Source organism: Lactuca saligna, chromosome 5, assembly GCF_052625555.1.
Source record: "Lactuca saligna cultivar CGN05327 chromosome 5, ASM5262555v1, whole genome shotgun sequence".
NCBI classification, from domain to species: Eukaryota; Viridiplantae; Streptophyta; class Magnoliopsida; order Asterales; family Asteraceae; genus Lactuca; species Lactuca saligna.
Genome location: NC_136421.1, coordinates 42185239 through 42257327, shown reverse-complemented (window position 1 = coordinate 42257327; position 72089 = coordinate 42185239). Strand labels below are relative to the sequence as shown.

Sequence of the window (72089 nt, the reverse complement as noted above, 5' to 3'; positions counted from 1 at the left end):
TCTTGATGTGACCCACACACAATTCCTCGGATTCTCTACGCAGAATCCTTTGTTTTTCCAGTTCTGCAATGACCGTTGGGTCCACAGATTCCCCTTCCTTTGGAATGGGATCATCAGGAATTGGTGCCAGTTTTGGGTCCAACAAAAAGGAGAGCTTCAAGACATGAAGCATGAACTTGACCTTTTCGGCCCAACGAGTGTAGTTCTGACCATCGAATTGGTCAAGTTTGGCAAACTCTTGGTTCATGAAGTGGAGGCTAGCAGTAGAGTCCATTAGTCTGTTGATAGATCACAATGAATAAAAAACCTTTAAGATTGTTTTAAATCAAAAGACACGCAAGGAAACCGACAAATAATATTGTGAATTATATGTCGATTAGTTGCGAATAATAAATTCAATTATTATTATTATATTACCGAGTTTCGTCCAAAACCATATCTATCCTTCTCGATTAGATCCGATTATAAGAAAGGTAGAAGAAGACTGTCCTGTTATTGGACGAATGAAACACAAGACAGAAAAATAAAACCGACCTGTTGATAGCTGACTTGATCTTGAAGCAACTGCACGGATCAGATTCCTGTCCTTAAAGGTTTTTACTTCGCTTGTATTGGCTGTAAGCAACAGAGTAAAACCCCAGGATTTAATGCAGCTAGATCGATATTCCAACAGCACTGGAAATCGACAAACACAAAGCGACTACTCGGAAACTAGAAGAAAAACCGCAGAGAGAGGGAGAGAGCTTTGAGAATTCGTGTGTGTTCTGAATGGCTCCTAGAGAGCTATATTTATAGGTATCGAAACCCTAGAAGGCATAAACCGGGCCCCCATAGGCCGGCCCCAGAAACCCTAGGGCGACAGCTTGCTCTCCAAGCAAGCCGTTTCCTTATCCTTCTAGAATGCCCCGATGACTTATCCATTACGAAGTCAACGCCGGTCAATCATTTGACCGGGTCGGTCAAATCGGCTTGACCCGAACTCACCAAAAACAAAAGCTCCTCAGCTCCCAGCGACCGATGCGTCGTGCGAAGTGCGCTTAAATCGCGCCATTTCGCGCACTCGCGGCGTCGGCTAGTGCTAGGCTAGGCTAGGCGCGCGCGTGGGCTTGGCCCATTCCTTTGATCCACTAAAGCCTTTGAAGGCTTACCAAGGGAATAGGCTTATAAACCCCAAAAAGTTTCTTCTCCCCACCAATGTGGGATACAAAGGAAATTGCCAACTTGCAAATCCTTTATATATATAAAGTTCCAACAAATTTTGGAGTCAGGAAATCTACTCCATTCCCCGATTAATTTTTAATCCTATAACATATAACAATATTCAATAAAACCTTGTAAAATAAGTCATACCTTTTTAACAAATTCTAAATTACAAAGGACAACAGAACCATAGAGCATAAAACCTTTATGATCCAAAGTAGGATAGATATGGAAAGGCAAAAAAAGGCAATAAATTTCCATAAGGATTGAGTCAATATTCAACAGATTAACAAAAAGAAAGAAATGACTCAAAGGAGGAGAAGGTATCTATGAAGCTTCTCAACAAGCCAATCAAAATAATAAACCATCTCATTTTGGGGTAACCTAAAATTAGACAACAATATTAATTAAAAGGAAACACACCTACAATCAATTAATAGTCAACGGATTAACCAATTTGTTTTACCTTTTTATGTTAATCACCGGTAATGGAACTGAAGATGGAGAAACAACGAGAGTGAAGGCACTGAGGATTGAGTAATCAGTGGATAATTTATTTCATATCTTCATCTCTGTCCCAACTTTCTTCAATTGTTAATGCTTCGTACAGTAAATCCTTAAACTGTACAATCTGTGAATGGATATTCAAAACCCACATTGAAATCCAAATAGATAAATTAAGTGACGTTAAGGTATATAATAAAAAGTTCAAAATTAGGGATTTGATACATACGTTCTATTAAGAATTTATTGCATCGGAGGCGTGAATGTTAGTATTTCTAGGGTTCATCGATCTATGAAATTAAACCAACTGAACCCTAACCACTTTCAAATACGGATGCAATTATGAATAAACAAGAACTTCCTGCTGAACTCTCCTTCAAATTTATGAAAATCATACAATAAATCTTTGGGTTAGGGGTTTTCTGTTAGGTATATGGTAGAGATATAGATATTGAGGATGAAAATTTAACTAAAAGAAAGTTTCAAAACCTGTAAATTAAGAAGCAGACGCGTTTCAGCAACAAGAGAAGTAGCAACCAATAAAAACTGACACATCCTCAACATAACCCTGTTGGGTTTCTCCAATTGTCGTGTAGATCTAGATGACGGATAGGGTTGTATATCAGAAGGATTCGGTGGTTGTTGTGGTCGCTAATGGTTTCTATTGATGAAGGTTGTACGCGTGGATGTTGCGTTTGGATGTTAAACGGATCATCTAAGGACGACATATCTCTTCTTCAGTTTGTAGGAGGTTATCAATTATGAGAAAGAGTATATGCGTTTGTAAGAGAAAGAGTGGTAGATGAGTGTTGGCTTCTTTAGGGTTAGACAAAGAAAGGAGTGTGTCGGCATCTTTAGGGTTACACAAAGGAAGGAGAGTGTCGTTAGAAAAAGGAAGTCATAACTTTATTTTCCTAAAAATAAAAATCTATTTACCATATTAAATGTATGAATGTATTTATTCTGAAGAATGATTAAAATATATAATGAATTGATTTTATTTGGTTTTTAAATACCGATCCAACTTTTCCATAACTCATTTGTATTTTAAAGAAGCGTTTTTTTACTATTTATTTTATTGTCTTCCATATGATAAATATATATATATATATATATATATATATATATATATATATATATATATATATATGATAAAACATGTAAACATTTAAATTTTTATTATTTTCAATAAGTTGATGATTTATTTTGTTAAACAAAATATAAGAAATTGTTATGTGAAATATAACTTTAATTGAAAAATATTTCATCGATGGATGATCATTTTACCGTTCAAAACTTTTCGACATTGCGAAGCGTTTACATACGGTGGAACATATTAGCTATTCGGGTTTTATATGTGTGGGACGAGGTTGAAAATAACCGAGTCCTGATTTGGTTGCTGATTTGGTTGATTGATCGTAATGTAAGTATGAATACAATAAAATAAATATGACATTTTTTTTTTGGCTAATGTTCATTTTATTATTTACATAATTGTTAATATATTACATATCCAGAGAGACAAAATGATTGCCATCGTCCCACAATGTTTGAGGCAAACCGTTTTGAACATGAATTTGGTTGGACATGTATTGTCCTTAAATCATTTCCAAGTTGAGCAGTTTTACGAAGATCACCCTAAGTATCAAAGTTACAGATTTTTTTTGGTGATTGGGCAATACTAATAAAAATTAACACAATATTTACTCGATTGAGAAATGATGTCGCCGATTCATTTCCACATTATCCATTATGTTCTTCTATCACAAGCCTCGCAAGAGATTTTAGTCGTCGAAGAATGATGATCGGTACATTTATATATTTAATTATATATATTTTGTTTTTATCAATTGAATACAATAAATTAAAATTATAGTAATTTTAATATGCTTTAGATGTTATTGGAAAAATCGTTTGGGGAAGACGAATCACGCCATTCTATGCATTTGAATTATTTCTCAAAAATGAGATGTAAGTATGTTTAAATATATTAACCAATTTTCATTGTTATTATGTGTTTTAACAAAATTTTGTTTAAATGAATAGGGGACATATTATCAAGTTGATGTTCAATCACGTACCGATGAGCTTTATGATACCACTGTATCTTGGAATATTCAATCAATCCATAATTTATGTCTCTAGGGTCGAGTTGGTCCACTTAAATTTGTGTAAGTTAACCGTGGGCAACATTATATACAGTTTCATTCTTTACATGTTATTTATTTTAATATACCTTACTAACTATATATTACATGTTCATGCAGACAATATTTTGGTTTCTACGATATTAACTGATGTCACGTTGGATCCAAGGACACCGGAAGTTAAGCGAATTAGGATTAGAGATAGAGAGAATAATTAATTTTTCTATAGTTATTTGTTAGCGGATTATGTAATAGTTATTTGTTTGTGGATTATGTGGTAGTTATGTGTTTGCTGATTTTTAGAAGGTTGTTTGCTTGCGTACTTTTTATATTTTATTTTTTGCTGAATTTGTGACATGGATTTTTAGTATTTTATAATGATTTAAAACTTTTAAGTTTATAAATTTTAGTTTCTTTGTCTGACTATTTTGTTTATGTTATTTAGTTTTCTTCTTTCTGTTTATTAGATATTTATACACTTGTATAATAATTATACAAGTAAAACAAATAATCTACCAAATAAAATTTACAATATCATTTAAATATAAATCAATCAATATGCGTTCTTTCAATTATTGAAAAAAAACTATTAAAACATGAAATAAATATTTACCGAAAAAAACTAATGAAACTTGAAATAAATATATATTAACAAAAAACACAAATTGTTAAAACATTACTTCAAGTATTAAAAAAAGCAGTATAATTTAATGTAAGTATCAATCTCACATATAAATAATTAGTTCAACTCAATCAGTATTCAATTAATACAGTTATAAGTATTGTACATAAAAATTATTTTTTATTACAATGTGTTATAAAAAAATAAAATTATATATTATTAATTTCATGTTTTTACAGTTGGCATGGTGATTGTAGATAAGGAAAATAGGCCTAATGAGGCTATCCAACTTGATGTAAATACACAAAAGGGTATGTTTCTTGTGCGCAACATGATTAATACGTTATCTTTATGCATAATTCATCCAAAAATTTTTTTTGCAGAAAAAAGAAAATTATATAATAAGACATATTATGAACGACTAAAGGAGAAGAAAAAAATGAGACAAACAGCTAATGGAGAAGTAAGTAGTCAAAACATGACACCTATGACAAATATGTCTACAACACAGAGGACCCTGGCTGATATTACTAATGTAACTCCTACAAGTGTATTGGATTTTGCTCAAAGGAAATCGATTAAGAACAAAAATGCATATCAACGACGCAAGGAACGAAACTCACCGACAACACCTATTGAAATTAGTCATCAGGATCCATATAGCTTTGTTTATAATGGTATCCCTAAAGAACATCGCGTTTTGAAGGTACAACAACCATGTGTTCATTGTGGAGCAAAACGATTTCAGTTTGAATTCCCTACCTTTTGTTGCATGGATGGTAAGACAAGGTTATCACATTCATCTATTCCTAAAGAATTACTCAACCTCTTCACATCCAGAAACGAATTAGGTAGGACATTTAGACAAATGATACGTTGCTACAACAACAACTTTTCTTTCGCATCAATTGGCGTTAATTATGACAAAACATTGACAAATATGACATCTGGAGTATACACCTTTTGTGTGAATGGAGGAATATATCATAGAATCGATCAGTTGATTCCAAGAGATGGAATATCTCGGTACTTACAGTTGTATTTTTACGACGCTGATTATGAGATGTCACATAGATTACATAGGAAGAATATTGATAAAGAAATTGTTGGAAAGTTGATTCGTGTTCTTGCTACAAACCCATACGTGAAGACATTTCGAAGACTTGCTGATCTAGGGTCGCTTGACAATTACAGAGTCACTTTAAATGCATCGGTAAACTTGATCAAAGGGTATACAACCGACCAACCACATCTGAGGTACCATAATACTTATTTTCTACTAATTATAAAATGAATATACCACGTATGAAATACAACAGTGCATATTACACACCATATTTAATCATGTCGTTTGTATCGTAAAAACCTCAGGTCGCTGGTATTTGGGTTGAAGGTAACGACAACATAGCCGCATATAAACGAAGTATTATCGTTTATGGAAAATCCGAGAAACCGCAATCAATTCAATCTTATTGGGGATGTTATGATCTGTGACATCCCCAAAATCTCGGCCAGAAAAGACCGATTTTCACTTATGCTTTTAAAATAAATTCAGAGTAAATCCTTTTGATTTGAAAGAGTTGCGGAATTTGCTCCCAAAAACAAAACATGATAAAACAATGTTTACCAAAGCATTTCATAAAAGAAATGTATTTTTCATTATATAATCAAAACTCGGGGTGTCATGTTCCGATATAGACCAATAAGCATAAACGATAACATTACAAGTCATTCAAAAAATATATACATATACAGACTTGTAAACAAAACAACTTGATGGTTCATCCATCTTACGCCCTTGCGCCACTTCCTGTAATACAAATAAAACTGAGTGGGTCAGGCTTGGGAGTCTGGTGAGCATATAGGGTTTTCAACCCACAATTAATAATTAAATTAATTATTATCAACCAACAATAACCCAGTTACCCATTCCTGTTATCCTCACTTTACGTCCCTAAAATAACTAACACAAGGGACCTAATCTAAGAATATTTTCATCGGGGTGACAACACATGCTGCGGGGGTTCCTCAGCAATATAAGTCAAATAAGGCAACCATGAGGGGGATGGAATACAGGGAATGAACACCCAAGTTCATTAACACCTACAGGTTATGAGCCTGCTAGCGTTCCACTGGACTGTCTAGAAAAGTCCGTGGTCGTCATCTAAATTCCGCTAGATGACTGGATCAAAACAACAACGAGGCCTCTCATCTGTTTATTACACACCAACTATCTACCCATGTTCTACCCAACATATTAGTAGATAAAAACATACATTTTTATACATATTTTCAAAACCTGCATAGCATGCTTGATCAATACATTTTCCATATAACAGATGAGGCACACACACATAACACGTATTTCATATAGAAATAATCAGATCTGTAAGATAGAAGAAAGTGAATATACATTCACACACATAACAACAAAATATACACATAACACGTATCTCGTATAAAATACTTCATAATTATACGTTAGGAGAAAGTAACAACGCACTCACACGTATAAACAACAATATACTTAATACACTCAAACCATACTTGTATTATTATTGCGTTTATGAAAGGTAGTATACACTCACTTGATCAAAAGATGATCAGACAGCACTACGGCTTGCAAAAGTAGTAATCCGCAGCAGATCTGGAAGATCTCTACAAAAATCGAACTTCTCGCGGGCAGAGCTTCGGCTCGGAAACCACACTTCTCGGGATCTTCGGGATCTCGGGACTTGCTTCGGGACTCGGGAATATTACCGGGGCTTCGGGGTACTTCTGGCACGCAAATCAATGCAAAACAGGATAGAGAAGAGAGAAAATAGCAACCCTAAACGGTTGGCCCTTCAAATCTATTTATAGGGCAATTTTGGCCCTTGCCACGTCGTGGCAACCTTTTTCCACGTCGTGGGCTTGGTCGTCACTGCATGCGTCATCCCAAGTTGCATCTGGAGGCCTCCCGGAGGTGTCAGGACACTTGCCACGTCGTGGTCTCTGACAGTTTTGGGGTTTCGCGCCCCGAACTTCATAAATTCATAACTTTCGCACACGAACTCCGTTTTTGACGTTCTTTATATCGCCGCGAAGGTGAGATTATGATCTACAACTCTCGTTTAGACTCCATTGGATAATTTTGACTTTATTTTTAATATATTATAAGTATATTACTTATATATTATTTTTAGTAGGCCGGGACAGGAAAACTCCGTTCAAAATTCATAACTCCTTCATCTGAACTCCGATTCCGTCCGTCTTTCCGTCGTTGCACTACTATCGATGAGATCTTCAATTCTCATTTAGATCACTAAGGATAGATATCTATCTACCTTAAATTCACTATCTACATCGCGCTGGGTCGCGCTGGGTCGTGCCGGTTCTGTCGCGAAACTTCGACAGGTCATAACTTCTTCGTTATAACTCGGATTTCGGCATTCTTTATATATTCGGAAACCTCGTTTCAACAACTACAACATTATGCATAAATATAGGCTTTATCTATCATTACATTTTGACGCTTATTTTTTATTCTTAATTAAATTAAGACACACAATTTAGCACATAACACATAATACCCAAATAATACACTTATATTATTTCAAAACGGGTTACAAAGGTTAACCTAGACTATTATACCAACATTAATGACAAGCCCAGAAACACAGGCGTTACAATTCTCTCCACCTTAGAATGATTTCGTCCCCGGAATCACACATCAACAAACAAATGCGGATAACGACCCATCATGTCACTCTCCGTCTCCTAGGTGAGATTCGGCCCATTCGTGTGTTTCCATCGGACAAGCACTAACTCGACCATCTTGCGTCGCAACTTCTTTGTCTTTCGGTCAACGATTGCCTTTGGTTCTTCAATCAACCTTTTGTTCTCATCGATTCTCAACTCCGAAAGTGGAATCATGTCGGGAACTTCTCCCGTGAACTTCCTCAAATTACACACATGGAAAGTGTTATGAATTCCATTCAGTTCTTCTGGCAGTTCGAGCTTGTAAGCTTGGTTCCCAATCCTCTTAAGAACTTTAAACGGTCCAATAAACCTTGGACTTAATTTTCCCCTTTTACCAAATCTTATAAGTCCCTTCCACGACGAGACTTTAAGTAAAACCGAATCCCCAACTTCAAAAGTCATCGGTCTTCGCTTTTTGTCAGCATAACTCTTTTGACGATCTTGAGCTGCTAACATTCTTTCCCTAATTTTCAACTTTTCAGCAGTTTGACGAACCATCTCCGGTCCCATAAACTGCTTTTCCCCAGCCTAAAAGACGGAAAGACGGCGTACGACACTTTTGTCCGTACAAAGCTTGGTAAGGTGCCATCTTAATGCTCGAGTGAAAACTATTGTTATAGGAAAATTCTACCAATGGTAATTGTTCATCCCAATTACCTAGGAATTCCAAGGTACATGCTCTCAGCATATCTTCAAGTGTTTGTATCGTTCTTTCACTCTGACCATCAGTCTGCGGATGGTAAGCTGTACTTAAACATAACTTGGTACCCATTTCTTCTTGTAGACATTTCCAAAACCTTGAGGTGAAACGACTATCACGATCCGACACAATTGTTAGTGGAACACCGTGAAGTCTCACAATTTCCTTCACATAAGAATTCGCAAGCTTTTCCATAGACCATTTCTCCCTGGCTGCTATGAAATGCGCACTCTTAGTGAATCGATCAACGACCACCCAAATCATGTCGTGACCATTCTTTGTTCTTGGTAGTTTAGTGACAAAATCCATAGCAATGTCTTCCCACTTACCCATAGGCACAGGTAAAGGTTCTAAACTCCCATACGGTTTCTGGTGTTGTGTCTTGACTCTCGCACAAGTCACACACTCGGCCACATACTTTGCAACATCAAGCTTCATCGTCGGCCACCAGTAGTAGGGTTTCAGGTCCCTATACATTTTAGTGCTACCGGGATGAATCGAGTACATGGTCTTGTGAGCTTCTTACATCAGAAGATCTCTGACTCCTCCTGTCTTAGGTATCCAAATCCGATCTTGGAACACCTTCAATCCATGACCGTTTGTACCAAACACCAACGTTTTGCCCAAACGTTCCTGTTTCCGGTCATTCTTCTCAGAAGCTTCGCTTTGAGCTTTCTTTATACTTTCTAAAATAGTCGAGACAACTTCAATTCTCAACGCTCTTGGCCTTTTCCTTTCAAGATTTACTTTCCGACTGAGAGCATCAGCAACTACATTAGCTTTACCGGGATGGTAAAGTATCTCACAGTCGTAGTCCTTGAGTAATTCTAGCCAGCGTCGTTGCCTCATATTCAATTCCTTCTGATTAAAGAGATATTGGAGACTCGTATGATCAGTGAAAAGTTTGCACTTGGTGCCATAGAGGTAATGCCTCCATATTTTCAGAGCGAAAACTACCGCTGCCAACTCCAAATCATGAGTCGGGTAGTTCTTTTCATGCTCTTTCAGTTGTCGAGACGCATATGCTATCACCTTTTCTCTTTAGGTCAAAACACAACCCAATCCAACCCCAGACGTATCGCTATAAACAGTGAAGTCTTCAACTCCATCGGGTAGAGAAAGTATCGGTGCCTCGCATAGTTTCTTCTTTAGCTTCTCGAATGCTTCTTTATGCTTCTCACTCCAAGCATAAGTAGCTCCTTTGTGGGTCAAAGTTGTCAATGGAGTAGCAATCGAAGAAAAGCCTTGGATAAACCTTCGGTAATATCCGGCTAATCCTAAAAAGCTTCGGATCTCCGTGGGACTTTTCGGTTGTTCCCACTTCATTACAGCCTCAATCTTTGCTGGATCAACCATTATCCCTTCTTGGTTGACCACGTGACCCAAGAATTGGACTTCACGAATCCAAAAATCACATTTGGAGAACTTAGCATACAGCTTATCCTTCTTCAAGACTTCTAACCCTTCTCGCAAATGTCTGCCATGCTCCTCCTGGATTTTTGAGTAAATCAAAATGTCATCTATGAACACTATCACGGATTTATCAAGGAACGGATTACAAACCCTATTCATTAAATCCATGAATGCTGCCGGAGCATTGGTTAGTCCAAACGACATAACCAAGAACTCGTAGTGTCCATATCTAGTTCTGAATGCGGTCTTCTCGATATCTTGCTCTCTTACTTTTAGCTGATGATATCCTGACCTACGATCGATCTTCGAGAAATAGCTCGAACCTTGCAATTGATCAAATATGTCATCAATCCTCGGCAACGGATATCTATTCTTTATTGTTGCCTTGTTCAGCTCTCTGTAATCAATGCACATTCTCATACTTCCATCTTTCTTCTTCACAAATAACACCGGAGCTCCCCAGGGTGATGAACTATGTTTAATGAAACCTTTGTCCAATAACTCCTGAAGTTGCATCATCAGCTCCTTCATCTCCGTCGGTGCTAATCGATAAGGTGCTTTTGCTATTGGCGTGGTTCCTGATAACAAGTCAATTATGAACTCCACTTGTCTATCAGGCGGTAATCCAGGAAGATCTTCGGGAAATACTTCCGGATAATCACACACCACTGGAATACTCTGCATCACCTTCTTTTCCTTCTTAGCATCAATCACGAATGCTAAATATGATGTACATCCCTTGGTCAAACACTTTCTGGCTTTCATTAGGGAAATGGTTCCAGAATTCACTCGACGTTTGTCCCTATACACCATAAATGATTCCTTCCCAGGCGGGTTCACTTTAACTATCTTCTTCTTGCATAAAATTTCGGCATCATTGGCACTAAGCCAATCCATTCCCAACACGATGTCGAAACCATTAAGTTCGATAGGTAATAATTCCTCGCGGAACTTATTCCCATTCAAGTCAATTAAGATGTTTTTCATACGATGGCTAACAGGTACAAACTTGCCACTAACAACTTCGACTAATAAAGCATCATCTAATCTATCAACAGGCAAAGCTAGTTTTCTACCGAATTCATGCGATATAAAAGAGTAGTTGGCTCCAGAATCAAATAAAATTTGGGCAGGCAAATTGTTAACGAGAAAGGTACCTGAAGCGACATCAGCTTCATCCTTAGCAGCTTCCAGTGTCATCTGGAATGCTCTCGCCTTCGGCTTTGGTGGAATGTTGGGCTTAGCTGCCTCCTTGTTCTTCGGACAGTCTTTCAAAATGTGCCCCTCTTCATTACAACCAAAACACATCCTTTTGTTGTTCGGACATTCATTGGCAAAATGTCCAACCTTCCCAAACTTGTAGCAAGTTACATCCTCGCTACATTTCCCAAAGTGCTTTTTCTTACACTTATCACACCACTTCGCTTCTCCTCCTTTTCCCCCACCAAACCTTTTCGAATCAGATTTCGAAAATTTGCTTTTCTTACCGGAACCAGATGTTCCCTCAAACTTCCTCTTCTCACCAACCTCAACCTTGTTGGTGGTTCTCCCCTTTATCATGTTCTCAACAGACTTGGTAGCCCAGATACCTGCCTCTAAAGTATGTGCCTGATGTACTGGCACCTCGTACTCCCATGGGAGTCCCTTCGCATACCGGTCTACCTTCGTCAGCTCGTCTGGAACGATACGCAAGGCAAACTCCATCTTATCGGTGAAGTTATTGGTGTATTCATCAACTGACATGCTGCCTTTCGTTAGTGTCAGAAACTTGTTCTCCAATTCCAACAGATTTTGAGCCGAGCAGAACTTGCGCTTGAACTGCACCAAGAACTCTGCCCATGACAATTGCAATGGCTCATTTGGGCTTAAAGTCTTCCCTAGAGTGTTCCACCAACGAACGGCTCCACCTCGTAATTGACGCACTGCATAGATGGTCTGCAACTTGCCTCTGCAGCCACAAGTCATGAAGGCTAACTCCATTTCAGAGATCCAATCCATCACTCCTATCGGGTCCTCTTTTCCATTGAAGGTCGATGGTTTGCAAGTTAGAAAGTCCTTGTACTTGCATCCCATTCCATCATTCCTTCCATCATGGTGGTCTCGCCTAACTATTGGTGGGTTGGCTTGACCAACTGATCCACTGAAGTTTCCACCTACCGAGTGTCCTTCATTTAATTCAGGCTCTTCCACACGAATTGACAGTTCTTCATGATTCTGTTGAAGCAACCGTCTAGTTTCATCCATCTGACGATCCAACATTGTTTGAATCATCATTTGCACACCAGCCATGGTTATTGGCTCAGGTGCTGCTGCTACGATAGGTCTTTGTTCAATCACTGGTGGTTGATTCCTGTTTTCATCAGCATTTCCAACTCCACTTCTTGTTCTCACCATTTTTGATCTACACACCGAATAAGGTGAAATTATATCCTTATTCACGATAGATTTTCAAATCATCCTTATCACTCCGAAACGTTTACATGCTAGTTCTAATATTGTAGACGTACGCTTAGAATCCTACACACATAAAGTTTCTAGATCCGGTCGGCAACAGACCATAGATCCGAACAAATAATATCATATATGGCAACATATAACATTTAGCACATAAAGCATTTTAGGCAACTTTCCTAAAATAAACTAGTGCTCGTGTCTAAAATATAACAGACACACATCTCAAAATTTCACTTAGCATTCTAAGTTTAAGTCTAGAAATCCTAAAAATTCATAGTTCGCTTAAACTAATGCTCTGATACCAACTGTGACATCCCCAAAATCTCGGCCAGAAAAGACCGATTTTCACTTATGCTTTTAAAATAAATTCAGAGTAAATCCTTTTGATTTGAAAGAGTTGCGGAATTTGCTCCCAAAAACAAAACATGATAAAACAATGTTTACCAAAGCATTTCATAAAAGAAATGTATTTTTCATTATATAATCAAAACTCGGGGTGTCATGTTCCGATATAGACCAATAAGCATAAACGATAACATTACAAGTCATTCAACAAATATATACATATACAAACTTGTAAACAAAACAACTTGATGGTTCATCCATCTTACGCCCTTGCGCCACTTCCTGTAATACAAATAAAACTGAGTGGGTCAGGCTTGGGAGTTTGGTGAGCATATAGGGTTTTCAACCCACAATTAATAATTAAATTAATTATTATCAACCAACAATAACCCAGTTACCCATTCCCGTTATCCTCACTTTACGTCCCTAAAATAACTAACATAAGGGACCTAATCTAAGATTATTTTCATTGGGGTAACAACACATGCTGCGGGGTTCCTCGGCAATATAAGTCAAATAAGGCAACCATGAGGGGGATGGAATACAGCGAATGAACATCCAAGTTCATTAACACCTACAGGTTATGAGCCTGCTAGCGTTCCACTAGACTATCTAGAAAAGTTCGTGGTCGTCATCTAAATTCCGCTAGATGACTGGATCAAAACAACAACGAGGCCTCTCATCTGTTTATTACACACCAACTATCTACCCATGTTATACCCAACATATTAGTAGATAAAAACATACATTTTTATACATATTTTCAAAACCTGCATAGCATGCTTGATCAATACATTTTCCATATAACAGATGAGGCACACACACATAACACGTATTTCATATACAAATAATCAGATCTGTAAGATAGAAGAAAGTGAATATACATTCACACACATAACAGCAAAATATACACATAACACGTATCTCGTATAAAATACTTCATAATTATACGTTAGGAGAAAGTAACAACGCACTCACACGTATAAACAACAATATACTTAATACACTCAAACCATACTTGTATTATTATTGCGTTTATGAAAGGTAGTATACACTCACTTGATCAGAAGATGATCAGACAGCACTACGGCTTGCAAAAGTAGTAATCCGCAGCAGATCTGGAAGATCTCTACAAAAATCGAACTTCTCGCGGGCAGAGCTTCGGCTCGGAAACCGCACTTCTCGGGATCTTCGGGATCTCGGGACTTGCTTCGGGACTCGGGAATATTACCGGGGCTTCGGGGTACTTATGGCACGCAAATCGATGCAAAACGGGAGAGAGAAGAGAGAAAATAGAAACCCTAAACGGTTGGCCCTTCAAATCTATTTATAGGCAATTTTGGCCCTTGCCACGTCGTGGCAACCTTTTTCCACGTCGTGGGCTTGGTCGTCACTGCATGCGTCATCCCAAGTTGCATCTGGGGGCCTCCCGGAGGTGTCAGGACACTTGCCACGTCGTGGTCTCTGACAGTTTTGGGGTTTCGCGCCCCGAACTTCATAAATTCATAACTTTCGCATACGAACTCCGTTTTCGACGTTCTTTATATCGCCGCGAAGGTGAGATTATGATCTACAACTGTCGTTTAGACTCCATTGGCTAATTTTGACTTTATTTTTAATATATTAAAAGCATATTACTTATATATTATTTTTAGTAGGCCGGGACAGGAAAACTCCGTTCGAAATTCATAACTCCTTCATCTAAACTCCGATTCCGTCCGTCTTTCCGTCGTTGCTCTAATATCGATGAGATCTTCAATTCTCATTTAGATCACTAAGGATAGATATCTATCTACCTTAAATTCACTATTTACATCGCGCTGGGTCGCGCTGGGTCGTGCCGGTTCTGTCGCGAAACTTCGACAGGTCATAACTTCTTCGTTATAACTCGGATTTCGGCATTCTTTATATATTCGGAAACCTCGTTTCAACTACTACAACATTATCCATAAATATTGGCTTTATCTAACATTACATTTTGACGCTTATTTTTTATTCTTAATTAAATTAAGACACACAATTTAGCTCATAACACATAATACCCAAATAATACACTTATATTATTTCAAAACGCGTTACAAAGGTTAACCTAGACTATTATACCAACAATAATGACAAGCCTAGAAACACAGGCATTACAATTCTCTCCACCTTAGAATGATTTCGTCCCCGGAATCACACATCAACAAACAAATGCGGATAACGACCCATCATGTCACTCTCCGTCTCCTAGGTGAGATTCGGCCCATTCGTGTGTTTCCATCGGACAAGCACTAACTCGACCATCTTGCGTCGCAACTTCTTTGTCTTTCGGTCAACGATTGCCTTTGGTTCTTCAATCAACCTTTTGTTCTCATCGATTCTCAACTCCGAAAGTGGAATCATGTCGGGAACTTCTCCCGTGAACTTCCTCAAATTACACACATGGAAAGTGTTATGAATTCCATTCAGTTCTTCTGGTAGTTCGAGCTTGTAAGCTTGGTTCCCAATCCTCTTAAGAACTTTAAACGGTCCAATAAACCTTGGACTTAATTTTCCCCTTTTACCAAATCTTATAAGTCCCTTCCACGACGAGACTTTAAGTAAAACCGAATCCCCAACTTCAAAAGTCATCGGTCTTCGCTTTTTGTCAGCATAACTCTTTTGACGATCTTGAGCTGCTAACATTCTTTCCCTAATTTTCAACTTTTCAGCAGTTTGATGAACCATCTCTGGTCCCATAAACTGCTTTTCCCCAGCCTAAAAGCCAGAAAGACGGCGTACGACACTTTTGTCCGTACAAAGCTTGGTAAGGTGCCATCTTAATGCTCGAGTGAAAACTATTGTTATAGGAAAATTCTACCAATGGTAATTGTTCATCCCAATTACCTAGGAATTCCAAGGTACATGCTCTCAGCATATCTTCAAGTGTTTGTATCGTTCTTTCACTCTGACCATCAGTCTGCGGATGGTAAGCTGTACTTAAACATAACTTGGTACCCATTTCTTCTTGTAGACATTTCCAAAACCTTGAGGTGAAACGACTATCACGATCCGACACAATTGTTAGTGGAACACCGTGAAGTCTCACAATTTCCTTCACATAAGAATTCGCAAGCTTTTCCATAGACCATTTCTCCCTGGCTGCTATGAAATGCGCACTCTTAGTGAATCGATCAACGACCACCCAAATCATGTCGTGACCATTCTTTGTTCTGGGTAGTTTAGTGACAAAATCCATAGCAATGTCTTCCCACTTACCCATAGGCACAGGTAAAGGTTCTAAACTCCCATACGGTTTCTGGTGTTGTGTCTTGACTCTCGCACAAGTCACACACTCGGCCACATACTTTGCAACATCAAGCTTCATCGTCGGCCACCAGTAGTAGGGTTTCAGGTCCCTATACATTTTAGTGCTACCGGGATGAATCGAGTACATGGTCTTGTGAGCTTCTTCCATCAGAAGATCTCTGACTCCTCCTGTCTTAGGTATCCAAATCCGATCTTGGAACACCTTCAATCCATGACCGTTTGTACCAAACACCAACGTTTTGCCCAAACGTTCCTGTTTCCGGTCATTCTTCTCAGAAGCTTCGCTTTGAGCTTTCTTTATACTTTCTAAAATAGTCGAGACAACTTCAATTCTCAACGCTCTTGGACTTTTCCTTTCAAGATTGACTTTCCGACTGAGAGCATCAGCAACTACATTAGCTTTACCGGGATGGTAAAGTATCTCACAGTCGTAGTCCTTGAGTAATTCTAGCCAGCGTCGTTGCCTCATATTCAATTCCTTCTGATTAAAGAGATATTGGAGACTCGTATGATCAGTGAAAAGTTTGCACTTGGTGCCATAGAGGTAATGCCTCCATATTTTCAGAGCGAAAACTACCGCTGCCAACTCCAAATCATGAGTTGGGTAGTTCTTTTCATGCTCTTTCAGTTGTCGAGATGCATATGCTATCACCTTTTCTCTTTAGGTCAAAACACAACCCAATCCAACCCCAGATGCATCGCTATAAACAGCGAAGTCTTCAACTCCATCGGGTAGAGAAAGTATCGGTGCCTCGCATAGTTTCTTCTTTAGCTTCTCGAATTCTTCTTTATGCTTCTCACTCCAAGCATAAGTAGCTCCTTTGTGGGTCAAAGCTGTCAATGGAGTTGCAATCGAAGAGAAGCCTTGGATAAACCTTCGGTAATATCCGGCTAATCCTAAAAAGCTTCGGATCTCCGTGGGACTTTTCGGTTGTTCCCACTTCATTACAGCCTCAATCTTTGCTGGATCAACCATTATCCCTTCTTGGTTGACGACGTGACCCAAGAATTGGACTTCACGAATCCAAAAATCACATTTGGAGAACTTAGCATACAGCTTATCCTTCTTCAAGACTTCTAACACTTCTCGAAAGTGTTTGCCATGCTCCTCCTGGCTTTTTGAGTAAATCAAAATGTCGTCTGTGAACACTATCACGGATTTATCAAGGAACGGATTACAAACCCTATTCATTAAATCCATGAATGCTGCTGGAGCATTGGTTAGTCCAAACGACATAACCAAGAACTCGTAGTGTCCATATCTAGTTCTGAATGCGGTCTTCTCGATATCTTGCTCTCTTACTTTTAGCTGATGATATCCTGACCTAAGATCGATCTTCGAGAAATAGCTCGAACCTTGCAATTGATCAAATAGATCATCAATCCTCGGCAATGGATATCTATTCTTTATTGTTGCCTTGTTCAGCTCTCTGTAATCAATGCACATTCTCATACTTCCATCTTTCTTCTTCACGAATAACACCGTAGCTCCCCAGGGTGATGAACTAGGTCTAATGAAACCTTTGTCCAATAACTCCTGAAGTTGCATCATCAGCTCCTTCATCTCCGTCAGTGCTAATCGATAAGGTGCTTTTGCTATTGGCGTGGCTCCTGATAACAAGTCAATTATGAACTCCACTTGTCTATCAGGCGGTAATCTAGGAAGATCTTCGGGAAATACTTCTGGATAATCACACACCACTGGAATACTCTGCATCACCTTCTTTTCCTTCTTAGCATCAATCACGAATGCTAAATATGATGTACATCCCTTGGTCAAACACTTTCTGGCTTTCATTAGGGAAATGATTCCAGAATTCACTCGACGTTTGTCCCTATACACCATAAATGATTCCTTCCCAGGCGGGTTCACTTTAACTATCTTCTTCTTGCATAAAATTTTGGCATCATTGGCGCTAAGCCAATCCATTCCCAACACGATGTCGAAACCATTAAGTTCGATAGGTAATAATTCCTCGTGGAACTTATTCCCATTCAAGTCAATTAAGATGTTTTTCATACGATGGCTAACAGGTACAAACTTGCCACTAACAACTTCGACTAATAAAGCATCATCTAGTCTATCAACAGGCAAAGATAGTTTTCTACCAAATTCATGCGATATAAACGAGTAGTTGGCTACAGAATCAAATAAAATTTGGGCAAGCAAATTGTTAACGAGAAAGGTACCTGAAGCGACATCAGCTTCATCCTTAGCAGCTTCCAGTGTCATCTGGAATGCTCTCGCCTTCGGCTTTGGTGGAATGTTGGGCTTAGCTGCCTACTTATTCTTCGGACAGTCTTTCAAAATGTGCCCCTCTTCATTACAACCAAAACACATCCTTTTGTTGTTCGGACATTCATTGGCAAAATGTCCAACCTTCCCACACTTGTAGCAAGTTACATCCTCGCTACACTTCCCAAAGTGCTTTTTCTTACACTTATCACACCACTTCGCTTCTCCTCCTTTTCCCCCACCAAACCTTTTCGAATCATATTTTGAAAATTTGCTTTTCTTACCGGAACCAGATGTTCCCTCAAACTTCCTCTTCTCACCAACCTCAACCTTGTTGGTGGTTCTCCCCTTTATCATGTTCTCAACAGACTTGGTAGCCCAGATAGCTGCCTCTAAAGTATGTGCCTGACGTACTGGCACCTCGTACTCCCATGGGAGTCCCTTCGCATACCGGTCTACCTTCATCAGCTCGTCTGGAACGATACGCAAGGCAAACTCCATCTTATCGGTGAAGTTATTGGTGTATTCATCAACTGACATGCTGCCTTTCGTTAGTGTCAGAAACTTGTTCTCCAATTCCAACAGATTTTGAGCCGAGCAGAACTTGCGCTTGAACTGCACCAAGAACTCTGCCCATGACAATTGCAATGGCTCATTTGGGCTTAAAGTCTTCCCTAGAGTGTTCCACCAATGAACGGCTCCACCTCGTAATTGATGCACTGCATAGATGGTCTGCAACTTGCCTCTGCAGCCACAAGTCATGAAGGCTAACTCCATTTCAGAGATCCAATCCATCACTCCTATCGGGTCCTCTTTTCCATTGAAGGTCGATGGTTTGCAAGTTAGAAAGTCCTTGTACTTGCATCCCATTCCATCATTCCTTCCATCATGGTGGTCTCGCCTAACTATTGGTGGGTTGGCTTGACCAACTGATCCACTGAAGTTTCCACCTTCCGAGTGTCCTTCATTTAATTCAGGCTCTTCCACACGAATTGACAGTTCTTCACGATTCTGTTGAAGCAACCGTCTAGTTTCATCCATCTGACGATCCAACATTGTTTGAATCATCATTTGCACACCAGCCATGGTTATTGGCTCAGGTGTTGCTGCTACGATAGGTCTTTGTTCAATCACTGGTGGTTGATTCCTGTTTTCATCAGCATTTCCAACTCCACTTCTTGTTCTCACCATTTTTGATCTACACACCGAATAAGGTGAAATTATATCCATATTCACGATAGATTTTCAAATCATCCTTATCACTCCGAAACGTTTACATGCTAGTTCTAATATTGTAGACGTACGCTTAGAATCCTACACACATAAAGTTTCTAGATCCGGTCGGCAACAGACCATAGATCTGAACAAATAATATCATATATGGCAACATATAACGTTTAGCACATAAAGCATTTTAGGCAACTTTCCTAAAATAAACTGGTGCTCGTGTCTAAAATATAACAGACACACATCTCAAAATTTCACTTAGCATTCTAAGTTTAAGTCTAGAAATCCTAAAAATTCATAGTTCGCTTAAACTAATGCTCTGATACCAACTGTGACATCCCCAAAGTCTTGGGCAGAAAAGACCGATTTTCACTTATGCTTTTAAAATAAATTCAGAGTAAATCCTTTTGATTTGAAAGAGTTGCGGAATTTGCTCCCAAAAACAAAACATGATAAAACAATGTTTACCAAAGCATTTCATAAAAGAAATGTATTTTTCATTATACAATCAAAACTCGGGGTGTCATGCTCCGATATAGACCAATAAGCATAAACGATAACATTACAAGTCATTCAACAAATATATACATATACAAACTTGTAAACAAAACAACTTGATGGTTCATCCATCTTACGCCCTTGCGCCACTTCCTGTAATACAAATAAAACTGAGTGGGTCAGGCTTGGGAGTTTGGTGAGCATATAGGGTTTTCAACCCACAATTAATAATTAAATTAATTATTATCAACCAACAATAACCCAGTTACCCATTCCCGTTATCCTCACTTTACGTCCCTAAAATAACTAACATAAGGGACCTAATCTAAGAATATTTTCATTGGGGTGACAACACATGTTGCGGGGGTTCCTCAGCAATATAAGTCAAATAAGGCAACCATGAGGGGGATGGAATACAGCGAATGAACACCCAAGTTCATTAACACCTACAGGTTATGAGCCTGCTAGCGTTCCACTAGACTATCTAGAAAAGTCCGTGGTCGTCATCTAAATTCCGCTAGATGACTGGATCAAAACAACAACGAGGCCTCTCATCTGTTTATTACACACCAACTATCTACCCATGTTCTACCCAACATATTAGTAGATAAAAACATACATTTTTATACATATTTTCAAAACCTGCATAGCATGGTTGATCAATACATTTTCCATATAACAGATGAGGCACACACACATAACACGTATTTCATATAGAAATAATCAGATCTGTAAGATAGAGGAAAGTGAATATACATTCACACACATAACAGCAAAATATACACATAACACGTATCTCGTATAAAATACTTCATAATTATACGTTAGGAGAAAGTAACAACGCACTCACACGTATAAACAACAATATACTTAATACACTCAAACCATACTTGTATTATTATTGCGTTTATGAAAGGTAGTATACACTCACTTGATCAGAAGATGATCAGACAGCACTACGGCTTGCAAAAGTAGTAATCCGCAGTAGATCTGGAAGATCTCTACAAAAATCGAACTTCTCGCGGACAGAGCTTCGGCTCGGAAACCGCACTTCTCGGGATCTTCGGGATCTCGGGACTTGCTTCGGGACTCGGGAATATTACCGGGGCTTCGGGGTACTTCTGGCACGAAAATCGATGCAAAACAGGAGAGAGAAGAGAGAAAATAGCAACCCTAAACGGCTGGCCCTTCAAATCTATTTATAGGGCAATTTTGGCCCTTGCCACGTCGTGGTCTCTGACAGTTTTGGGGTTTCGCGCCCCGAACTTCATAAATTCATAACTTTAGCATACGAACTCTGTTTTCGACGTTCTTTATATCGCCGCGAAGGTGAGATTATGATCTACAACTCTCGTTTTGACTCCATTGGCTAATTTTGACTTTATTTTTAATATATTATAAGTATATTACTTATATATTATTTTTAGTAGGCCGGGACAGGAAAACTCCGTTCGAAATTCATAACTCCTTCATCTGAACTCCGATTCCGTCCGTCTTTCCGTCGTTGCACTACTATCGTTGAGATATTGAATTCTCATTTAGATCACTAAGGATAGATATCTATCTACCTTAAATTCACTATTTACATCGCGCTGGGTCGCGCTGGGTCGTGCCGGTTCTGTCGCGAAACTTCGACAGGTCATAACTTCTTCGTTATAACTCGGATTTCGGCATTCTTTATATATTCGGAAACCTCGTTTCAACTACTACAACATTATCCATAAATATAGGCTTTATCTAAAATTACATTTTGACGCTTATTTTTTATTCTTAATTAAATTAAGACACACAATTTAGCACATAACACATAATACCCAAATAATACACTTATATTATTTCAAAACGGGTTACAAAGGTTAACCTAGACTATTATACCAACAATAATGACAAGCCTAGAAACACAGGCATTACAATTCTCTCCACCTTAGAATGATTTCGTCCCCGGAATCACACATCAACAAACAAATGCGGATAACGACCCATCATGTCACTCTCCGTCTCCTAGGTGAGATTCGGCCCATTCGTGTGTTTCCATCGGACAAGCACTAACTCGATCATCTTGCGTCGCAGCTTCTTTGTCTTTCGGTCAACGATTTCCTTTGGTTCTTCAATCAACCTTTTGTTCTCATCGATTCTCAACTCCGAAAGTGGAATCATGTCGGGAACTTCTCCCGTGAACTTCCTCAAATTACACACATGGAAAGTGTTATGAATTCCATTCAGTTCTTCTGGTAGTTTGAGCTTGTAAGCTTGGTTCCCAATCCTCTTAAGAACTTTAAACGGTCCAATAAACCTTGGACTTAATTTTCCCCTTTTACCAAATCTTATAAGTCCCTTCCACGACGAGACTTTAAGTAAAACCGAATCCCCAACTTCAAAAGTCATCGGTCTTCGCTTTTTGTCAGCATAACTCTTTTGACGATCTTGAGCTGCTAACATTCTTTCCCTAATTTTCAACTTTTCAGCAGTTTGACGAACCATCTCCGGTCCCATAAACTGCTTTTCCCCAGCCTAAAAGACGGAAAGACGGCGTACGACACTTTTGTCCGTACAAAGCTTGGTAAGGTGCCATCTTAATGCTCGAGTGAAAACTATTGTTATAGGAAAATTCTACCAATGGTAATTGTTCATCCCAATTACCTAGGAATTCCAAGGTACATGCTCTCAGCATATCTTCAAGTGTTTGTATCGTTCTTTCACTCTGACCATCAGTCTGCGGATGGTAAGCTGTACTTAAACATAACTTGGTACCCATTTCTTCTTGTAGACATTTCCAAAACCTTGAGGTGAAACGACTATCACGATCCGACACAATTGTTAGTGGAACACCGTGAAGTCTCACAATTTCCTTCACATAAGAATTCGCAAGCTTTTCCATAGACCATTTCTCCCTGGCTGCTATGAAATGCGCACTCTTAGTGAATCGATCAACGACCACCCAAATCATGTCGTGACCATTCTTTGTTCTGGGTAGTTTAGTGACAAAATCCATAGCAATGTCTTCCCACTTACCCATAGGCACAGGTAAAGGTTCTAAACTCCCATACGGTTTCTGGTGTTGTGTCTTGACTCTCGCACAAGTCACACACTCGGCCACATACTTTGCAACATCAAGCTTCATCGTCGGCCACCAGTAGTAGGGTTTCAGGTCCCTATACATTTTAGTGCTACCGGGATGAATCGAGTACATGGTCTTGTGAGCTTCTTCCATCAGAAGATCTCTGACTCCTCCTGTCTTAGGTATCCAAATCCGATCTTGGAACACCTTCAATCCATGACCGTTTGTACCAAACACCAACGTTTTGCCCAAACGTTCCTGTTTCCGGTCATTCTTCTCAGAAGCTTCGCTTTGAGCTTTCTTTATACTTTCTAAAATAGTCGAGACAACTTCAATTCTCAACGCTCTTGGACTTTTCCTTTCAAGATTGACTTTCCGACTGAGAGCATCAGCAACTACATTAGCTTTACCGGGATGGTAAAGTATCTCACAGTCGTAGTCCTTGAGTAATTCTAGCCAGCGTCGTTGCCTCATATTCAATTCCTTCTGATTAAAGAGATATTGGAGACTCGTATGATCAGTGAAAAGTTTGCACTTGGTGCCATAGAGGTAATGCCTCCATATTTTCAGAGCGAAAACTACCGCTGCCAACTCCAAATCATGAGTTGGGTAGTTCTTTTCATGCTCTTTCAGTTGTCGAGATGCATATGCTATCACCTTTTCTCTTTAGGTCAAAACACAACCCAATCCAACCCCAGACGCATCGCTATAAACAGCGAAGTCTTCAACTCCATCGGGTAGAGAAAGTATCGGTGCCTCGCATAGTTTCTTCTTTAGCTTCTCGAATTCTTCTTTATGCTTCTCACTCCAAGCATAAGTAGCTCCTTTGTGGGTCAAAGTTGTCAATGGAGTAGCAATCGAAGAAAAGCCTTGGATAAACCTTCGGTAATATCCGGCTAATCCTAAAAAGCTTCGGATCTCCGTGGGACTTTTCGGTTGTTCCCACTTCATTACAGCCTTAATCTTTGCTGGATCAACCATTATCCCTTCTTGGTTGACCACGTGACCCAAGAATTGGACTTCACGAATCCAAAAATCACATTTGGAGAACTTAGCATACAGCTTATCCTTCTTCAAGACTTCTAACACTTCTCGCAAGTGTCTGCCATGCTCCTCCTGGCTTTTTGAGTAAATCAAAATGTCGTCTCTGAACACTATCACGGATTTATCAAGGAACGGATTACAAACCCTATTCATTAAATCCATGAATGCTGCCGGAGCATTGGTTAGTCCAAACGACATAACCAAGAACTCGTAGTGTCCATATCTAGTTCTGAATGCGGTCTTCTCGATATCTTGCTCTCTTACTTTTAGCTGATGATATCCTGACCTAAGATCGATCTTCGAGAAATAGCTCGAACCTTGCAATTGATCAAATATGTCATCAATCCTCTGCAACGGATATCTATTCTTTATTGTTGCCTTGTTCAGCTCTCTGTAATCAATGCACATTCTCATACTTCCATCTTTCTTCTTCACGAATAACACCGGAGCTCCCCAGGGTGATGAACTATGTCTAATGAAACCTTTGTCCAATAACTCCTGAAGTTGCATCATCAGCTCCTTCATCTCCGTCGGTGCTAATCGATAAGGTGCTTTTGCTATTGGCGTGGTTCCTGATAACAAGTCAATTCTGAACTCCACTTGTCTATCAGGCGGTAATCCAGGAAGATCTTCGGGAAATACTTCCGGATAATCACACACCACTGGAATACTCTGCATCACCTTCTTTTCCTTCTTAGCATCAATCACGAATGCTAAATATGATGTACATCCCTTGGTCAAACACTTTCTGGCTTTCATTAGGGAAATGATTCCAGAATTCATTCGACGTTTGTCCCTATACACCATAAATGATTCCTTCCCAGACGGGTTCACTTTAACTATCTTCTTCTTGCATAAAATTTCGGCATCATTGGCGCTAAGCCAATCCATTCCCAACACGATGTCGAAACCATTAAGTTCGATAGGTAATAATTCCTCGCGGAACTTATTCCCATTCAAGTCAATTAAGATGTTTTTCATACGATGGCTAACAGGTACAAACTTGTCACTAACAACTTCGACTAATAAAGCATCATCTAGTCTATCAACAGGCAATGCTAGTTTTCTACCAAATTCATGCGATATAAAGGAGTAGTTGGCTCCAGAATCAAATAAAATTTGGGCAGGCAAATTGTTAACGAGAAAGGTACCTGAAGCGACATCAGCTTCATCCTTAGCAGCTTCCAGTGTCATCTGGAATGCTCTCGCCTTCGACTTTGGTGGAATGTTGGGCTTAGCTGCCTCCTTGTTCTTCGGACAGTCTTTCAAAATGTGCCCCTCTTCATTACAACCAAAACACATCCTTTTGTTGTTCGGACATTCATTGGCAAAATGTCCAACCTTCCCACACTTGTAGCAAGTTACATCCTCGCTACATTTCCCAAAGTGCTTTTTCTTACACTTATCACACCACTTCGCTTCTCCTCCTTTTCCCCCACCAAACCTTTTCGAATCAGATTTCGAAAATTTGCTTTTCTTACCGGAACCAGATGTTCCCTCAAACTTCCTCTTCTCACCAACCTCAACCTTGTTGGTGGTTCTCCCCTTTATCATGTTCTCAACAGACTTGGCAGCCCAGATAGCTGCCTCTAAAGTATGTGCCTGACGTACTGGCACCTCGTACTCCCATGGGAGTCCCTTCGCATACCGGTCTACCTTCGTCAGCTCGTCTGGAACGATACTCAAGGCAAAATCCATCTTATCGGTGAAGTTATTGGTGTATTCATCAACTGACATGCTGCCTTTCGTTAGTGTCAGAAACTTGTTCTCCAATTCCAACAGATTATGAGCAGAGCAGAACTTGCGCTTGAACTGCACCAAGAACTCTGCCCATGACAATTGCAATGGCTCATTTGGGCTTAAAGTCTTCCCTAGAGTGTTCCACCAACGAACGGCTCCACCTCGTAATTGACGCACTGCATAGATGGTCTGCAACTTGCCTCTGCAGCCACAAGTCATGAAGGCTAACTCCATTTCAGAGATCCAATCCATCACTCCTATCGGGTCCTCTTTTCCATTGAAGGTCGATGGTTTGCAAGTTAGAAATTCCTTGTACTTGCATCCCATTCCATCATTCCTTCCATCATGGTGGTCTCGCCTAACTATTGGTGGGTTGGCTTGACCATCTGATCCACTGAAGTTTCCACCTACCGAGTGTCCTTCATTTAATTCAGGCTCTTCCACACGAATTGACAGTTCTTCATGATTCTGTTGAAGCAACCGTCTAGTTTCATCCATCTGACGATCCAACATTGTTTGAATCATCATTTGCACACCAGCCATGGTTATTGGCTCAGGTGCTGCTGCTACGATAGGTCTTTGTTCAATCACTGGTGGTTGATTCCTGTTTTCATCAGCATTTCCAACTCCACTTCTTGTTCTCACCATTTTTGATCTACACACCGAATAAGGTGAAATTATATCCTTATTCACGATAGATTTTCAAATCATCCTTATCACTCCGAAACGTTTACATGCTAGTTCTAATATTGTAGACGTACGCTTAGAATCCTACACACATAAAGTTTCTAGATCCGGTCGGCAACAGACCATAGATCCGAACAAATAATATCATATATGGCAACATATAACATTTAGCACATAAAGCATTTTAGGCAACTTTCCTAAAATAAACTAGTGCTCGTGTCTAAAATATAACAGACACACATCTCAAAATTTCACTTAGCATTCTAAGTTTAAGTCTAGAAATCCTAAAAATTCATAGTTCGCTTAAACTAATGCTCTGATACCAACTGTGACATCCCCAAAATCTCGGCCAGAAAAGACCGATTTTCAGTTATGCTTTTAAAATAAATTCAGAGTAAATCCTTTTGATTTGAAAGAGTTGCGGAATTTGCTCCCAAAAACAAAACATGATAAAACAATGTTTACCAAAGCATTTCATAAAAGAAATGTATTTTTCATTATATAATCAAAACTCGGGGTGTCATGTTCCGATATAGACCAATAAGCATAAACGATAACATTACAAGTCATTCAACAAATATATACATATACAAACTTGTAAACAAAACAACTTGATGGTTCATCCATCTTACGCCCTTGCGCCACTTCCTGTAATACAAATAAAACTGAGTGGGTCAGGCTTGGGAGTTTGGTGAGCATATAGGGTTTTCAACCCACAATTAATAATTAAATTAATTATTATCAACCAACAATAACCCAGTTACCCATTCCCGTTATCCTCACTTTACGTCCCTAAAATAACTAACACAAGGGACCTAATCTAAGAATATTTTCATTGGGGTGACAACACATGCTGCGGGGGTTCCTCAGCAATATAAGTCAAATACGGCAACCATGAGGGGGATGGAATACAGCGAATGAACATCCAAGTTCATTAACACCTACAGGTTATGAGCCTGCTAGCGTTCCACTGGACTATCTAGAAAAGTCCGTGGTCGTCATCTAAATTCCGCTAGATGACTGGATCAAAACAACAACGAGGCCTCTCATCTGTTTATTACACACCAACTATCTACCCATGTTCTACCCAACATATTAGTAGATAAAAACATACATTTTTATACATATTTTCAAAACCTGCATAGCATGGTTGATCAATACATTTTCCATATAACAGATGAGGCACACACACATAACACGTATTTCATATAGAAATAATCAGATCTGTAAGATAGAAGAAAGTGAATATACATTCACACACATAATAGCAAAATATACACATAACACATATCTCGTATAAAATACTTCATAATTATACGTTAGGAGAAAGTAACAACGCACTCACACGTATAAACAACAATATACTTAATACACTCAAACCATACTTGTATTATTATTGCGTTTATGAAAGGTAGTATACACTCACTTGATCAGAAGATGATCAGACAGCACTACGGCTTGCAAAAGTAGTAATCCGCAGCAGATCTGGAAGATCTCTACAAAAATCGAACTTCTCGCGGGCAGAGCTTCGGCTCGGAAACCGCACTTCTCGGGATCTTCGGGATCTCGGGACTTGCTTCGGGACTCGGGAATATTACCGGGGCTTTGGGGTACTTCTGGCACGCAAATCGATGCAAAACGGGAGAGAGAAGAGAGAAAATAGCAACCCTAAACGGCTGGCCCTTCAAATCTATTTATTGGGCAATTTTGGCCCTTGCCACGTCGTGGTCTCTGACAGTTTTGGGGTTTCGCGCCCCGAACTTCATAAATTCATAACTTTAGCATACGAACTCCGTTTTCGACGTTCTTTATATCGTCGCGAAGGTGAGATTATGATCTACAACTCTCGTTTTGACTCCATTGGATAATTTTGACTTTATTTTTAATATATTATAAGTATATTACGTATATATTATTTTTAGTAGGCCGGGACAGGAAAACTCCGTTCGAAATTCATAACTCCTTCATCTGAACTCCGATTCCGTCCGTCTTTCCGTCGTTGCACTACTATCGATGAGATCTTCAATTCTCATTTAGATCACTAAGGATAGATATTTATCTACCTTAAATTCACTATTTACATCGCGCTGGGTCGCGCTGGGTCGTGCCGGTTCTGTCGCGAAACTTCGGCAGGACATAACTTCTTCGTTATAACTCAGATTTCGGCATTCTTTATATATTCGGAAACCTCGTTTCAACTACTACAACATTATCCATAAATATAGGCTTTATCTAACATTTAATTTTGACGCTTATTTTTTATTCTTAATTAAATTAAGACACACAATTTAGCACATAACACATAATACCCAAATAATACACTTATATTATTTCAAAACGGGTTACAAAGGTTAACCTAGACTATTATACCAACATTAATGACAAGCCCAGAAACACAGGCGTTACATGATCCATTGTGTTATCCTTTATTTTTTTCCTAACGGTGAGTCTGGATGGCATTCAAAAATCCCAAGACATGGATTTTCCATCAATGATATTATTAATGACGATGAAGACATCGGGGCTGATTTAGATGGTACACATATCATAACTTTTAAAATTTTAGTTAAGTTAACAAACATTACATTTTGTACACAACATTAATTCTTAATTTTTTTTCACGACATCAACATTGTGTAGACTCTAATACAAAAAAAGGGCGGAATACTGTATCTATGCGAGAGTACTACTGCTATACGTTTGAAATTCGGCCAAATTATAATGTAATTTTGTTGGGAGGGAGATTGCTACAACAATTTGTAGTAGATATCTACATCAAGCTTGAGACTTCACGTTTGGATTTTTATAGAAAAAACCAGTCCAAAATAAGAGCAGATTTATACCAAGGTGTAGTGGATTGTGTTAATGCTGGTGAGGTTCGACCGACTATGATAGGGCAACGTGTCGTGTTGCCTGCAAGTTTCATCGGAGGCCCCCGTGACATGCGGCGACGATTTCTTGACGTTATGACTATAGTTCAAGATGACAGGAAGCCTGACATATTTCTTACAATGACATGCAATCCAAATTGGCCAGAAATAAAAAATGAGTTACTACCTTGGCAGACGGCCCAAGATCGGCCAGACCTTGTGTCAAGAGTTTTTCGTGCTAAGTTAGAGGATCTTAAGAAACAACTCTTCAATAAGCATGTACTTGGTGTAGTGGGTTCGTACGTTTATGTCATTGAGTTTCAAAAGCGTGGTTTGTTGCATGCGCATTTCCTCTTGATAATGATGCCTACATACAAGCTTACTAATGCAGACCATTACGACAAAATAGTATGTGCTAAAATTCCAGACCCAATAAGGTATCCTAAAATGCACGAATTGGTCATCTCACACATGATACATGGTCCTTGCGGTAGCTTAAACTCTAATTGTCCTTGTATGAATAATGAGCAAAAGAAATGTCATTTTAGATACCCTCGACAATTCAATGAAACAACGTTACAAGGAAAGGACTCATATCCTGTGTACCGAAGAAGAGATAATCGTATAGAGGTGGACATACGAGGCAATAAGATGGATAACAGATGGGTTGTCCCGTATAACCCAAAGTTGTTAATGATGTTTAACTGCCATATGAATGTTGAAGTCTGCTCGAGTATAACCTCTGTGAAATATGTGTTTAAGTATATTTACAAGGGCCATGACAAACAAGTTATCAATATTGATCCGGATGGACAACCAGTTGTTATCAATGAGATAAAACGGTATCAGGATGCACGATGTGTCTCACCTCCTGAGGCAATATGGCGGATTTTTAGCTTCCCCCTTTCTCAGATATACCCTTGTGTGATGGCTTTGCAGGTGCATCTCCCAAATCAACAGTTAGTTAGGTTCAGTGAGGATGATACACTGACTAGCGTTGTTGAAAAGGAGAGAGATAATAGATCAATGTTGATTGTGTTTTTTCTAAAAAATAAAGAAGATATTCATGCAAGAGAATATAAATATAGAGATTTTCCTAAAAAGTTTACGTGGGATCCGAAGTCACATCGTTGGAATCATCGAAAACTAGGATTAATGCGAGGTCGTTTGGTTTCTGCTAATCCTGCTGAAGGGGAGCGATACTACCTTCGCCTACTTTTATTGCATATTAGTGGCCCTACGTGTTTTGAAGATCTCTATACAGTCAACAATATAAAATACCCAACATTTCGGAAAGCAGCTCTTGAAAGAGGCTTAATAGAGTCCGATGATGGTTTGTCACAATGTCTTACAGAGGCATCTTTGTTTCAATTTCCCAATGCTCTTAGAAGGTTGTTTGCAACAATATTGAGTTTTTGTGAGCCAGGAGATGCTCGTAAGTTATGGCATGAGCACTACAATGGACTTTCAGAAGATTATAGACGACAATACAGCAGTGTTGAGAGAGTCCAAAATATGGTCCTCACTGAAATCATGGTATTCCTACAATCTATGGGTGACCGCATTGATGATTTTGATCTTCCAAAAATAAATCAAAATGTCGATTTAGATTTGGAGTTTTTCGTGAGGTACAAGAAGAATGCTCTATTGTTTTAGAACATGAACATTTACAAGCCCAATATTCTCTCAATCCCGAACAAAAGTTTGCATATGATGAGATCATGCGGCATGTCCATAATGATATTCCAGGAGTGTTCTTCATAGACAGTCCTGGTGGAATAGGAAAAACATTTTTGTACAAAGCTTTACTTGCTAATATTCGTTCGTGTGGTCATATTGCACTCACGACTGCTTCATCTGGTGTTGCGGCTAATAACATGCCCGGGGGAAGAACAACTCACTCTCGCTTTAAGATTCCTATCAATCTTGAAAATAACTCAGTCTGTAAGATTTCAAGACAAAGTGGTACTGCACAATAACTTCGGACTGCAAAAGTAATCATTTGGGACGAAGCGTCGATGGTTAAAAGACATGCATTGGAGGCGGTTGACCGTACAATGAAAGATATCACTAGGGTGATGCTCCCATTTGGTGGAAAGATAATGGTTTTGGGAGGTGATTTCAGACAAGTGTTGCCGGTCGTCAGACGTGGAACACGAGCACAGACTGTGGATTCTAGCATACGGATGTCACCTCTTTGGTCTTCGATTACCAAGTTGCGGTTAACTATAAATATGAGAGCGCTAACCGATCCATGGTTCTCAGACTTTCTATTACGTGTCGGTGATGGAGTTGAAGAAACAGTGCACAGAAACTTTATTCGCATCCCTGATGATATGGTAATTCCCTTCACTAAAAAAGAAAAGTCATTGCATGATTTGATTGATGCAATCTTTCCATCCTTTGAAATTAATAGATCTGAACCAGATTATATAATTTTGTGTGCAATATTATCCACAAGAAATGATAGTGTCGATGAGATTAATGATTATTTGATCGGCCGATTCCATGGAGAAGAGCGAATTTACTATAGTTTTGATGACGCCGTGGACGATATGAATAACTTCTATCCCGTGGAATTCTTGAACACGCTCAGTGTTAGTGGTTTGCCCCCTCATTACTTAAGACTGAAAGTTGGATGCCCGATAATACTGTTACGGAATCTCGACCCGTCAAATGGATTATGTAATGGCACCCGATTGATATGTAAAAGTTTTCAGCACAATGTCATTGATGCCGAAATAGTTGTTGGTCAATATGCTGGAAAGAGGGTATTTTTGCCAAGGATTCCTCTAAGTCCGTCTGAAGATGACATGTTCCTGTTCAAGCTGAAGAGAAAGCAATTTCCAATTCGATTATGTTTTGCAATGACAATAAATAAAGCTCAGGGACAAACAATTCCTAATGTAGGAATTTATCTTCCAGAATTGGTTTTCTCGCATGACCAACTTTATGTGGCATTATCCAGAGGGATATCACGTGCCACTACAAAAGTATTGGTGAAACCCGATGAACAATTCAACGGCAGTGAAGTCTATACATCAAATGTCGTGTATAAAGAAGTGTTGCATGATAAATAATGACTAGCCAATCATGTGTTCATATTCATTTTTAAAGAATCACAACTTTTCATTTTTAATTATTTCTGATTTCGTTTCTGGTAGGATGACTCTTATTGATAATTGTTTATGTGTAGCAAACTATTTGTGCAAAAACACTAATCCTATATACGAACTAATGTCTAAAATAAAGAAAAATTGCACCCGGCGCTTGGCGCGGATAGACGGCTAGTGTGTGTGTGTGTGTATATATATATATATATATATATTCATTTTATTGCAAATTTTTTAAAACCTTTCTCTCATTCTCTCTATATCTTATACACATATTTTCTTAAAATTTCAAAAAATGGAGCAAAACACAAACACCCCCCCCCCCTCCTCCATCATCAAACCCAAACACAACCTCGTCTCTCGGATTTGTGGGGTATGAAAATTATTTCAACATTTTATCGTCTCAAGGTTCACCACAAATCTTATACAAAGGCGCAGCTTTCAATACCGCTTCACCGCCAATGCAATTTCCCAACTCACCTTACCTTCAACAAAATCAATTTGGTCAAAACCCAAATTTACAACAAAATATTTTCTCTACTTTTGGTTCGATGCAACAAACAACCAACCAATCATCGCCTACAACACAACCATCAGTGCAAGTGGAAGCGGGATGTAGTAAGAAAGGGAAAGGGAAAGGAAAATTGAAAGAGAAATCAATAGCGGTAGAAACAGAAAATGCAGACGCTCCACAATGGTGGACACCGGAGGAGGAATACGCTTTGACGGTGGCTTGGTGTGCTACTTCAAAAAATGAACTTCACGGAAATGGAATGAAAAAAGGAGCTTATTGGGAGGCGGTTCTCGACAAGTTTCAGGCTATTTTAAAGAAAAATCTGTATCGCAACAATGACAATGTGAGCAGCAAATGGGGTATGATAACTAAGCGGTGCAACAAATTCAACGGTATTTATAACCGGCTTGAGGCGCAACAACAAAGCGAAACCAACGACTTCGATTTGTTCAAATCTGATAAGGAACAATATCAGGTTGAAATAGGTTATGTTTTCGACTTTGAAAAATCATGGGAATTGTTGCGAGCGGATCCAAAGTAGAACAAAACGCTTACATCGTCGAAGGTTCAATCCAAAAGGTCTCGCAATTCTAGCTCGGTCGACATGTCAGACGCACGGACTAACATTGACCTAAACGTCGACGATGATGAGATCCCGAATGATATCCAAGAGATATCCCCACCACGACGACTGCCCAGACGTAACAAAGCGAGACGCGCTGCCAGACACGCAGAGGAGGTGGAGACGAGAGCAAAATAGGCGGCGGAAATGAGAGCGAAATTCGACGAACACAATTTATTAATAAAAGAAAAAAATGAGTTGAAACATCGTCATTTGGAGTTCCTGGAAAGGCAGACACGGGAGAAGAATGAGCAAAAAGAGAGGGAACTAATGACACATCAGTTGTCAATACTTTGGACGAGCGAGGAGGGTTTGACGCCTATTGATCTAGCGGTGCTACAGTGATGAAAGAACAAATTAGGAAAAAATATTTGGGTTAGTTAGGATTGTTATGTGGTTTTAGTAGTAATTTGAATGATATTTTAGTTATAATATTAGGTTTAAAATTATGTTTTTTTTTAATTGTAATCGTAATTTTAGATTTTAAATATTATGCTTTTTTTGTTTTTAAAATTTTATGTTTTATAAAAAATATAGACAAAATTGCAAGAATGGTCCTTGTGGTATATCGAAAATTGCCACTTTGGACCAAACAGGTTTGGACTAGCATTAATGGTCCAGAACGTTTCATTTTGTTGCGAGTTTGGTCCATTTTGGTTTGATTTTTTTATAAAATGATGATTTTACCTCTTTCTATTGGTTTTTTGCTTTTATTTTTTTATTTAATTGTTTTCCTAACTAAAAAATAAAAATAAAATAAAATAAGAGAATCTCTCTCTCACTCTCTCTCCCGCCCTCCCCCTATCTCTCTCCCTCTCTCTTTATATATATATATATATATATATATATATATATATATATATATATATATATATATATATATATATATATATATATATATATATATGTCTAACTAAGAGAACGTCACCGCCCTCACTTTTTTCGCCAAGCGTCACTCTCACCGGAAAGAATGAACACCACCGGCAGAAAAGATGAACGCCACGAGATCGAAGCTATGGCAGCGAAACCCTAACCCTAAAAGTTTCAAGTTGCGACACACAGATCGAAGCTAGGGATTATAATGGCAGCAACCTCTGAATACCCTAGGGTTTAAAAAAAACGAGAATGGTGGCAGCCTTTGAAAACCTCAGGGTCTCATTCTTTCCTTCTTCAAACTCTATTGAAGCTCACATGAGGGTCGTTTAATGGAGCCAGGAGTGTCGAGAAACAGTGGGGACGGTTTGAAACGGTGATAGGGCTTGAGTTTTGTTAACAGATCTGAAACCATGGTTTGCAAACCCTCGTTACCCACGAACTCCGGTGGTGTTAGGGCTTGTGTTCTATTCATCTTGTCGATTCTCAGGAGGCAACAATTATGTTCTATGAGAGAGAATAATAATAAGAGGAAAAATGGCATTTCATATCCGTGCGAGGGAGAGAGAGAGAGAGAGAGAGAGAGAGAGAGAGAGAGGGAGAGAGAGAAAGAGAGAGAATTTTGGGTTTTGTATGTCTGTGTTGGATCTGTTGAAAAATCGATGAATGTTTGTGTTGATTTGTTTATGTTTTCTTTAGATTTCATATGTTTGTGTGTTCATTTGATTTCATGTATTTTTGTTCATCTGTGGGTGGTGGCGAACGGTGGTGGTTGCCGGAAAATCCGGCTGGTGTTGGTGGTTACCGAAAAATCCAACTGGTATTGGTGGTTGCTGGAAAATCTCTTGTTCTTTGAACTCATATAACGGAGGTGGTAGAATGGGAAGAGGTTGTAGAAGTTGAGAGAGAGAGAGAGAGAGGAGGGAGGGAGAGAGGGAGAGAGAGAGAGATAGATTTTATTTTATTTTATTTTATTTTTTAGTTAAAAAATAATTAAATAACAAAAAGAAAAAGCAAAAAACAAATGTAAAGGGGCAAATCAGTTATTTTTAGATTTTTTAAACTGATTTGGACTAAAACCGCAACAAAATGAAAACTTTTGGACTATTAGTGCTAGTCCAAACCTGTTTGGCCCAAAGTAGCAATTTTGGACATACCCCAAGGACCATTCTTGCAATTCTATCAAAAATATATTCATGTTAGTGATTAAAAAAATACAAAAAAGAATAAAAAAAAGTAAAAAATAAAAAACAATTTTGAAAAAATAAAATAAAAAATAAAAAATATTTATTTTCAAAAAGTTGGTGTTGTATTTTGTTTCTGATTTCCCCACTTGATATTATGATACCACTTACTTATATAACATATAAGATGACACAACTTGGTGTTGCACCTTGTTGTCCACACCTAATACTCTTACAACTTGGCTTATCAAGAAATTAAATGACCTTATTGTTTGGAAGATTACGATACAAATTAATATTAAAACATCCATTATCCAAATTTGATATTTAATTATTTGTCAATGTAAAAATAATATAGAAATAATGTTGGATTGGAATGATTAGACCCTAAAATCTAAATATCGAGGTTTGAAGTTGCTTTGGGCAACAGTTGACATGATCCGAATTCCAAAAGACCGATAAGGTCAAAGCGATCGGACTGATGGACCCACAAAAGAAATGCAATGTCAACCCGTCCACTTGTTTCCTCCCTTTATTATCAATTCAAAATTATTTATAGAGGGGTAGGTTATACCAATCGTTCCTAGTGTACATGTCAAAAAACGTGTTTAGTTTTTATTTTTAAAAATTAATTCGGTTCGTCCCTCGGGTTGTTTTTTCTTGCATGTTTAGTCTCTCCATACATAAAAAATCCATTTTACCATTGTTTATCTATTTTTTTTATTTGTTTATTAATTATTAATTAGTAATCTATTAAAAAATTATTTAATTAAATATAAACACTACCATCACCATTATTATATCTCTTATCTTCTTCTTTCTCAACTACAGCAACCACCACTTATCACCACCAAAAACCACCACTTGTCACCACCGTTAACCACCAGCCATCACCACACTAGTCACCACTAGAAACCACCACCCATTACCACCATATATCACTCCTATTTCTCTCCAAACTCCTGCTACCATTCACCTCTAGCCACCAGCCACCTCCAGTGCCTCTACCTATCACCGCTAACACCTCATGAACAACCGCTAGTCGACTACAACTAGAAACGGCCATCTACCACCACTTAACCAAACCAAACCAAACTTGAAACCCTATGTGGCATTTAAAACCCTAGGCGATGATGTTAATGAAACCTCAAATCGGAACCCAGATATAGTGAAGGCGGTGATGTTCCAACCCTGAGACGATGAAGGTTCGAAACAACTCACCTCTGAGGCAAAAATGGTACACATCATCCTCCAGATCTGTTATCTTTAACGAACTACCACCTTCGTCTCCAGATCTGATAGTCTACCGAATAACCACTTTGAGATCTGCAAGCTTCAACGAACAGATTTTCAGGCGAACAGATAGTAACAACGAATGTGTAGATTTGAGATGGTGCAGATATGAGACGAAGAAGGGTTTCAAGAAAAGAAACAATCACAAAGATGAAGGCGATGCCGACGGAGACGAAATGGTGTAGATCTAATGAAGAGGTCACGTTCTTCGGCGAGGCGGCAATCACGACAGCGTGACAGTTCCAAAGAAGGTGAGGTGTTTGTAAACAATGATGCTTTTGATGGTGGTGGAGACAGAGATTCAGGTGGTTTTTTTAGGGTTTTAGACAAAGATGTGAGATGGTGGTAGGTGATGGCGGCACATCGGAGAGAGAGATTTTGGTGGTGGTTCAGATATACAACGGTGGTGGTGAATATTCCTGATGATGGTATCTAGAGAGAGAGAGAGAGAGTTTTAAAAGGTGTAACCATATTTCTTTTTTTTTTATTAAAAATAATAATAATAACATTAAATTAATTGGAAAAAAAATAGACAAAAGATATTATGGTCATTTTATATCTCTCATGGACTAGATACGCAACAAAAACGTATATCATGGACGAAAAGTGCAAGTTTTATGCAAACGAGAGACGTCATAATTAATTTTTAAAAATATGGATTAAACCAAGGTTGTCAAGAACGGGATCCTACCTAGGATCGTTTTTGGGTTTGCAAAATCAGAATCGTAAGATCGGGATCGAGATCCTAAGATCCCACAAAATAGAATATAATTCTAATTTATAATATTAATCATAAAAAATATTTCAAACATTTAATTTTTCGTTCAAAAGTTATAAAAACTTTAAAATATTAGTCATAAGTCACAATAAAAATGATAAATGGTAGATTGGTAAAGAGTAAAAGACATAAAATGGTAAAAAAATTTCATTTGAAATTTTTTTTTTTAAGGAAGGTAGGATCGGATCGGATCTCGATCCTACGATCCTACCTACGATTTTACGATCCTACCTGCGATCCTACCCAAAATACGATCCTTTTACGATCCATATCGTTTTTCATACATAGGATCGTAGGATCGTACGATCCTACGATCAGGATTGCGATTTTGACAACCATGGATTAAACATGTTTTTTGGCATTTGCCCGAGGGACTATGAGTATATTTTACAAAGAACAAACGTGAGCACTGACGTCACTTCATCGTTCATACCAATGTAATTAGCTTCTAAGTAATTAATTAAGAAGTGGACAGATTTAGTAATTTTAAGTATTCAAACGAACCACGACAAAACATCTTAATAACCAAGATTCCACGTTCTACCAAATACCAATCTATCCAAAAGGTGAGCAAACAGCACACGGTTTCAAGCATTAATTCCATTACGTTTTTTAAGTTATAAATATTCAACTCTCTATTCTTTTGACAGATCATCATACTTTTAAACATGACTCACTCAACCAACACAAAACATTTACTAGTCTACCCGTTCACCGGCTCCGGCCATATCATTCCCTTACTCGACCTCACAGACATCCTCCTCCGCCGTGGCCTAACCATCACCGTCGTCATCTCCCCCGTCAACCTCCCACTACTCGACCCTCTCCTCTCCTCCCACCCCTCTTCTCTCCACAAGCTTCTCTCCCCAGATCCTGAAATCAACCCATCTTCCCCTCACCCCCTTATCGGCAAAATAGTTTCCACTCAAAAACAGTTTGATCCCATCGTTAAATGGTTCAGATCCCACCCTTCGCCGCCGGTGGCCATCATCTCTGACTTCTTTCTCGGGTGGACTAATGAACTCGCTTCCTACCTTGGCATCCAGCGCGTGGTGTTCAACCCTTCAGGTGCTTTTGCTTCTTCCATTATTCAATCGATGTGGCGTGATGTGGGTGAGAATAAGAATAACGCCAACAATGGTGTCGATAAAGATGCTAGCTCCTTGATTTCTTTCCCGGAAATCCCTAGCTCGCCGGAGTTTCAAATGTGGCAGCTGCCACCGGTCTCACGTAACTTTATAAAAGGAGATCCGGATTACGAGTCATTCAGAAAAGGAATGTTGGCTAATATGACTAGTTGGGGGGTTGTGTACAACACATTTGAAGACTTAGAAAAAACCTACATGGACCACATGAAGAAACAAATGGGTCATGATCGGGTTTGGGCCGTTGGCCCGTTACTTCCTAAAGATGGTACCGCTCGTGGTGGGCCAAGTGCGGCGCCACCTCATGAGCTACTCACGTGGTTAGACAACAAAACAGATGACTCTGTTGTGTATATATGTTTCGGAAGTCGAACCACATTAAACGAGAATCAAATGAGTGCATTAACGGGTGCACTTGAGCTTAGCAATGTTAATTTTATTTTGTGTGCAAAAGGAAGTGATTCGGCGTTTAAACAACGGGTGGGTGATCGAGGGTTCATAGTCGAAGGATGGGCCCCACAGTTGGCGATATTAGGACATCGGGCTGTAGGGTCATTTGTGACTCATTGTGGGTGGAATTCCACGTTGGAAGGAGTTTCAGCGGGTGTGATGCTGCTGACGTGGCCTATGGGTGCTGACCAATATGCAGATGAGAAGCTATTGGTTGACGAGTTGGGTGTTGGGAAACGAGCTTGTGAGGGTCGACCTGATAATGTGCCTGACTCGGTTGAGTTGGCTCGATTGTTGGATGAGTCGTTGAACGGGGAGATATTGGAACGAGTTAAAGTAAAGGAGCTAAGTCAAACAGCTAAAAAGGCAATCAAAGGAGGAACGTCGATAAGGGATCTGGATATGTTCGTTAAGCTTATATCTGAGCTCTAAATTCTCGTAATTTAAGCAGCTAGCATGATTGACATGTAATTTAATAAAAAGATATATGGTTATTACTCATAACTAGTGTTTGGACAATCCGCGCGATGCTGCGGAAACTCGGTATGTTGAAAAATGCAGCTCGAATTATGGAGACGATTAAACCATATAAAGTGAAGCAAAAAAATATCAAATTAAAAGTGGGATACAAACAATTTTTTACGGAGGAGACGACGAAAATAAGATTTGAAAATCTATCCTAAAAAATGACAAATAAAAAGATTATTAAAAACTTATGTAAGGGGCAAAGAAATAAAGTAAGAGACCAAATGTTAATATATAAAATATTAATAATATAACTTTAAAACTATAAGAGATAAAAACTATTAAATAAAAATTAATTGAATGAAAAAGTGTAATCTAAACATATAATACGATCATCGCAAACTTATATATGTACATATAAGTTTTCACCATGAGTTTTACAAAATAATAGAATTGATAAAAGAAAAAATATGGGTAAAATGAAAGTCAATACCCAAACTTAAAATTAAAAAATAAAAGACTTAGAAGAAAAAAAAAAAAAAAAACGTATAACACAATAAAATATTTAACTGTCAAACACATGACTTTCATTGAACTTTTTAAAAATTAGAGAAATTTTCCTTACCACATCTAACATTTTTTTATATCCTACGGTCAAAAATCATTTTGAAATGAATAGTCACAAACTAATTTTGGCAATTAATATATAGATAATTTTATATATGGGCTGCACACCCCCACATACACATAATTTTATTATAGATTAAAGAGTTAATAATAGTATAATTTAGATTATTAGTTCTACACGTGATAGTTTTTTATAAAGTATTAAAAACTGAAATAGTTGTATCATAGGTTGTTTAAGGGTAAACCGCCACATGTAGAGATTCTACCGGTTCATACATACTTATCAAACATATCAACATATTTATGAACTATTTTACATAAATAAATAAATAAATTATATCTTCATCCCTTCACATAATTTCAAATTTAACACTCCTATTTAGAATTACAAAGTCAGTTTCTGCGTTAATAGGAAACTTTTCCTCCAAAATGAGCGATCTCAAAAATGACTGCTGCGATGGGAAAAAAAAAACCCCAAATACACTTGTCGCGTTTGTCTCTATGAAAAACGTTTAGATATATGTATCATTAACAAAAAAATTATTCAACTATATATTTAATCAAATATTTTACCTTTTACACAGATAGATAAATGTATGAAACACCCTTCAACAAAAAACAAACAAAACAAAACCAAACCAAATGAAATTTGCTTCATATATAAATGTATATAAGCTCCTGAGATCAAACAAAATTCAGGTAGTCTTTCAGCAGATTGAAAATAGGGTCTGCAACTGCAAGCGAAGATCCTTCTGATCCCTGAAACATGATCCCATCATCCATACGCGCTTGCACCCCATCACTTGATATCAATCCATCCTTCAGATGGTTTAGTCCTGTTGCTGATGTCATCATGCGGAACAGGATTTGTGGTAAAGAAAGCGATTGTTTTGACACCTCAACCAATCTAACCTGGACACACACAGTCACCAATATGGATTACATATATACTACAATATTATCACTAAAAAAAAAAAAATACAAAATACAAAATAGTTTAGTTTCTTTTATCAGCCACTCGAAGGAAACAGAGAGCAGAAAGGAAGCAACCTTTTTGTGTTGAGGTATTTTGGCCTTGTGTTTGGCTATAGCCACAGCACGTGAGAAGCCTCCAATTGCATCAACTAAACCCTTTGAAGCAGCATCATCACCAGTCCATAATCTCCCTTGAGCAATCTCCTCCATCTTTTCCACCTGTAAACAGCATATATATATATATATATATATATATATATATATATATATATATATAATCATCAATTACTTGTTAAATAAATGAGTAGCTTAAAAATATTCACTACATACACTCATGGATCTTGAAGCTGCTGCCTTGTCACGAAACCGTTTATAAGTATTTTGGGCAGATTCAGAAAAAAGTTTCTCTTCATCAGGTCTACACACATGATTGTGAGAGTTTAGGTTAGAATTATAAGATATAATTAATAATTAAGATGATTATATGAAAACGAAACCAGCACTAAGAACATGGATCCTCTCACCTGAAAGGCCTGTCAGCAGCATACAACTCAGCAAATCGTCCCTTTGATATGATTTCATTGTTGAAACCAATCCGTTCATGTAGTTTCCCAAAATTAAGCTTAACTAAAAATAAATAAATAAAGTGCATGATTAAACATACAACTTATAATAATGTAAGCAAAATATAGTAGGATAGTGTAAATGTGTAATCTACGTTTGACAACACCAATTGACCCGGTCAAAGTAAGATTCTCTGAGACTATAGTTTGTGCTGCCATGGCCATGTAGTATCCTCCACTAGCTGCCAAATCAACCATTGATGCAACTACAGGCTTAGATTCAGCCAATAATCTGATTTCCCTCCACATTCTGAATAAAATAAACATAAAAAATTGTAAATGATATATAAAGGTTAATTAAAACACTTATATTTTTCAAGTCAAATTAGAGAAACACTTACAAGTCAGAAGCAACAGCCTCACCACCAGGGCTATCAATTCGGATAATAACAGCCTTGTACCTTTTTGACTCTGAAAAAAAAAACAAGACAAGTTCATACACATGAATCTAAAATGACATAAAATGAAGTGTGTATATATTTATATACATACCTCTTACTTTGCGAATCTTCTCAATGAATTTCTCAGCAATGATGCCTGAATTTGGTTCAAAAAATGAGCCTCCTACACGACTAATGCTACCCGAAGCTCTGATTACTGCAATTTGATCTTTGCCACCTGTCAACCCCAAGCTCCATTTTCTAATTTTAGAGTACTTCCTGGAGAAAAGATTATAATATAAACTAGTATATGAGTTATTGGATGACAACATATAAATTCTGAAAAGATTTAAGAGTAAAAGAGAAAAGCATTACTTGTAAGCAACAAGTGGAAGTTTTTTCTTCTCTGCAATGCCCAGTTTCTTTTTCAGCATAGATGTAACCTCATCTTCGTATTTTATATCAGTTATCCATCCATCTTCTTTCAACTTTTCTACTTGGTAAACTCCTTCATTGATAAAACTTTCAATATCTTCCTTTTTCTTTCCTGTAAATGAAACAAATCCAAATTCATTACTTTGATATGTCAATAGTACTAGAGAAAAGAGAAACCACAAACTAACTTCACCTCTGGATTGAGAAACTGTATCGATCCAATTCGTGTAGATATTATCCAACATTGTTGTAAGCACCTCACGATTTTCTTCAGATATATTCTTACGAGTTATTCGATCACCAAAACTCTTATATTTACCAATCCTCTCTACTTGTGGTTCAATGCCTACTTTCTCAAGTACACCTTTATGCACACCACTTTTGTTAGTTAAGTTTAGAGTTGATCACAAGATTTGATAGCGAATAATGGAGACAATTTTAAATTTAAAGCTGGAAGTGAAATGTGATATGTGGATTTACCTCCAATAAATGATGCGTGAGCAGTCAAACCATACAAAGAAAAGTAAGCACTTGGAGGGGCATACAGCTCTTCACAAGCACAGGCAATGTAATACTCCTTTTCATGCCATACAGGTGCATAACCAACAATGAACTTTCCTAAATTGAATTATCACAGTTTAATACAGGTATCAGAATTATGGTAATTGAAAACTCATATACATGTAATTTCATAACAATTAGTAGTATAAATCTACCTGACTTCCTAAAATCCAGTATGTGCCTTCTAATTTCTTCAACTTTGGCCCATCCACATTTTAGGGTTTCAATGTGGAGATAAACACCAGATATACGAGGATCATATGCTGCCTTAATTAGGTTTTCACAGATTTGAGGTAGGGATAATCCTGAAGAGAAACGACTCTTCACTTGATCAGTTATCTGAAATTGGCAACAGTAAAAAATCAATTTCGTCATCCAATATGTTCACTTCGATAAACATTATTGTGTAGTTTCGATTCAAGAACAATAGTTGATAAAATCGAAAGGGGTGAAAACAACCAAACCTTGCCGCGCAATTTGATATTCAAAATACTACCCTTGCGCACACGTTCCCATGGATAAGCAATTAGCAGGCGTAACTTCACCATGAAGTTCTTCTGTGGACCTGGTTTTTTAAACTCAGATTCTCCACTGGGATAATGATCATCCAAATCGCCTTTCTCTTCCTGATTCTCTAACAAAACGTCATCATTTCTGGTGTGATCAGATGAACAATTCTAATATATATAATGTTGATTGCATGAACATAATAAAATTAAGAACAGGATCGGTTAATCAACCATGATGATTTTAAACAGAATGATGAATGCTTACTTGTTGTTGTGAGATTTAGTTCCAGTATTTCACTTGATGAAGCCATCTTTTGTTGTAATCGATAATCAAATTCCTTCTGTTAAATGCGTGTGACTAGGTGAAGTGAAGTCTTTTACTAATTTTAAAAAAAGACTTTTGACTTGATTCTTGTTTTAATCCGTAATAACATAGAATAATATGGAATCAAAGGAGTATAAAAAGACCGGTGGGTGGTTATCGTCCTACTGGTTTATTATATGAATTGTCTAAAATGATAATTTGTTATGCTTCCATTATTCAAATTTGAGAAATAGATAAATATAAAAAGAGAAGTCTTCCTCCCTTTTGGATTTGTATACATGAATGACATCAAATTTTTTAAATGAAAAAAAACAACCACTGAATTTTTTTGGGGAACATAAATTAAGTTGGTATGTTGCTAAGACCTTCACGTGTGCCTTTCATTTAGTTGTTGATTTGACAACGGCCACTAACCACGAACATAATGATCATTAGGCCAAATGATATACATTGCACGAGATGGTCCGTGGTCTAGGTGGTCACGAACCACGACCGTGCACACCACCCCGGTGGTACGTGGTGGGTCGTTGTTGTGGCATTCTGTGCTCCGGACAACGAATCCAAACGGTCAATAGCTTCATTTCTTGCATTAAATCATGTTTGATATTTCTTCCCCCTTCCTAACGGCTATTTTTCAATTTCTTCAATATTTACCTATAAATACTACCAATATCTTCTTATTTTTCATATAATTCTACTCCATTTAGATATATTTTTGTTGTTTGATCCTTTAAAATCATGCCTCAAAAAATAAGAAATGGTCAGAAGAAGAAGAAGAGAAATTAGCACAAGCTTGGGTGACAGTTTGGGAAGAAGATGTTGGTGAAACTTCCGGTTCTTTTATGAGAAATGTTGAAAGTGTTTTCAATGATTTAATAGGTGGTGCAATTCGAAATGTTGATGAAATATGTTTGAAGTGGCACAATATAAGGGTCAAGTGTTCTGAGTTTAATGGAATTTACAATTTTGTTATAAACAACGTTCATGAAGCCAATATCGATCCGGTTAATATGACCATGGAGCAATATAAAAACACAAATCAGCAACGTTTTAGACATGTTAAAGCTTGGCAAAAATTGAAGAATTCCCCAAAATGGAATAATCTTACTTAAAAAAACACAAATTAGAAGTTTGGTATTTTTAGCTTTTTAATTATTAATGTATTTTTTATTGTTTTTTATTTTATTTTTTATTTTACTTAATGTAATTTTTAGTTTTAACGTAATTTTTTCGTTTTAGTTAATGTAGTTTTTAATTAATGTAATTTAGTATTTTAAATTATTGAAAAATAGTATTTAAAAAAACAATTATATGAATTTTTGAATTAAATTTAATTAAAATAATGAGGTGGAGTGGTGTGTTAGTGGTAGATATCTCATGTTACTGGTAGGGGAATGGGGTGTTGATGTGGCACCCACCACATATGTGGTATATGGTGGGTATAACGGATGATCTTATTCTGTATAGTGGTGGATAGTGGTCCTCGTGAATTGTTGTCCATGCTACGAATGATCATCCTCGATCAAATTTTTTCTCTCACTATTTCTCTCTACAATAAAATATATATTTTTTATTTAAAAATAAAAAAATAAAAGGTATATAGTGATAGGTATCTGAGACATTTAGTGGTTGGATGTGGTGATAAGGTAGCATCAACCACTATAATAGTTAGTGGTGGGTATAACGGATGATCTAATGAAATTTGATATTCCCTCCTATATACACGAATTATACTTATTCGTCTATTGTGATTGAATTGCATAAATCAGTAAATCGTTTTTAATCTCTATTTGTCAAACTTTCATTTAGAGTCCTCTAGTATACACCAAATTTATAATTTACCCCTTATGCTTTGTAAAGTTTTATATATTACGCTTCTACTTTTTATTATTATTATTATTATTTAAAAATGTTAACATTTGATATTTTATCATTATGAATTTAAATAGATTTTCAATAAATTTTATTTTTTACTATGATATATTTTATCATTTTAAATTTATAATATTAACGACCAATTTATTTAAAAAAAATTTAACTGGTTTCTAACAACATCTATTTAACCATCCTTACGTCAACTGTCAACCCTTATATATATATATATATATATATATATATATATATATATATATATATATATATATATATATATATATATATATAAATTGGATAATAGCATAAAACATTTATATTTATAGATAAAATTATAAGTTAGATAAAAAAAATTAACGTCTTATGTCACGTCTTAAAATATGTCATAGTTCACTACCATATATCCTAATTATTGAAGTTTGACATTATCGTATTGTCTCACCCAGTGTTCTAAAGGTGCGCCATGGCATGAGGCATTGCTCCGCCTTTACGAAAAGCCTCATAACGTTGCTGTTAGGCGTGACGTGTGACAAGGCGTGATATGGCGCCCCATGGCGTGTTATGGCGCGTGTTTTTTAGTTTGAGACACGGTTTTTTGCTCTTTGTTATGTCTTTTCTAATCGGAGATACAGGTATTGTGGTTTTCGTTAAATTTTTATTACTAGTTATTGATCTAACACTTATAAAAGGTAGTTATATTTAATATAAATTTATATCTATGTGGTAATATAATTTTAAATTAATACAAAATCACCGTCTTACATCACGCTTTGAAAAACGTCATGGCTCGCCATGGCTCGTTAAGCTTGAGGCTTGACCTTGCCGCCACGTCACGGCTCACGTCATTTAGAACCTTGGTCTCACCCCATTTTATTTAGAACATTTTCTAGAATACATTAATCTTTAAATATTTTTGTTTCACATTTATTTTCGGTATACTTAATTATAGAAATAAACATTTGAAAAATCAAATCTAAGTAAAGCAATTATTAAAATGTCCCATCTTCGTGACATATACCCCTAGTTTACAAATGACAAGTGACATATATCATTTCAATTATCGTGTTAATATGTGCATCAATCATTTTATCGATAAAATGTAATGCTACAATTTTATAACCCCAGTTTGTGTTGTAGTTTTAGAAAAGACCATAGATTTTATCAATTTAAATCTTAAAATCTTAAAACTTTATTAATTTTAAAAACTAACAAATAGAAACATATTATTTAATCATGAAAGTTGTATAATTAAAATGAACTCATGAATATATTTACAAGAAGAGCAATAATGAATATTATTAAATACTAATAGAAAACATTAATTTGTTAAATAAGAAATATAAACTATGAAACATTAACAAAAATAGAGGGGATAAAAATAAAAATTTGGTTTCCATTTCTTTCTATATATATAGACCATTGATATTTATTATATGTTAAACTGAATGCGATTTGCAATGTCATTTCGAAAGTAACTTTCGTTAAAAGCAAACATACGGTATTTGTTATAAATATAGATTTTATTAAATGGCAAATTGTGAAGAATGGATGAGTGACACATATTATGAGGTATTTGTACTTAACCGTTATTATTATTATTATTATTATTATTATTATTATTATTATCATTGTTAAATGTATGTTTTTCTCTTTGTTATGTTTAGAGAGATGATATTCATCCAACGGAGACAAATGAAGTAGATGAAAATAATAGTTTCAATGAAAGTAACTATTTTTTCGACGTTGACCTTGACCAGAGGGTAAAATAGTCATTCTACCCTAAGATTAGCTATCAGTGTTTGATTAAGTGTTTTTATGGGAATTGTAGCCGTTGAGCTACCACAACAGCAGTCAGACAGTTCCCGATCATCAGTTTAGCAGTCAGTCGTAAAAGGTGAGTTTCCTTCCAGTAGGAACGGGTCTAAGGTCACAATGCCGGCCCGTTTAGTTAGCAGTAGTTTCGGACTTTGATCCGATGCAGTAGTTAGTATGTTTGATGTCTTCGTGACTCAAGCAAGATTATATTTATGCACTAAATGTGTTCATGCTATATTTTATGCTTATGCTATGTTATGTACAGTCAGTTCCGGAATTCGGTCCGATGCAGAGGGCAAGGCCATGGTTAGTTCCGTACTTCAGTCTGAGGCAGTTCCGGACTAGGTCCGATGCAGGGGGCAAGGCCCCGTGTTAGTTCAAGAATTCGGTCTGATGCAGTTCCGGACTTCGGTCCGATGCAGAGGGCGATGCCCTAGTTAGTTCCGGACTCAGGTCCGATGCAGTGGGCAAGGCCCAGTATGTGTTTATTGTGATAATGTATGGTATGTGGTAGTTTGGAGGAGTTCATTAAGCTTTGTGCTTACAGTTTTAGTTTGGTTTCAGGTACTTCAGCTAGCAAGGTGAAGGGCTCGGGTTGATGGCATAGCACACACCATAATTTTACCCTGGGAGTTATACTCTGATATTTTCCACATGTTTTTTATATCGGTTTTGATTTGATACATTGTTGACTTTTTGAGATGCATGAGACATTGTTTGATAATATGATATTTGAGATTATATTGTTAGCTAATGTTAAAACAAAAATTTTTGGATCGTATTTTTAGGATGTTTCGTATATTCTAGTAACAAATGTTTCCTTTACTGTTATATGATATTATATTTAGATTAGTTTTTTATGTTGCTATGATCAAAGTTTTTGTTTAAACAAAAAGGAAACAACATGAGTATATATAAAACTTTAAAATGGAAATACTAAGTTGTAAAAAGATTTGAAAAACCATTAGGTTTATTTTAGAAAATAATCGTAAAAATTCGGTATAACTAATCTAGTGCACACTTATTATTTTGGTTTATTAGATGCCTATTTGTTCGATTTTTTTAGCGTTTCTATAGTGATGACGATGTTTTTTTGATTTTTTGACCTTAGAAAAAACATTCTATAATGTTGAAGTTTTTTCATCTTAAAGAACATTGTTATGTGTGCACTATAGATTAGTTATACCGAATTTTTACGATTCGTTATACCAAATTTTTACTATGGGAACGCTAAAAAATCAAACAAATAAACATCTAATGAACCCAAATAATAAGTACGTTTAGCTTTTAACTTATACAAAACGGTCCAAAATCAAAAAGCGACATAGATTATCTTTTAACAAAACGCTCCAAAATCAAAAGATATCAGCTACCCACTACCAGCTACCAGCTAGTTTTACCGAACATGCCTTAAGTGTGCACTAGATTAATTATACCGAATGTTTACGATTATTTTTTAAATTGAACCTAATGGTTTTTCAAATCCTTTTACGGCTTGGTATTTCCATTTTAAAGTTTTATATATACTCATGTTGTTTCCTTTTTGTTTGAAAATTTTTTTATCAAAGCAACAGAAAAAAGGTAATCTAAATATAAGATCATATAACAAAAAAAACATTTGTTACTATAATATATAATTGTGTTATAGAAATAATAGCACAATTCACATCTAATATATCCTAATGATATTAATTATGATATAATTTTTATAATATATATATATATATATATATATATATATATATATTCATTTTTGTATATTTGTTATATTCATCTACACTTTAAAAAAAACTGATTTAAAAAACAAGAAAAAAACTTATATTAAAAATAAAATTAAAAAGATAGTAAAAAAAAAAGATATTTAGAGTAAAAAGATAATAATAAAAACTAAATAATAGAAGTAAAATAAAGAAAAATACTATTTTTGTAAATATTTTTGGAACTATGGTAAATACTTTTGAAACTATCCTACAATAGTTTTTTCAATAACTTCATTTTGGTTAAAAACACTAATTTAGAATAGTCATCATTTATACTTTAATATATTAAAAATGATCAATTCTTAACCGGCATATATCAACTCAATCAATTGTTCGTGCATTTGGAATCCGGTTCGTGTATTTAGAATCACCCATCGATCTATACTTTCAGTGTGTCATCATGATTGATGTGTAGATCTCATCACAATTACACTTTTTGACATTACTCGATGTAAATTTCTATAAACTAAAACCTATATTTATAATTCTATATCTATTAGCTATAGTTGAGAGGACACAACTAAATTGAATATTAAACTATTTTCTCATGTTTGTATAATGGAAAAAAACAAATATTATATTAGAACATACACATTCTCAAAGGTCAAAATAACATTGATCAAATTGGCAAAATAGATTCTAAAACATGTATATTTGCAAATACGAATGAAAGTAGCTCATGCAATGAGGATGATAGTGATTAGTTTCATTTAGATGAATAGTTTTCCGAACTATAATTAGTTTCCTATATATGTCCTATTATCCGCATTTTTGTGACACACAAACATGTCTAAGTTAAATCTAGGGATGGGCTTTAGAATCGAACCGGTTTGGAACTAGAATCGGATTTGCTATATTATAGGAACCGAGAATCGGACCGTCGGTGCCATGTCGGTTCCGGTTCTGATCCCGATTTTTTGGTTAGTAGTGACCGGGTTATATGCCAAATTAATCAAGCCGGTTTTTATCTATACAACCGGGTCCTTTAGTTGTAATGTCATATAACCTGTTTTTTAGAATAGAACCGTGCTCTATGCCCTTCCTCCAACATCTTTACTTTTCCTAATGAGGGTTATAACAATTCTTTAACAACCAGGTCATTTCCAAATCACAACATTGGTTTTTTGTGTTTTTAACACAAACCTAGATTCACATCCAAAGAGACTGCTATATTCAAATAAGCCTATGTACTTATCCATTAAAACTTTTATTTTCCTCTTATACAAAATACCCTCTTTAGACTCTTATTCATCATATTTTGCACATTTATGAAGATATAGTTATTACTTCTTATTCATGGATTTTTTGAAAAGCATAAATTTATTAGTGAGAATGTGAACCAGCATGGAGAGAGGTAAACCCAACACATTGAAGTCAACATGTTATTAAGAATAAAAAAAGTTGACTTCTATCTATTCCACAAATTTTCCCATCTATAAAATTCAACATAGTGGGACAAATATGTAGATTTGTATTAAAATTAAAAGTGTTAAAACAAATGTGTCACTCTGCTCACCTATTTTCCCACCTTAATTATAAATACATGTGTGTGTATTTCACTGTTCTTGTGTATGTCAAGTGTTTTACCAATTGCAAAAGCACCCTATGAACATAGAGTGACCAAATTAATAAAACAACATTTTGTCACAAGTTTCCACGTATACCTACACTCATTATCATCCACATCTTTACAACTGTTATTCTTATGATCACCATCGTCTCTCAATTCAATCAAATCATTCTTGAGTTGTTTGAGCTAATGGTATATAAGAGCTGCAAAGATCATCAAGACTCAAGAACAAAAATGTCAGGTTCTTCTAACAAATCAAGAAGTAAATGATAACATATTGTAAATCTATTTAAGCCACAACTTTTCTTTATTGGGAATAACAGTTTGAATTCCTTCAGCATAAACTTGCATTTTTGTCATCAAGATGAACTAAATTACAATCCATTATCTTTTTTTTTAACCAACACCTAACCAGTCAATCATATAAAGTAAGAATGATGCAAAAGTATCATACCATAACTTCATTTGAACGAAACACACTTCGTCAGTTGGAGGTAGAGCAGCTGCTTTGAGAATTAAAAAAAAAAAAAATTGCATCTAACACAAGGGACTAACGTATTATTAAGAAAGATTGGAGAATGAGTATCGTGTAAGACCTGTGAACGAAAGAGAATGAATAACATATAGTATGAGGCAAAAGGGTGAAGGAAACATGAGAATTGAGCGCTAAGGCAGACCAAGTATGGATGGGAATGGGAAGATCTATTCGTCGTAGATGCCAATAGTCTGGTCGCCCTTAACGAAGGCTGGAAGTCTCGACTTCAAGGCTAGTTTTCAACGATGAGATATATTAGCCAGATCAGAGATTCAATTGAATCAGAGTCTTAGAAAACAAGTCTATGATATAGAAAATCGAGGGAGATGAAGTGTTCAAATCGCCGAGGGTTGGAAATGGGAGGAGTGAAAGTGGGAGCGATTTAGGGATAATCTAATTTGTTTGTGTACGTATATTTGAGGGGAAGAAAAACCATTTGGAGGGAAACGAAAGTTGATTTTGGAGGCAAATCAATGATATAATTTGGGAATAAAGGTAATATGTAATTATTTATTATATATTTTAATTATTAAAATTATATATTAAATATGTGATAGAGTATTATTTTTTGTTTTAGGTTGTTATTTTTTTGTCATGTTATTAGTACTTTGTTAATTAATTTATGGATGTTGAATTTGATATATATAATAGAATTTAATATTGTTATTATATATTAACATACGAGACTATTTATTCAAAAAGTGAGTTTCGGTTGACCATCTACAATTGTACTTATTATATTCATGTCTTTTATACATGGTACTGATAAGGTTTAGTTTGAAATATGGATGGATCATAGTTATTCAATCATAGTTATTTGACCTGTTTAATGGGGATTTTTAGATTTGCTAACTAAAATCTAATGAATAAGGAGGAAGTTATATATTGTGTCGTTGTATGGATTGTGAAAACTTTCATATGTATACTAGTTTTGCCAAAATAGGTGAACATTTACCATTTTTGTGGGTTTATGAAATATTATGAGTGTTTCTGACGACATGTGGATATATCGGTTTATCATCATGATGATATTTGTTGATCATATTGTAGTTGTTTGAGAGTTGTTTCAGGGTTTGTGATATATTATGAGCATTGCACACCAATCCTTTTAAGCTTTATGTTTTTCAATCGCCACATATTGATTTCAAACATAAATTACTAAAAGACCAAAATATCCCTACAAAGTCACACCAAAACTTCGGTTAATAACCCATTTCCTAACTTATATTCATCAATATAGTGACAATGGAGGTGATGAAAAGCGAAATAGACCTTAAAGGTGTAAGATATGAAAAAGTGACATATGGGGGTCAAAGAATCACATGGGCCAAGTGATTTTTAACCTCCAGAAGGCACATGGTTATGTGCACCCTACACACAACACAAAACGCAAGTTTTTCCAATAAACACATTGTACTTTCGCCTGGATACTTTAAGTCCTCTATATATCAACTTGTACCAATTTTTATGAATAATTAGCATGCTTATAATGATGTATGAACTTCATCATTCCCCTCGCTTAATCCATTAAGTTCATTCAAACAAGTCTCAAAGTCCTTATGTTATACGTAACTCCATCTATATGAGTTATGGACCCTTTTTGCATAAATATCCATGAATGACTAAAGTATCCTTACATCTAACTGTTATAATGGTTAGTTTTAATACATATACAACATCGTTGTTTAGGTATGTGATATTTTTATGATGTTTATAATAATGTTGGGATGTTTGGGTTTTCGACAGGCCGCGACGCAGTTTATAGAGGTCGCAGCACAAGCACGTCATTTAAGTAGCGACATGGACATGTGTAGGCCGCGACATGATGACGACCAAGCACAAAACCCTACAACTAACCAGAGTTAAAATTGTAATCCAAGATATAATTTTTGTAACGCCTGGTTCTTGGTATGTATTTTAATTTATAAATTATTCATTTTTGTAGAGAAACTCGACAAGTTAGGAGCCCCATACTCGTCGAGTAAGGATGAATTGGGACGCAGATAAAGAAACCTACTCGACGAGTTGATAGGCCTCAACTCGACGAGTAGGCTGGCAGAATGAAACCCTGATTTTCAGGGTTTTTCACCATATTTAAACACCTTAACCCCCATAAGTTGGCCTCATTTCCATCCTCCACTGTCCAAAACCCGAATCACGAAGCCCTAAGCCATTTTTGGTGATTGTGAGCTTACTTAGAGCATTTTGGTGTTATTTTGGTGGTTTTGAAGATCAAGGAGTTTGAAGAAGGAGCAAGGACTTGAAGAGAGCTTGTAGATCCCGAAGTTGGGCTTCATTTCTAGTTCATATGAGGTATAAAGCTTCAACCTTGTCTATGACATGCTTATATCTAATTTTAGGATGCTTTCTTCATGTATTGGTCCAAGTATGTTGGTTGTTGGGATTTGGACGTCTTGTGTGGGCAAATCCTTCAGATCTAAGGCCTTGAGGGGACTTCATGGCATAAAGGTGCCATTTTTATGGCCATGGAAGTCCCATGCAACTTTTAGACCAACTTTTTGGTCTTTTAATCCCTAGTAGGTCATGCATGCAAGTAAAGATTGGAACTTTACATGACCAAATTGTCGCTAGAGTCCAAATCTATGACTTCATGTCTATCTTGAAGTTTTGATGGATTTTGGAGTTGGATGTAAGCCATTTTGAGTTAGGGTTAGAGCTCATTTCTTCTAGGATGGGTCTTAATGGGTAAAGTCAAAAAGTTTACCTTCCTAGATGTGTTTCTGACCCAAATGTGGAATATTGGACTTAGATTCGAAGAATAATGGCTCAATGCATAAGAAGGCTTAACAGACTGAAGAACTCGACGAGTTCATAGAGGAACTCGACGAGTCGAGTTGAAGTGTCCCGGTTCTGTTAAAAGGAAGGACTCGACAAGTTTAAGGATAGACTTGACGAGTTGATTTGAAAAGCCATGATTCTGTTGATAGGAGGAACTCGACGGGTTCATGAAAGAACTCGACGAGTTGAAGCACGATTTCCTGATTATGGAAACTCAACGAGTTGAAGAGCAACTCGGTGAGTTGAGTCAACTCGGAATGTTGACTTTGACTTTGACCAGTGTGTTGGCTTTGACTATAGTTGACCCTTAAGGGGTTATGAGTATGTAAGGATAATTAAAGGAAATATTTTATATGTAGGGGTTTGAGTTGGGTTGATTTCAAATCTGGGGATTGTTCAGCTGCTTTTTAGCATTCGAGGTAAGTTACTATCACACCCCAAAACCACGAACGGCGGAAACGTTCAGGGGTGGAGGACGTCATGTACAGTATCACAACAGTGTAAAATAGTAAACAAGCAACAACATCATCCATTGCATTATAAGTAAAGTTTTAATACATGTGTGTTCTTTCATTGTAATAAGACACCAAAAATATAATCAAAATAAAAGATGAGACTTGTCTGCTCCGTCTTCTCAAAACCTGGCCACCGTACCTGTCTACTGATGACCTGAGAATTCAAGTTATTTTAAAAGAGAGTATCAGCTTTAAAGCTGGTGAATTCATAAGTATTTAAGTGTCATTGTCTTGCTTTGAAGACCTGTTATGAATGTCATGTAAAACCTTTAAGTAAGACAGTTGATATAAGTATGAAAAACCCTAGAAAATCCCTTATTTTCTATTGTTATGAAATGTAGTCTTCAAACGAGAACCGAATGTTTTGTAAGTAAAATGATAGTTTTTCCTTCTATAGACTAGTACTAAAGTACTTAGTCTAACTCATCGTTTATGTAAAAGTATCACAAAATAAAGTAAACAGGAAAAAGTATAATCATGTAAGTATTATCCTTGGATTACCAAGACTAACACGACATCGCCGAAGCGAAAGGTATAACCTAATGAACATCCGAATATTGTCCAGTTAACCCCTGTAGCGAACAGTGGTTCCAGGAATGGTTAGTCCTGTAACTGACTTTACATCGTTGTAAGCGAAATAGATAACCTAATGAACATCCGAAGATTGTCCAATTAACCTCTGTAGCTAACAGTTTGTTCCAGGAATGGTTAATCCCATAACTGACTCCTAATATAAGTAATAACCTTAGGCATCCGTAGATGTCCATTAACCTCTGTAGCGAACAGTGGTTCCAGGAATGGTTAATCCCGTAACTGACTCCCGTTGAACTGGGATGGGCTGGATGATTTACTGAAGGTACTAATAAATCATCTTTACGAATCGAGTTTCAAGTATTCATGTAAGTATACACAGGTAGATGTATCTACGTAAAGGTATTCAGGTAATGTGTTCATGTAAGCGTATTCATGTATCATGTAAGTGTATGTAAAGGTACTCATGTATTAGGTAATGTACTCGTAAAGACTCATGAATGAACTGACTCTTGTGTGGTTCCTTGTAATAGGAACAATGTTTTGTTTCTTCTAACTATCCTTATGATAATTAACTGGAAAGTAATTGGTTGTTCAAGTAGATTTACGCACCCTCGATACACTAGGGTGTGGGAAACTGAACGAAGGATGGAAACTATAACATCAATACATATATAAGAACATATGCGTATAAGTGTAGTTTTGTTCAAGAAGGTAAAAATAATGGTTTTGCAAGTTATCTAGGAGTTTTGAACAATAAATAAGAGTGACTTGATGTCATTTTAATAAATATTTCAAAACTAATACTTTTGTTATCAAGAGTATTTTAAGATAGAAAACCATTTCACGTGTCACCTTTTGAAGTTATATGAAATCTACTGAGTGAAAACACAGTTATAAAATACATAAGATTGATTTAATAACATACTGTTTTATACTTGTATTCCCACCCCCCTCCCCATTAAAGGATTTAAAATCATTTAAAACATTGATTAAGGGGTATGAACTCACCTGTAGATGGTGGTTTGGATGAACTGGATGGTGCAAGATTGTTAGGTGTCAAGTGAGGACTTGTACACACACTACGATCCTAATGAACATATAATCACACATATATGCACTCAATTAGACTTATTTACTAATTGATAATGTTAAGATTTCCTAGAACATAATAAACACTTTATATAAGTGTTTTAAGCCCTAAGGATTGCATCTAAGCTATTGTGGGACAAGGTACTTGGGTTTAGGGTTCCAAAGAACCCCATATAGGAGTTTACTCTCCATATATCATCACACATGGAGTTCACGGTTGTAAACTCTTGAGTTTACGGCCGTGAACTCACAATCTTGGTGATATTTTGTGTTTTGAAGTCCCAAATGATCCCTAGAATTATTCCAACTCGGTGGTTAAATTTTTGGAAGGGTTTAAGGCATAGAAACACCCCTTTGAGGAGTTTAGGCCCTAACGCCATTTCCCTTAGAGTTTGCGGCCGTAAAATCTTAAGGATGGGTGTTTTTGATGATTTAAAGTCTTATTCACATGTAGTATAGGTCTCAAACTTTATTCCAAGCATATCAAGGCCTTTGGCATACTTTGGTGCCTTTGTTTGATGTTCACAGCCCAAGAACCTTATTAGGGCCTTGAACTCACTTTGAGGGGTGTTCTTGATGTGTTTAAGGCCCTTGATTAAATGGGAACAAGTCTATGTAAATGCCTAAGGCTTTAGGTGCCTTAAAAGCACCCTTTTGTGCATGATTTTTGTAACAACGCAAATTTTCAAACAAAATTTTCATTTCAAATAAAGTGTTTTATTTCAAACTAAATATAATTATTCCAAGTTTTATGTCGAAATACAAATCATAGAATTCCCAAGATCTCAAAATATCAATCAGTGTGTACGCATCACGTCGGCGCCTTCCCACGGTCCTCGCTAGTACCTGAAACACATACATAACAACTGTAAGCATAAATGCTTAGTGAGTTCCCCAATATACAACTTACACATATACGCCTTTCCAGGCCCTGACCTTCCGGTCCACAACACAACGCCTTCCGGGCCATAACATGCTCGCCTTCCGGCCTATAACATATTGCCTTCCGGCCCATAACATATTGCCTTCCGGCCCATATAAACATACACAATACGCATAACAATTAACTTATCACATATAGCACATATATCACATATCATATTCAACCTTCCGGTCACACAGTCAAACCCTTCCGGGTACAGTATAGTGAGAAGACTCACCTCGTGGATACTGAAAGCTAGCAAATCCCGAAATCACTCGTGCTCAATCCGCCGAGCTACAATCTCCCTATAACATCATATATCTCTTATTAATACTTTTATCTTCTAAGTTTGACTATCCCTAAGAAGTCCGACATAGGTCAACTCTGGTCAACGGTCAACGGTCAACGGTCAACTTGACCGGACTCGGCGAGTGCTATGGCGACTCGGCGAGTCTAGACGTCCTCACCAATTCTCTAATATTCCCTTTCTACTCGTCGAGTATCTCTCTTGCCTCGACGAGTTCCTCGTGGAAGAATCGTGGGGCCACCCCGACTCCACTCGCCGAGTCTGAAGAACAGCTCGACGAGTCCCAGTTATTCTCCAAGCTACTCGCCGAGTCTGTTCATCGGACTCGGCGAGTCCATGCCATGCAGTCGATCAAACTGCTTCCTAAGGTCAGAATTGTTCCGACCATTCATAGGTCTGGTCCTCCTAGGCTGGTCCATCACGTAAGGTCTTCATTTAGGTGCTCATGCTACACCCCAAGACTTATAATTTACATTTTGACCTAAGGCATAAGGATTCCAATCCAAAACCTCTATTGATTCCCGAAATGCTCAGGCATGGGACATTCTGGACCTCTAAAGGTCCCAATACAGGGTTACAATCGCTTGGGGAACAAGGGTAACATTCAATCTATCCACAAAAGGGTTCCATAAACCCTAAATCCATATACACATCAACATAGAAGAATGTAATTCGAATTATTACCTGAATAATGTGCTCTCTGTGTCCCCAATCCTCAGAACGTGACTTCTCTTGTTGTTCCCTTCACCAAGCCTTCTCTTCCTTGCACAACAACTCTTCCACAATCAACAATGGTCTTCAACCTTGCTCCAGATGCATACAATCGAATTAGGGTTTCTCTCAGAAGGCTAAAGTGAACAATGACGACCAATAAGTCCCTTAAATACGTCCCAAATCTGAACGGCTAGGGTTTTCGCTAACAGCGCAGACTCGCCGAGTCCATATTTGGGCTCGTCGAGTCCAGTCGCGAACCCGCGACCAGGTCTGCGATCCTACTCGGCGAGTCTAGGCTCCAACTCGCCGAGTCCCCTCTAAAACACCCCAAAAACACAATTATAACAATACCTGAAATTCCGGGCTGTTACAATTTTGGAGTTCACGGTCCAAGATCATCTTGGGTTGTGAACACCCATACATATGCGTTTCTTGGTTGTTTTCTTGTCCCCAATACACTTCTATACAAGCCCAAAGTAGTATCATATCACGGGGACAAGTCTAGCCTTTGTTTCGGGAGTTTACCGCCCAAGAACACCTTGGGGAGTAAACTCCTAAATCTAGTTATTTAGCCATCTAAATCATGTTATAAACACATATTGAGCTATCTCACACTACTAGCAAGAGATACTCACGTTTTGGGATAAAAAACCGAAGATCCGTGAGAGAGAAAATGGCTTTTCTCTAATTGGACATGCGAATAATGAATGAATTTGGTTCAGAATTCTATTTATAGTCCTGAGATTTTTGGCAGAAAATATTTTATTCCCGAAAGGATCTCTAATATAATAGAGTGTTGGAATAACAGTGTTGCACAAAACTCTAGTGCATCCACTCTCCTGATAATTCCTGAAGTGTAAACCCTAAATTACTCAAACTTATACAGAAAAGTCTGAAAGTTTACTGTGACTAATATAACTTCTATTGAAGTGTTATAGTTTATATAGAATGGAAATTTCAGGTTGTCACAGTTACCTTCCCGGTAGCAGTGGGTCTAAGGCACCAAGGCCGACCCACTAGTAGTTGTTTATAGTAGAGATGATTGTCTTTGTGATAATTGCTTGGTCTACCACTATCTGTAGAGATTTATGTGCTTGTATGCTATGTGTTATGTGGTAGTGGTAGGAGGGTGGAATAGACCTCGTAGCCGATTAAGATAAACCGGAGGCCTAACGCCTAATTAAGGCCCAAAAGTCCAAAGCCCAATTGATAACCAAAAGCCCATTATGAGGCGTACGCATCGCGCACCCAGTGTACGCTTGGCATACTCCGACCACCAGTACGCGCATCATACCTCTTGGTACGCCCAACGTACTGGGCTGCTTACCAACTAAAGTTGTTTACTGCTTAATCCTTTCAGCCATTCGGTTAAACTTTCAGATATCATCCATTATAAAGTTCTAATACATAAAGTTGGCCACTTTAACCCTTATCATGATTTAATGGAACCCAACATCCATTTTTATCCATCAAAGCTCATATTAAGGACGCAAATTCATGTATGGACTTATATAAGGCATCAAGATGACATTTTTATGCATATATAACAACAAAGGGACTGAGATCTTACACCTCTAACTCCTAGAGTTCCCCAACTCACAAAGAGAACCCATGAGACCAAATAAAGCTCATAACCAAGCCCTAAAATCTAACTAACAAATGAATTGTCAAGGTAAGATCTTTATACCTTCAAAAGCTCCCAAAGTTGATGACGACACTGGATCTAGAAGCTCAACCTCAACAATTTCTTAGTCTCCAAGTTTCTTCTTCTTGAACACACACAGAAATGCCACAAAATCACTTCCAATTGTTAAAAACACTCAAAGGATGAACTAGGGTTTCAATGGGACGTAATGAACAGTGGAAGATGATGAGGGTAAGTGTCCAAATGCCATAATGATGTTTAAATAGGATGCAAAACCTAAAATTTAGGGTTTGACCCAGATAAACGTACGCCTTGCGTACACCACATACGCCCAGTGTGTGTATGTGGTTAACCCTCCGCGATCAAAGCAATCTTGTATGCTAAGTGTACCCAAATGTATGCCCAACGTATGAGGGACCATATTTAACAAAAAATCTCAACTAAGGGATAAAAGAATTAGAACTTGGAACTAGATGTTATAACTAGGCATGTGTCGGGTTTATGGCAGGTTTAGTGAGTAACAATGTTGTACTTAGTAACCATTGACGTGCTCCACAATCTACCGCAAGCAGTTTCCGCCAAATGATCTTCAAATCGAATTGTGTATATCCTAGCTAAAGCGAAGCCTTTTCCTTAGCGTTATGGTTTGGCTACCATAAATTCTTGTTCTAATGAGGGTTTATAATCTCGACATACATAAATATACAAGTAAGTTTTCATCGATGTTGGTCGCCCAATTCATTAGTTTTTCAAACTCAACACAATATTGTGCAATTATTCCAGTTTGGTATTGTTTTTCCATGGTCTCTCTTGGGTCATGGTCCATCCAACTACACTACAATACATTCTTGTTTGGCCACCTATAACTCATTCGGTAAGAGTTTTATATTTATGTTATAACACTGACTTGCTCTTTCATAAGCTGTCATAATGTTGCCTCTCCCATGGCAATGAAAGCACCAACCGATACACAAAAAAGGTTCGTAACCTACATTCTTTAGATGAGAAATTGAGATTTTGACAATTCAAGTATCCACTTACATGATTATTTTGTTAATTTTCCATGATAATGTTATCTAAACTTTTAAAATGGTTGTAATGTGTTATATATTCACATAATATTTGTTAATCTATATATCCTATGATCCTATATATATATATATATATATATATATATATATATATATATATATAGCTAGGTTCAAATATTTTTAGCAATTATTGTGTGCCTAAATGCACCAATCAGAAAATTACAAATAATAAATAATTAATTAAATAGAAAAGGGTATTTTCGGTTTTTTGCATTAGCAATTAATGAAATCATTTAAATAAATCCCTACAATTAAGGGAACAAAACAAATACCTAATATATTTCTTTTACAAACGTGTACATCAATTTTTTCCCTTTATTATCTCTTCTCCCTCTCTTTCTCTAATCCTACCTTTGCATCTTCATAACCCTAACCAAATTGTCGGCCATCCCATTGCTGCGGTTCACACACATTTTTCCATCAATTTTTGTGGTTTCCCCCTCTCACCTCTCATTTTTTTCACGATTGTTCCTTTTGGGCAGGTTCGATTTGCCTTTGATTTACGTGTCAATCTTCAATTTCTCTATCCCTCTCGCCCCACGTCGCTGATTTCGACCGGAGACGAAAAAGAGAAGCAGCAACAACGAAGATGCCTCCTTCAAGCAGCAGGTAATTAAAGGGTGTCCACTCAGTCAACGGTTGTGTCTATCCTCTCCCGATTCCTGCAATACTAGACGATTTGTTATTGGTCACCACATCACCGTTTGTGGATGATAGATCGATTAGGAGAGAGGCAAAGACCAGCCCACCAAGGTACGCTGTGATTTTCTAGAAATATGTTTTGTTATTGATTTGGAATATGAATTTGTAGGATACAAAATTGCTGCAAGCATTTATCTGTATAAATGTGTGTTTATATTATATGAAATCTTTGACTAATGAGTAACAACTAATAGAATCTGTGATGATACAGTGTGTGCCTAAAAGGTGTTCGATGAAATGTCGATTAGAATAAATTACAATTGTTTGATGTCTAGTACATTCTATCAAAATTTATAGTTGTTATTCTTTTTAGAATGCTCCAAATTTGTTAATATTTGAAAGTTGATTGTCTTTTTATTTATTTATTTTTTTTGTTTGTGGATTTAGGGTTTGAAGAGACTGAATTCGACAAAATTCTATTTCAATCTGGTCATGTGGTATGTATTCTATCAAAACTCTTAGAATGTCTATTATTCTGGCAGAATTCGATCTCAATCTCCTTATTTGTCAAGATAGGAAAAGTAAAAACAATTGCAAGATAGGAAAAATGAAATACATTCTATTAGAATATGTTATCATTCTATAATATATAGTTTTTATAAATAAGTAATGCTTGTACTCTGTCAGAATTTATTTGTAGAAATACATTCTGTTAGAATGTCTTTTGAGAATGTTTGTTAACAACAACTACATTAGCTTCATTGGTAATACTAATGAATAATGCATTTTATTCTTTCAGAATGGCTTTAAAGAAGGAATTCAATATTGATCATACAAGAGAAAGATTTGGAATCGAGGTCAACAACAAATATATTTTGCGAAGAATTACATTCTTACGATAATATATCACATTTTCATCATAGTTTGAATCAAGTGCATTATTTGGACCTTTGATGAAGAGCATGTGTATTTGCTTAATAATTGTATATTTAAGAATGTTATTTCTTAATATTTTTATTCATTTTTGATGATATTCTGTTAGAATATGTATAACTATATTAAATTGTATAAGACTATTAGTTTGTAAGAATATGTATGATTTTGTATTCACGTTTGAATGTATATGAAGAATATATGTTGAATTATTAAATCATGTTAATTATCAAAAATATATGCATTGGAAATATATTCCACAAGAATAAAATCGAAAATATCTTTACTGATTAATGTTTGACATTCTGACAGAATAAAATCAGATTTAAATTTGAATTATTTTAAAATATTCAGATTTTAAAATATAAAGGAATTCATTATCCCTAAAAATCCGAAAATTTCCTTTTTTAATATAGGTTGACTGACTAAAATGCCCTTATGCTGGAATTTGTGTGATTATATGGTACATGTTACCCTATTGTGATATCATAGACCATCAGATCATGATCTTTGAGTCTATTCCATCCGGTGGTTCAGATTTGTGTATTCTGGCACACAATAATTAGTAAAAACAAAATAACCTAACCCTATATATATATATATATATATATATATATATATATATATATATATATATATATATATATATATATATATATATATATATATATATATAACAGGAAAGGATTTATTGGAAAACAAAAAAAAAACCTAAAAAAACTCTAAATATTATAAAAATGAATAAAAAAATACTTATAGATTACAATCTTTTTTTTATTTAATTTTTTTATAAAAAAATCGTAGGTTTTTTAATAAATTCGCTGAAAAAAAAACAAAAAATCAATTAAAAAAAATCAGCGAATTTATTTAAAAACCTACTATTTTTTCATAAAAAAATTAAAAAAAAAGTTTTGTGATCTCTAAGTATTTTTTTTTATGGATTTTGATGATTTTTAGGGTTTTTTGTTTTCCATAAAATCTAAACCTTTAAAAACCTATTATTTTTTCACAAAAAAAATTAATTTTGTTTTTGTGATCTATAAGTATTTTTTTTATGGATTTTGATGATTTTTAAGGTTTTTTGTTTTCCATAAAATCTAAACCTTTATATAGCATTAACAAAATCAAACCTTGATAAAAGTATAGTTTTTCAATATCCCGCTTATCAAATTTTGATATCCCGCCATCAATTTTTTGGTGTCCTTCCTATCAAAATTTAATATCCCTCCATTTATCCTAGTATACGATTTCAAAGCTACTCTCTGCGATCACTATGCGTGAAGATTAGAAATCACCAGTCGAAGACCCTAATACATGAAACAACATGATTTGAAACTTTATTGGCGGTATTTTCACTAGAGCTAGAGGTACAATTCTGACTGAAAAATGAAAATCATTCCTTATGTATATCACAAAACCTGGAAACAATTTTGATTACTTGAGTAATCGATCCCTTTTGCTTTGTTATATGCATGTTCAGATTTGGGATTCATTATTTGCTTGATGTTTGTTGTTGTTTTCTATCTCTTCATCTCTAAAGGAATCAACGATGATTGTGGGGCTTTGACGATTTGTTGTTCAACACCTACCATTATTTTGGGGCTTTGACGATTGTACCTCTGTGATTACCCCTTTAATTCTTCATGTGTTTAGGTGCTATCGGGGATGGCTTTGGTTTCAAATTATGAAGTCTTATAAGTTAGCGACTGTTTGGAGCTTTTGCTCCTTGGCCTTGTCAAGTGTTTGGCTGCCTTTGTTGAAGTTTTGCTTTGGTCGTATGGATTGAATGGTCTTTTAATAATCCATGTTTGCATCTTGCTGGATGATGTTGCTTTTGGGGTTATTGACGTTTTTACCCCTGGGTTTGGTGTATGGCTTCTGTGGAGTTTGCTCTGTTGTGTTGGTGTGTTGCTGCATTGGGGGTCTTGACTATTTTCCCCTAACTGCCCTGCTTATTGATCGATGTGGCTCATTCCTTTTTTTTTTTTTAACATTTCTAAGCCTTGTTTGCTTATGTTGTATTGAAGGCGCTGCTGTGGATTTCTGGGCATTGTTTTTTTGTGAGTTCGTCTTTTTCATGTTGTCGGGGTGTGATGCTTTGAAGGTTTAAGACTTACTTTTTTCTTCCTATTGTTTGCATTGTTATTTTTTGGGGTTTGCTTGGAGTCCCTGTCTTGGTTTTTGCTTGTTGGTTTTGTCTAAATTTCACTGCTTAGTTTTTTTTTAGTTTTTTTTTTTGGTTTTTTGTTTGCTTGGAGTCCCTTTATTCTAATGATATTGAAGCCATTCAAATTTGTTGAGAGAGGGATTGCTCAATAGTTTGCAGGAAAGGAATATTGTGAATACAACTGATCAGGTAATGTTTCATTGCCATTTCTTTTAGTTACTTATTTATTATTGCATTGTACTTTCATTTTCTTTTAACATAGCATTCAATGTTGTCTGAACAAATGATGACTGGTTCTATTTTATTAGCAATTAATCCATTCACAGATGTCTTAATTTCTAGAAGTGATGTTATCAAGGTTTACAAAGAAAAGATTCTAAATAGCCCCTATGTGTGTGGAATTGCTGATGTTATTTATAATGACATGATGAGAAGTGCTTTGAAAGTGATATTGTGATGTTGAAGAATTAAGATAAGTAAAATAAGGGTGTCTAAGTAAGTTTATTATATTTTGCATATGGTGTAAATGTTAATATATATCCTTATCAGGTTTGTACTAAATCATTTCTATATGATTATTATTATTTTTTTGTAAAATGGAATTTTTGTTTGATGTAATTTGGAAACTGGAGTTGGAAAGTGTGACAACAAAATTAACTAGGGATCATATGATAGAAATTGAAATGACAGTCAAAATAGTTCAAACTAGATGTGTACTATAAGCCTTTGGTAATGCAAAACATCCATGAATAAATTTTTTAGCTTGTTAATATATTTTTAATAACTAATTAGTTGGAATATTTGCATGTTTGACTTTGATTTTTAAACTTTTGATATTGTGCAGGGGAAATTAACTGATATTCATTAGAGAATTGTTTGGTATCATGGAAAAAGTACTTGCATCATTTCTTATGTTCAAGGTAACTATTTATGAATTTTGTGTAGTATGTTATTGGAAATATTTAAGTGAAACTTGAAATAGTGATTTATACTTTGGACTTTGATTTAGAGTATGCTAACTTATTAGTGAAATAATTGTTATATCTCATGACTTTCAGGACCAACACCTCCATCTTTTCAATTTTAGCAGCATGCATGTGTATGTCTATGTCATAGGAGGTTCACACTTGAAGCACAAATGAATGCAACCATATCGATATTTGTGAGAAATGGAAAAGAAGTTGGTGTCTCTGTTGGGTACATTTGAGGATTGAGATATCTTTAGATGCTTTGTAAGATTGGTTCTTAGTGATATTAAGATGTAAAAACTCATTTAGAAATTAAGTTGGTGACTTTTTATTTGTTAAATTCAAAAGCGGCTATATTATATAGTAGTTGTATCCTGTACAATTTGTTGATAATGGTATTTATTTTCTAAATATATATGCTTTTTAATTAAATTAGTATACTAAAGGACCTAGTTGTTTATCAAGTAACCAAACTTTGATTTGCATATCAAAACAATGTTGAGAGTTCTTACAAGACCCAGTTTTTTACATGGAAACCGAGTTATAATCCATTTAAGGAAGTGGCATTAAAATTGTTATATGACCTGGTTTGGGGATTGGAACCGGGATCTTTTAGCATATATGACCCGGTTTTGTATGGTTGGGCCGCGTCCTACTCTGCATATATGATCAGGTATTAGTCCTTATGTTCCTCTTATATGTCCCAGTTTTATGAACAATCGGGTTCTTTTGTGTTAGATAGGAGTTGGTTTTAAAACCGGTTTCTATTCCTTTTTTCACATAGGTCTCGCCGGCTTTAGGACCCGGTTCAAAACCGGGTTATATAAATGAAATAACCGGGTCCTATAAGCTTTTTTGTAGTAGTTTACGAGGCATGTATATGATCCAATACTTAACATAAATATGACTTTGTACATTCTAAAATGATGTACAAACACTAAATTACATGTTGGAAAAAATATCAAGTAATTTTGACGTCATATGAGTGAGTTGTGCATATTTTAAAAAGCGGGACATATTAAAAAAACAAAAACAAAATGCTGAAACGGAAAAATTACAACATGCTGTCTTCCATGCCTATAGATGATTAAATATCTAACCAAAATATGTATTTCTACAATCTAAAGTGAAGTACAAACACCAAATTACATTCTAGAAAAAATAAGTAATTCCGACTTCGTATGAATGATTTATGCATATTTTAAAAAGCGAAACATATTGCAACAAAAAAAATGTTGAAATGGGAAAACCACAGCATTGATATGTTGTTTTCTGGGGCCTATAGTTAATTCAATATCTAACCAAAAAATATATATTTTATAGTCTAAAATGAAGTACAAACATCAAATTACATGATAGATAAAAAATCAAGTAATTTCGACTTCATATGAGTGAGTTATGTGCATTTCAATAAGCGGAACAAATTTTGGTTTGGTTTCGGTTTTTTAGAACCGACCCAGTGTTAGAATCGGAGCTAATTATAAAAGTGGAGAACCGGTAACCAGGTCTTATTACTAAATCCGGTCTAGTTCCGGTTCTTGCGCTTCTAATGCTCATTCCTGGTTAAATCTTAACAATTCTTGTTATCATATACAAAATATTCCGGAGTTTTTAACTTGAGCATTGTAGTTTGTACAAATATTTACCAAAATATAGTATTTTAATATTTATTTACCAATATGTGGAAAAGGATATTAAAAATAAAAATAAATAAGAAAAAGGCCCCACAATTCTTCCATTTCTCCTTCCTTTGATGATCAAATACACGTTAGGTCTTTGTCTTTGGCACTGGCGATCTTTCCCCACCAAATCGCTACCTTCTCCAATCCATTTAGTCAATTTCTAATGTCATCCCTATTCCCTCTCTATCACAACTAGAAATTTTGTGCCTTGTAACTAGAACACTTAAGTAAAAATTTTGAATCAAAAAGTTAAGAGCATGCATTGTGCTTACTTTATGACAGCAAAATCTCAATCAAATACACCATACAAGCATTACAAATAGTCAACAAGCAATTGGAAACCCTAGAAGTTCTTGTTTAGGTCCATTTTGGACTAGGACTTCCTTATTGGACCCAATGGACCAATAAGCTTCCAATTTGACTATCTTGGGCTTAGAACCCTTAAATGGGATCTAATTGGACCCACTTTCATTTATTTCAATAATTTGGGCCATATTGGGCCTAGAATGAAATAAATCAAATATTATGAACTATTTTGGACCATAATTAACCTAATCTAACCTAATAAAGCATAAAAATCACATTTATATTTTTATAGGACCAACAATCATCCAACCTAACTATAATATGGGCTTAGGAGCAAAAACCCCAAAAACCTCCTCTCACTCTCCCCATTCTCGGCCCAAGCCCAAGAGAAAGAGAGTTGACTTTGTGAGTGCCACCTCACCATTACTCAAGGGACTTCCATGCAAGGAGACTCAAACATCCATGCACTCACATACTTCCATGATTAGCTAACTCTTTTTCTCTCACACTTTGCTCTTTGGGAGGTGAAAGAGCGGTTGAGACATAGTCGATGCCAATATAGCTGTAATTTCTCCACTAACCACAAGGATATAGGGACTCTGTCTCGTTAGAGAAAGGCAGCGAAGTAGAAAGCGAAGTTGGAGCCTTAGCTGCCTTGTCAAAGGGGAGTCTCACCCATAAGCATAAGAAGGAAAGCTCTCTCTTCTTGCTCTCGGCCGAACTCAAGCGCACACACACACATTTCACTCATTTTTCTCTCAAGAAACTCTCTCCTTTCTCCTTCAAAAAATTCGAAATCTAAGAAGCTTTCAAGAGGATATCTCCACAAATTCTTCACCTAAGGTAAGATCAAGTTTGGATCTATGATTTAGGAACTTTGTTTTATCAAAATCTCCTTCTAATCCATATAAAAATCTTGATCACTCTCCTAGAAACTCTCTAAGTTCGAGATCTTCCAAGGAGAGGTACTAAGGCCAAATTTTCTTCTCACTTCTTCTAAAAGCCAAAACCATACCCAATGGTGAGCTTCATACCTCCTATTTTTCGGTTTTATAAGTTTTGTGGGGGGGGGGGAATACAAGCAAATGTGTAGATCTATGAGTATATGTATGCTTTGTGTGATTTCTATGTGTATGTATATGTTCTCATGTGATTGTGGTGTTGGATCTAGTAAAAAAGTCCTTAAAACCGAGAATTACATTAAGTTGTATGAAACTAGTATAAATTATATTATTACATACAAATCATTCTATAAAAATAACCAAGTTGGTTAATATGAACATCTTTGGGTTAAAAACCCATTTTTGGACTCAAAATGTTAAAAATATAAAATTAAAGGGCCCAAAATGACAATATATGAATTTTGATGGTTGAAATGAGTCAAAACAGTTTCAACAATGTATTTTCTGGAAATATACTCTTTTGAGGGATTAAAAGGTGAAATTTTAAGCATAATGGGCCAAAAATGAACATTTCGGCCCAATAAGGCCCAATATGCGAGATTTTCAAAGTAGAGGGGCTGAAACTGTACTTTTCTGTAAAACAGGGGACTAATAGTGCTCCAAGTCCATTTCAAGGGTTAAAAATGCTTTCCACATATAAAAAAGGACCAAAGATGCAAAAAATTTCTATTGTGGGCCAAAAGTGTAAAAAGTTGCAAAAAATGAGGTTTCAGCCGAGAAAACTTTATTTTGAGGGACTAAAACTGTTTTTCAAATAAATTTGAGCTGAAAAATACCTTTTCTACAAGTTTTGATACTAAAGTGTCAAGAAAAAATGGTTTAAGGACTAAAATGGAAATTCTATTATACAAAGGGCCAAAATGGTAATTTATTCAAAAGAAAGGGGTTGCAAAAAGAAAAATTCTAGTGTTTTTAAACAATAACTCTGTTATGATAAAATACTAGTACCACGACTACCGGCAAAATATAATACACTTTCAACACCAAAATCGTTACCAAACGAACTGACTCGGTCTCGAATCAACAACGAATCCGAAATTAATAACACGACGATACTTCAATACACGCACGGAAATTTCGGGAAGTCAATACATACGCGGGAATACAGCAGACGTCGATACACCATCTTTGGGCCTACAAGTTTCAAATCGTGCTTGTTGGGCCTAGCTAGCCTAATGACATGAACTTTAGGCCCGAAGGAAACTCGCTTACATGTTGTTGGGTCTTATATGACCTAATTCCGTGTAAAAGGACTTTCAATGGCTTCTGTGCTGTTGGGCCCCAAGGGTCCTTTGGTACTGCTAGTAAAGTCTAGAATTCACAAATGCGGGGCGGGCCAAGGGCCCTTCGCATTCACGATAGCCTTGAACGACTTATGGAAATATCGGGGGCTTCGCACCCTCTTTTCTCCTCGGTTGTGGGGCTATGAGAAGTCAGGGTGGTTGGACTAAGAGAATAGTACGGACGATGCCTAAGGGATCATTTGTATAGTTGTAAACTACTCGTTTTCATTAATGCGTGTTTATAACAATTCACAACCCCTAATTAATCCGATGTCACCTGGAATTATCGAATACACACGCCGCAACGGTATAAAAACCATATAAAATGCGTAATTCAAAGTATTAGGAAAACATCGGGTTTTCCTAGGGTTTTCAATTCATACACCTACGAGATGCATACCAAGTATAACAATTCTTTTTACATTTATGGAAACAAACAAGCATACTTACGGATCTTCACACCTTTTATACAATACTCTTTTCAGAAAATATCAGATTTTCTGGTGGTTTTCAAAACAATACAAAACATTATATTTCAAACATTACTTATGAACTCACCAACATTTCATATGTTGACGTTTTTCAAAATGCTTGTATTCTCAGGTAACAGGTAAATCGAAGGGAAAAATGTACTCAGTTATATCTTGTTGTTTGTTTAACTAGTATCAAACAATCTACTTTTTGGGAATGTAATGTTTTGAAACAATGTACTAAATGTAAACACTACCAGTTGTACTATTCCAATGCATGGTGATGAATGATGTTATGTTTCACGTATATTAACTGTGATGGTATTCAATTGAGTCACAATAGCCCTCGGACGTTTCCGCCGTCTGGTTCGGGGGTGTGACAGGTTGGTATCAGAGCTTTGTTTATAGTGAACTAGCATATCTAACCACACATTGATATGCAACTATAAACCAAAAGAGGGACTAACACAACTCTGAACAAAACAAGTAAAACACAACAATAAAACACCCTTGCTTGCATTAGGAATAAGAATATAACGCCAAACCAAACAAGATAATGCTAGTATCCCGGTTAATTCAGGACTGTTCTTAGTGGTATCAAGGAGTGGATGTAGCCTGATCAACTACATTCTCTCCAAAGTATAACTAACACACGTTATGATGAGATCGTGATAGCTAGGGAACCTAAAACTATACCCCTTTAGCACCAAAAGAGAACGCTTGTTTAGTCTATGCAATAGTGGTAGAAGTGTTTAAGTTCGTACCACACACCTAGTTAGTAGGATCACAACCTCACAGAAACCATGTACACTCAACATCTTTCCGTTTCATGACAGAAAGATGCCTCGCCGACCTACTC

The 72089-nt window shown here is 36.5% G+C and overlaps 3 protein-coding genes, 2 long non-coding RNA genes and 1 pseudogene across 5 annotated transcripts in view; 3 read left to right on the top strand and 3 right to left on the bottom strand.

Moving 5' to 3' along the window:
* Nucleotides 1-2078, bottom strand: part of LOC145045961 (uncharacterized) — a 7879-nt gene extending 5801 nt beyond the window's left edge. Inside the window, exons 1-2 of the long non-coding RNA XR_013681927.1 lie at nucleotides 1934-2078; nucleotides 1667-1831 (exon numbers count right to left, since the gene is read on the bottom strand). This is a non-coding gene — a long non-coding RNA (uncharacterized LOC145045961). The remainder of the gene's footprint in view (nucleotides 1-1666; nucleotides 1832-1933) is intronic.
* A 27504-nt stretch (nucleotides 2079-29582) lies between these two features.
* Nucleotides 29583-31433, top strand: LOC145045237 (uncharacterized). Its single transcript, XM_078993580.1, has one exon. The coding sequence runs from the start codon at nucleotides 29583-29585 to the stop codon at nucleotides 31431-31433; it is 1851 nt and encodes a 616-aa protein (XP_078849706.1).
* Nucleotides 31434-31795: 362 nt separating this feature from the next.
* LOC145045236 (uncharacterized) lies at nucleotides 31796-32857 on the top strand. The gene has a single exon (XM_078993578.1). The coding sequence runs from the start codon at nucleotides 31796-31798 to the stop codon at nucleotides 32855-32857; it is 1062 nt and encodes a 353-aa protein (XP_078849704.1).
* A 5934-nt stretch (nucleotides 32858-38791) lies between these two features.
* LOC144998436 (UDP-glycosyltransferase 89B2 pseudogene) lies at nucleotides 38792-40253 on the top strand (annotated as a pseudogene).
* A 1128-nt stretch (nucleotides 40254-41381) lies between these two features.
* Nucleotides 41382-44721, bottom strand: LOC144998897 (serine protease SPPA, chloroplastic-like). The gene is made up of 13 exons (XM_078958625.1): nucleotides 44590-44721; nucleotides 44280-44449; nucleotides 43971-44154; nucleotides 43735-43872; nucleotides 43448-43618; nucleotides 43195-43366; nucleotides 42932-43098; nucleotides 42781-42850; nucleotides 42535-42689; nucleotides 42341-42443; nucleotides 42147-42234; nucleotides 41892-42035; nucleotides 41382-41753 (listed from the first exon to the last, which is right to left on the bottom strand). Exons 1-13 carry the CDS (start codon nucleotides 44633-44635, stop codon nucleotides 41526-41528), a joined length of 1836 nt encoding a protein of 611 aa, XP_078814751.1. The 5' UTR covers nucleotides 44636-44721; the 3' UTR covers nucleotides 41382-41525.
* A 6828-nt stretch (nucleotides 44722-51549) lies between these two features.
* On the bottom strand, nucleotides 51550-52574 carry LOC144997973 (uncharacterized). The gene is made up of 2 exons (XR_013660040.1): nucleotides 52121-52574; nucleotides 51550-51869 (listed from the first exon to the last, which is right to left on the bottom strand). It is a non-coding gene; the product is annotated as an uncharacterized LOC144997973 (long non-coding RNA).
* Nucleotides 52575-72089: the final 19515 nt, after the last annotated feature.

Bases quoted from the DNA above. Each gene is read 5' to 3' on its own strand.
- LOC145045237 (XM_078993580.1), top strand. From the start codon at position 29,583: ATGCGAGAGTACTACTGCTATACGTTTGAAATTCGGCCAAATTATAAT.
- LOC145045236 (XM_078993578.1), top strand. From the start codon at position 31,796: ATGGTTAAAAGACATGCATTGGAGGCGGTTGACCGTACAATGAAAGAT.
- LOC144998897 (XM_078958625.1), bottom strand. From the start codon at position 44,635: ATGGCTTCATCAAGTGAAATACTGGAACTAAATCTCACAACAACAA. The intron at 44,155-44,279 runs GTTTGGTTGTTT...TGCCAATTTCAG, and splicing joins ATATCAAATTGCGCGGCAAG to ATAACTGATCAAGTGAAGAG. The intron at 43,873-43,970 runs GTAGATTTATAC...AATTCAATTTAG, and splicing joins ACTGGATTTTAGGAAGTCAG to GAAAGTTCATTGTTGGTTAT.